This window comes from Lissotriton vulgaris, chromosome 6 (assembly GCF_964263255.1).
Source record: "Lissotriton vulgaris chromosome 6, aLisVul1.2, whole genome shotgun sequence".
Taxonomy (NCBI): Eukaryota; Metazoa; Chordata; class Amphibia; order Caudata; family Salamandridae; genus Lissotriton; species Lissotriton vulgaris.
The window spans coordinates 1,282,668,850-1,282,740,938 of NC_141694.1; positions in this window are offsets into that span (position 1 = coordinate 1,282,668,850).

Sequence of the window (72,089 nt, forward strand, 5' to 3'; positions counted from 1 at the left end):
AGAAGGGGAGAAGAAAAACCCCCAACAAGAGCCCAACCCGGCCGGACCGGAGCCAACAGCCGAACAAGGACAAGGCGCCCCCAGGACAGAGGAAGGGCCCAACAGCTCCCCGACAAGGAAACCAGGGGAGGGCACACGAACCAGCCGAAAGCCAGAAGCCCGGAGCAGAGCCCAAGCAAGGGAACCCAGAGGGAGCAAGAAGCAACCCGCAGCGGAAAACCGCAGGAACCCGACAGGCACGCACCAGGACCGAACCCACAGGAACGCCAGGAACCAAAGGGCAGCAGGCCCCAGAAAGCAAGCCCCGGCCCCGCAGGAAGACCCCCCACCAGGGACGGCCAGGAGGACCAGAAGTCAAAGCCACAAGGCAACACAGCCGCAGAGGACAAGCGGCAAACGACCAACACCAAGGGACAAGCCCCAGCAGGCCAGACAGAAACGGCAAAGCAAAGCAGCAAGAACCCTGGAACCAGAAAGCAGAGGGAACCGCAGCAGCAGGAGAAGGCCAGAAACAAGAGCCCGACAAGGGCCAACCCGAAACCCCAAAACAGCACGCAGGCCAGGGGAACAGGAAGAAAAAAACACAAGCCACGCCGCAAGGGCAAGCCAACCAAAGAGGCACGCCAACGGCAAACAGGCGAAAGCAGAGGCAACCCAGGAAGACAGAGGGCCAGGGCGCAAGCAGGAAGGAAGAACCTCCCAACCCCCAAGTACCAAGGGCACAAGCGCACCACACCAGGGGCAGAACAACAGCAGAGCAGGGGAGGCCAAGCAACAGGCGGACGCCCCCCCCCCCGGCAAGAAAGAAGGGCCGGAGAACCCCCGAGAGAGCCAAAAGGAGGAGGCCCACCCAAACCCAGGGCCACTCCAAAGCCGAAACTCCAGAGGAGGAGAAAGGAGAGCAAGGAGGCAGGAATAACGCACCCCCAGCCCACAGCCTCGACCAGCTGAACCCAACCAGCCGAGGAGGCACGGGGAAGGCAAACCAAGGCGGAAACTGAGGAAAACAGCATCCACCCAACAGGACCGGCAGAGAGACGCCCAAAGGACGACTCCCACCAGCAACAGCCATGGACAACAGGCCAAGAGACGGAACCAAGCCCATCAAGGCCCACCCGCCCATACCCAGCCCAACCGCTACACCGCAAAGAAGGTCAGGGAACAGGAAGGAAACAGGGGCGTACCACACACGGAACTCACCAGGAAGGCAGGAAGAGGGCCCCAAAACACCCCCCCTTCCCCCAACAGGGAGCCCTGGCGCCCACCAGAACACAGCGCAGGGCAGAGAAGTCCCCCCCCCCCTGAAGAGGCCACAGCAAGAACCACACCGGCCGCAGGGAGGGAGCCCAGGCCAGGCCCAGGAGGAACCTGCAAAGGAAAGACAGCAGGAAACACAGGACACAGGAAAAAAGGCAGGAAACAGGAACCGCTACGCGGCACTCACCAGGAGGACAGGAAGAGGGCCACAACAGCACCCCCCCCTATAGCCCCAACAGACTGTCCAGGCGCCCACCAGAACCCAGCGCCGGGCAGAGAAGTCCGTCCTGCCGAGGCCACAGCAAGATCCACAGTGGCCACAGGCAGGGAGCCAAGGACCAGGCCAGGAGGAAACCTGCAAAAGAAAGACAGCGGGAAAATGCGGGCAACAAAAAACCCACAAAGAGGGACCGCTATGCGGTACTCACCAGGAGGGCAGGAGGAGCGCCCCAACAGCTCATCGCCCCCCAAGAAACTGCCCAGGCGCCCTCCAGGACAACAGCGCCAGGCAGAGCAGACGACACCACCGCGACACCAGCGGAAAACACCTGGGGAAGAAAGGTGGAAACCAACACAACATGTGCAGTTGAAATGCGCCAACACAACATGTGCAGTCGTAAAGCGCACGGTCAGCCCCATGGGAGACTTGGCACTGAAAAACATCACCGACCTCAGACGGAAGAAAGGCCGAGTGGACCCGCCGGGACACGAACCTGTGACCATGAGGTCGAACACAGTCCACTGCAGCAGGTGCATCAGTCCGCTGAGCCACCCGACCCAGCATCAGCCAGGCAAACACACCCATCGGAAGCAGGGGCACGGTGGCCGACAGAGCAGGAAAGCCCAGGCTGAACCAGGAAAGAAGCCTAGGCGCCCGTGAAAGTGGCCGGCATCGAGAAAATCACTGTCTGAAAATTTCCCACCTTCGGATATTTCAACAGCATCGGCAGGATTCGAACCCTGGTCCGTGAGGGCTGTCCACACCAAAGGCACAAGACACACCATCGAGCCAAAGCTCCTTGGTCAGCACAGCACACACCAACAAACCATTCTGTCAGAGACAGAAAAAAGAACAGGCTGCATGCTGGGTTGGTACTGCTTATGTACTCCCAGTGGGAGGGAGCAGGTAGGGTATCCCAGCATGCTCCTTTTCTTTTTTCTGTCGTGGAGATGGTTATCTCCCTATTTTAAGGAATGGGACGGGGTCAGGAGGGACCTGGGGGTAATGACCCTGTTTGACTATTTTAAAATGTTCTGAAGGTCCTTGGGGCACAAATTCTATTTACTCATGGATATCAAAGTTTCAAATAGTCAAATACTACCTATAAAAAACAATGATGGAAAGTGGGTTTAATAGTAGGGATTTCATTGGGATATTGGGCAGTCAAGAGTCAATGCACTAAAACGGTCTAATAGTTCAATTCAAATGATATCAAAAGGGATAGCTGCAGTATGGATCACATAATCCGGAAGCTAGGTTAAATACTTGTGTTGCATGTGTTACATTCAGATAGGATAGTTATTGCAGTCAGCATTATTGCCTAGTTGTTTCCATCCTAGTGTACAGACAAGTCAACAAAAGTGCTGGGTATTTAAAAACATCAGGAGTGCAGCTGGAAGAGTAAGATAATACATGACCAGAATAATAATAAGTTAAAACACTAAGGGCCCGATGTAGGTAATCTCGATTTACCTACTCTTAAATACTGAATCATACCGATTCGGTATTTAAGAGTAGATAAATGGGATGTATGTAATTGCTATTTTTAAATTACCGAATCTGTATTTACAGATTCGGTAATTGCCATTCATTCCTATGGGCCTGGAGGCCCTTAGGAATGAATGTCAATTACCGAATCGGTAAATACTGATTCGGTAAAAGGGGGAAACATTGAAGCGTGGCAGAGTGTCACTTTGACACCGTGTTGCACCCCTCAATCGTGTATGGGTGCATATGTTGCAGACATACATGCCCTAAGGGCATGTATGTCTGCAACATGGCAGCGTTTGCAAAGCAAAAAAAATGCTTTTTCAGATGTTTTCATTATTTACCATCAACTGACCTAGAGAGTCCCACTCCCAGAAAACAAACCAAGACACAGTGAATGCATGTTTTGTGGAATACAAAAGAGAAATGGATCCTGTGGTAAGTACATTTGACAAGGTTATAGAAAGGAATATGCAGTACCCCTTGTGACTCTTCATATCTCCTATGAATAAAAATGGAAATTTAATTAATTCTTAATCATTTTATCTGTGCTCACATCACTATTATATACTGCATGGTTTAATTTTGATGCACTTACGTTAGAAATAATTTTTGGTAATGTAAATGTGTCTTTCTCTTCCATCTGCTGCTCTCCTGGCCTCTTTGCAAGGGCAGACTGAGAACACAAACCAACACTGGAAATTAAGTTGGACTGGCTTGGGGGAAGGGGACGGTTGTGGGGAACACTGCTGCTGCTTTTGTTACAGAGGACTGATATCTGGCCCCCAGTAACAAATATGGGCCCCACCCTTCTAGCCCACCGGGAAACTGGCCGGTGCTCACTATGGCCAGTCCGGCTCTGCAACTTTGTATGTGATTGGAGGGTGGTCTTCCTCTTCATCAGCACTGTCCTGCTCCAGGTGCATCAGAAGCCACTTACAAGTTGCTATATTTTGTAGCAGACCTGACACTACCACAATCGTGTGTGCCACTGGCAGTGAATACTGAAGGTCTACCCCACTTTTATGAAGGCAACAAAATCTCACCTTAAGCATGCCAAAAGTACTCTCTGAAACTGCCCTTTTCCGTTATTGAGCAATATCATAACAGCATTCATTTTATTTACTTGCATTGAGGTACGGGTGAAAATCCAGAAAAAATACAGTTAAAACCACTCCTATGTAGTATGGAATTATTGCATATACATTTGAATTTTAGCAAAAGGCGATCATCCCCAAAGTTTCCTTTTGTAAGCTGGTTGTGAAAGGCACAGTGCCAAAAGATTTAGTTGGTCATGGGTGGAACCTGGAAATTGAACCGCAAGGTCAGTAATTAAGGAGACTGCATGGCAAACTATTTGAATGTATCATGAGTGCTGGCTCTTCAGATTCCTATACAAAATCTCAGCAGCACTAGGAGGGAAAACTAAGAGGTCCCCCATCAACACATCCCTAACCTGTGGGAATTGTGCAAGACAAAACTAAGTATGTTTGCTGCAAATCTTGTTGTGAGCTAGGAAAAAATATATCTCTGAGTGTTTAGCGGTAAGGCATCTATACATTTGTAAAAAAAACATGGACGAGCACTTTGGGAAACTTCTCCCACAGTGGCACCAATCCCTGATAGTGGGAAGTCTTGTGAACAACAAAATTCCACCCCTTTTATAGCTTGCACCTGATTATCACCTAAGCATGGGCGAATTTTGCGGATCTCGCGTTCGCGAATTTTGCGGATTTGCGGATTCGCAATCCGCAAAATCCGCGAATTCCCGCGAATTTGCGGATTTTTTTTTTTTTTTGTGTTCGCCCGTGTTTCTGCCAGTTCGCGAGGGTTTTTACAATTTCGCAATTTGCGAACTTACCTGTCGGGTCGCAAGTTTTGCGAACTTGTTGTTTCTACATGTCCAGCCTGTTTGGGACACTCTTCTTCATCACTGCCACTCTCTGTCACCACTGCCACTCTCTGACTACTCATGCCACCCTCTGGCCCACCCATGCCACCCTCTGTTTCATCACCACACCCTCTGGTTGTCCAGTGTACATTATTTTCGGCAAAGCAAAGCACACCTTCCCTGCCTCAAGTGACCTGAATTAATTTGGGGCTGATTAATGTGTCACAGAATATTTTTTTAGCTGGCACCTGCTTCCTTAGTGCGCCCTGATTAGTGATCTTTTGCACTTGCTAAGTGCTTTCATTGTTGCAAAATTAGTTACAACACCTGCCCTGCCCCAACTGACAATAATGAATTAGGGGCTAATTAATGTGTCACTGAAAGAATTTAAAGTTCCAGCCTGGCACCTGCTTGTCTGCTCCTTTAGCTGTAAATCAGGACCTTTGTGGCATACAGTTAAGGTCAGAGCAGGGTCACACAATAGTTGCAAGCAGGCAACCGAATTCTGGAGGGCCCCCTCAGGAAGCAATACAAAGAATCGTTACAAATCATGAGGTTGACCTTTTGCACCTGCTCATTGCTTTTGCTTTTGCTGAAATCGTTTTGCGGTTTTTTTCGCGCTATTCGCGGGGCGCGGCGTCGTGCGAAACCGACCGCGGAAGCCGCCAATTCGTGCGAATGAGCATTTTATTTTTTTGCGGCTTGTTGTTTCGCGAGTTTTTTTGCAGTATTCGCGAGCCGCTTGCAGCGCAACACGCGAATTTACCCCAAGGTCGAGTACGGGCGCGGCCATTTTGTTTGCGTGACGTATTTCCGTTTCCGCCCACTATGTATAATCTCGCGCAGTAAGCGCATTGCGAGTAGAGGTTCGCACGAGATCGCGCGGGAAATCTAGAGGTTCGCACGAGATCGCGAGGAAAATCTCGCGCGAACTGACTTTCGCGCTCGGAAACGGGCGCCGGCCATCTTGTTTTTCATTCATTTCCTGTGTCTGGGCATGGTGTTTAATCCTCTTGATATCTTTCCCATCCTTTGCTTGTTTTCAGTTTTTTTTTTACGATTTTGCTTCTTATCTATCCCTCTCTTTTCCTAGCTGTATATTTTTGTCTTTTCTGCTATTTTTCTTTACTTTTAAACTACTTTTGTAAACTCTTTTCTTTTCTTCTTCCCTATCCTATTCTTTCTTAATTTTCTACTTCTTCCTACCTTACCTGCCCAGACCATGGTCAAGCCAGGCGCCGTGAAGCTGCCCAGGCACTTGAGGGCCGCAGCGGCGGCGGGGAGTAGTGCTGGACCCAGTGGCAGGACAGCAGGCGTGAGATCGAGGGGGGAGCAGGTGACGCGCCGGGAGATATTCAGCCCGGAGGAAGTGGGCGCGCTGGTCTACTTCGTCCAGCGCCGCCTGCCCAGGACCATCGCGGGAGGCGGCAGGATCGCGGCCGGCGGCTATAACATGCGGGAGCGCCGGAAGCGGTGGGAGAAGGTGTGCTGGGCCATATCCCACCTCTACGGGGTCCAGCGCACCTACAGCCAGGTCACCCATCGCTGGACGGACCTCCTGGACCGCGAGCGCGACCTGCTGGACCAGCTCGGCTTGGAGATCCCCGGGCTTGGTGAGTAGTAGTAGCCATTGGCATTTAATCACTCACTACTATGATGTTTTCTCCTGCTCTGTGTTGTTGTATTGCAAATATTTGTTTTTTACATGGAGCAAGCCAATAATGCCGCTGATGACGATTACATTGTAGTTAAATTATATTTCAAAATCTTCTGTGCATTTCAGGTGCACTGCTCTCCTTCTCAGTGGGGTTGCTACTATGCTTATTTGTTTTCTATTTCGTGGTCTCATTGGCCTGAGTAACTATTATGTATGAGTGTACTTAACAGAACTGCGTAATGCTAGACACTAGGGGGCAGATTACATTTACAAGCCCCTTGCGCCACGTTTACGTTGCCTTGCGTGACGCAACAGCGGCGTAAACGTGCCGCATCCCTGCAAGTCATTTACAGCATGACGCATCTAGGGAGATGCGTCACGTTATAAAGCCATGGGCCTGCACCACAATGGGTGCGTTCCTAGTACGCAGGGTGGGCGGTCCAGCGGCTGTGCGCCTCGCAAAATTGCCTGCGTGAAATCTACAAGATTTAACGCAGGCACTTCTGCGACGCTGCTACGTCAATTCAATTCCTTATGTCTGCTCGAAGCAGGCGAAAGGACTGACACAGCATGTAAAGTATTGGGTGGCCCTGAGCATTACTGGAGTTGCATTGCGTTGGCGACGTGACTCCAGCGATGCGCCGCTCTTACGTGACGAGATGCGTCACGCAAGTGCCTACCCTTGCGCCAGGGCGCGCCGCATTGTAAATGAGGCACATCTGCCGTGTCGCAAGGGTAGTTTTGCGTGACGCATTTGATCTGGCGCATCTCTGGAGATGCGCCAGAACGCGTAAGTAAGTATGCCCCTAAGGGGCAGAATTGCAATTACCGTCGCATCCCTGCAAAGTAGCAGGGATGCGCCATTAATTGTGCGGCCCGCTACCACCACCAAACATGGTGCGCCGTATTTGCAATGCGGCTCCCCATGGGCCCAAAACGTCACCGAAGCTTTACTGCTGGAGTTGCGTCGCAACGATGGCGCAGCTCCATCAATGCTCTGGGGTACCCTATCTCCCCAATGCTGGGTCAAGCCGTACGTCTGCTTCAAGCAGGTGCAGGGTTTGTGTGACGCATCATTGTCCTAAAGGTGACTGATTGATATTTTGTAGATTTCCCTCAGCCACTATTAGGATGTGTTCCAGCGCAGGAATGCCCTCCCTTGCGCCGGAACGCCCCCTGATGGCGCAGGGCTTTATAACGGGATGCATCTCCCAAATGCGTCACGTTGTTATAATATTATACGCCGCACCATGGCGCCCTTTTTTGTTTAGCTGCTGCGTCACAAAAGTCACGCAAGAACGGCGCAAAAGAGCCGCAAGGGCTTAAATCTGCCCCTTCCTTTGTAACCCTGACAATAAGAAAAATAGTGGCGGTGGATTGATAGTTTGACTATTTAAATGACTGGTAATGTAGCAGGCAACTGTTAGTGTTGTCACTGATCTGACTGAAATCACAATGGAGTTTGTCTGTCACTTTGCGTCTTGCCTGCGGACTGCTGCCTGCCAGTCCTAGGTGAACGTTTCAGTACTTTGTTTAGTGAGTTACGTGACTTTCGAAGTCACAGGTCCGCAAATAAATAAAAAGTAACCATAATCAATATAATTTCGCGGAAATATTTTGTTATTGTTCTTTTGAAATGTTTGATTTGGTTGACATTGACAAGCAACAATCATCCATGTTTTCTGTTCTTTCTTTCATGTTGTACGTCAGCTCCCCCCAGGGGCGAGAGGAGGACACAGGAGCAGCAGGCGGCGGATGCTGTTCATCAACAGGGCCAGGATCGGGCAGGCGAGGGCTCCTCTGCTGGCCCCAGTAAGTTTTCATTTTAGACTAGTACCTATTTTTCCTAGCGTTCCTCATTTGAATTTTTTCAAAATTGTCTTTGCTCTTCTTGTAGACTGTATCTAAATTCTTATCCTGCCTCTACTATGACTCCCTGTGGTATTACTAGATTATTCTTATTAGTCTGTCTGTGTAGCTAACTAAGATTGCACGGTTGGCGAAACTCCCATGATTCTAGTCAGCAATAGCTCTATCAACTTAGTGCAGTCCTCTGGGATTGTCCATAATGTCTTTTGAAGTGTTCTATCTGGACTCATGCTTGCAAAAATTGCAAAACCTTTCGTTCAGTCACTCTAGTCTGGAGGACCAAAAAACACAGATTGTATTTAAATTTAAAAGCTTTATTAAAAGTAAACACATTTATTAAAATGAAGTCATAATAAAACTAAACGTTTAACTGATAATGGAAAAGTGGTTAGTGCTGACGATTAATTGAAGACATTTCTTGTGGTCGAGCCGAGCTCTCACCTGGTTTCAACTTGATCTTGTTGTTAGAAGTCCATCTTCTGTCTGTGTGGAGAAAAATGGTGCGTGTTAAAAAATCAGCCTTCATCAGTTGTGCCAAAAAGTGCAGCAAGACAACCTTCCCTGGAAAAAGGGACATTTTTTTTAACTTTAACGTAGACAGTCACAAATTACATTGTTTTCACATGTCTTCATTCCTAGACCAAATACTAGTGACTAGTGAGTGCTTTATTCTAAGATTCTTAAATGTACTTTGTAGGTGGAACATCTGGTGGCGGGGCCAGTGTGGTGGTGGTGCTCGACACGGAGGCGGAGGGCAATTCATCATCAGGGGAGGAGGAGGCGGCGGCGGCGGCTGTGAGAGTTGAGACGGTGGTGGCGGCCAGAGGTAAGCTCTTATATATTCCTTACTTATTGAGATTGAAGACTAGCTGGGAAGGCAAGAATATGAGATGCATGGCTGGGTGAATGATGAAGCAATGATGGGTGGAAGGACAACAGCCTGGGTGGGTGACACAGAAACTGTATGTGTCCATATACCTGGATCATGCTACTATCTGACTCTTAGATAGCATATGTGTATCTAGAGCAGGGGTACTCATAGTACGGCCCGCGGGCCGGTGGTGGCCCGGCAAGCCTTCCTTGGCGGTGCGCAGACCTTGCAGACAATCACTGCTCCCCCGGCCCCCACAGAGCAGAGGCTTTTTTGTATTTCACCTGTTAGCGCCCCTGCATCTCCACTCTGACAATCACTGCTCCCCCGGCCCCCACAGAGCAGAGTGGAGATGCAAGGCCACAAAGAGGTGAAATAGAACAAAGCCTCTGCTCTGTGGGGCCGGGCAAGCAGTGATTGTCAGGGTGGAGAAGCAGGGGCGCTAAAACAAACAAAGCCTCAATAATATGTTAATGGTCTTTTAAAGACCTGTTAAGTACTTTGGTGTTGTTGTCTGTGTGTGCGCGTTGAGGAAGCGGTCTCAACCCGGGCTGAAGGCTGACACAGATAGACACACACACAGTGAGATGACAGAGGGAGAGGGAGGGCAGGAGGGAGAGAGAGATGGAGGGAGGGCAGGAGGGACAGCAGGAGGGAGAGAGATGTATGTAAATGCTGGGTCTGGTGGCTCAGTGGATGAGGGCATCTGCTGCAGGGACCTGTGTGCAACCTCATGGTCACAAGTTATCGTTTTGCTTTAGCCCCGCCCCCTCTGACTCCGCCCCCACCAGTGCGGCCCTCGGCCACAAACTACACTGTAAATGTAGCCCCTGAGAGAAAGTTTGTGAGTACCCATGATCTAGAGAGAGTAGATGGTCAGTGGATGAACTAAGTGTAACTTTGAAGAGCATGTAACACTGCACCCGCACGTCCGTTCCAGTGTAGGAAAGGCAAGGAAAAGAACTTTTAATTTTGTCCAAATACTACCATAAGTAGTAGCAGTAGTTTGTATTGCAAGCACTGCATAGATCCGGTTATTATGGTGGCCACTCCCTACCTCTCTTAATAAGTTTAGTAGTACTCAGTCATTCATGTGTGGATGTATCACTGCCTGTCACTCAATAAAAAGCAAAGCACCTAAAGTCATCCCATATATAAGCAAAAACATCCCATGTGAAGTGATAGATAATCAGATTATTTATCTTCTTCAATTTTCCATTTCTAGTACTCATTTCCACTGTAGGGTGAAAGTTAAATTAATTAAGCAGTAGCCCTTGAGTTGTAACAGAGTATTCTCAGTGCCACCCGTAATAGAAAAGTAAGAGATTCACCACCTGCATGTACTGGACGGGTACAGTAACGCAACGGCAACGCAAGTCTAGGTCACTCCTCATGGCGTGCGTCTCTTTTTCTCGGGTGCAAGTTTACCGCGCTGGCATTATGCCGGCTTGCAGAAAATAACGTACCAATTTTCCAAAACAAGAGACAAGAAGAAGAATAAGACTGGTGTACTTTCATAGTCGACTCCAATGGAAGTCCACAGTGCTCATAGAATTTGTTCCTTAAACTCCCACTAATGTTAGAGCAAGGATGAAGAAGTGTGAGGTTAGATAGATACTGGCCTCAATAGTTATGTAATGCGCTTGCAAGTTGCTAGTTGTACTGCAGCACACATTTCTGCTGAATGATTGAGTTAATCTTAAAGAGCATTGGTTACAGACTATGTCTTTCTTTCTTCATATAGGTTCTCCTTCCAAACGAACAAGGAGGAAGGAGCTGGCTAGAGCGGCCCGGCAACGGAGAATCGAGGCCACTGTTGCGGAATATCGGCGGCTGGTGGCCCTGGAGGACGAGGAAAGTGTGCGGTCGACAACAACGACAACGTCGTCCTCCGTGGCCTCACCGGCTGCCACCGTGACCCAGCACAGTGGTCCACCGAGACTGAGCCGGGCTGCCAAAGGCAAACGCCACCGCCGAGCAGCAAGGCCAACAGCTGCTTCTCACAGGCCTTGCACCTGCAAGGCAGTGAAGGCACGCCTGCGCCGCACTACCCTGATGGTGTCCCGCCTTCAGCAGGAGCTCGCCTTGCTCCGCGAGGAGCATGATGCCCTGGCCCAAAAAGTTAACAGCATCCACCCATAGTGTCCCTTGCCCCTTTTTTAGAGACTTTTGGGGGGTGGGAATTGGGAGTTGGGTTTTTGGGGACTTTTGAAGGACAATCGTTGGGGTTAGGGAGGGTCTTGCGGGAGATTATTTTGTTAGGGATATAAATATACTTTTTCAAACTTTATCTGAGCATACCTGTTTTTTACTGCTTGCCTGGTGGGTGGGGGTTTAACGTTGACTGTTTTCCTGAAAGTTTAGTTCCATTTTCTTCCTTTAAGTGTAAATGCCCAAATGTTTTCAACACTAAGTGCCTCTCACAGACTAAGTGAAGTGAATCCAAGAGTCCTAGGACTTTAGTAGTACTACCTTCAGGCTCTCGTCTCTCGTACTAATACTCCATTATACCCCCAAACCACCAAATGCTTATGTTACCTGTAATTTGTGTTTGAAAGTAGGGCTAGGCCCAGGGCTGGCTCCACGGGAAACACCGAATAACGTTGGCAATCTTGGTCGGATAAAATTTCCTCATAGCGGTGGTAGTAGTGGTGTGACACAGTGGCAGTTGCATGCCTATGAAAAAAAAGAAAATGAAATCTGGTTTGTCCTCCTGAGCAATTCAACGGTACAACTGAGAATATAGCAGGTGACAGAAGTACAGTAGAGCAGTGCCACATTGTAGCCTAACAAATGGTAAAGTATAACTACTAATTCGGTTGAAGTTCTTTCACATTAGCAATGGTTCTTTGTCAAGCAGAGTAAGAATATATCATCGACAACTGTGGAAAGAAAGAATGCGACAGTACAGGGCCTGTGTGGAATTATTGATAACTATATTCAACATAAGGTCTCTGTAGCCAGATACCCGAGAGCCTTGCTGGTCACTATAAATCCATTCACAACAACACTCAATGGGGTTGGTCTGGAAGGTGTCACGTTTACTCCCCGTGATCCAGTCGATGCAAATATGGTTCCACCTCCAAATGTCACCAACACCCAGAAGTGTAAACACAGGGTGTTCGAGGCATTAGGCGAGGGAGAAAAATAACAAACTAAAATAAAAAATGTGGGATGGGTAAAGGTAGGGTCAGCAGGGAAAGGATACCTGTAAGAGAAGACAAGACAGGCATCAGTGAAGTGATGTCCTAACATACAAGGGTACTCTCATATAGTCTCACTAAATAGTCTGCAAGTCTCCCGCCTACTCATGGGAAATGTAGTTTCATAGTACGGTAGGCGCTTAGGGGCTGCGTAACCTGACAGAAGGTATAGTAGATAGAAAAGGAGAAATTGCTTTTTTTCTAGGTGTCCCCTCACTCACCAGGGTTGCCCCTTGGTGACATGCTTCATCATTGGGGCCATCCCAGTCCTCTACGGCCTGGGGCGTGCTGCGACTTGCGAATTACGTAGGAGCACTTACAAATGACTATGTGTGGTGCAGATAGTGGAGTGGACTAAGTGATGTGTTAAGGGATCAATGTAGAAGCCGAGAGAGAGCAAAGAAATGCAGTCACAGTCAGAGAAAAAGGCAAGGGATACTGTATCTATGTGGTTGTAGTGGTCCTGTTGGAAGTGGTAAGTAAGTTGCCCGCAGAAAAAAAATCCTCCTATTAGCGGCACTCCTCCATTGCAGCCGACGCTTCGTCCACCGATGTTGGTCACCAGAAGACACCCTGTCCACTGCCTGCCTGATGCTGAATTGTGGCTCGCTACTGTGAAGCCTGACTCCATCCTTTTTTCCCCATTGCAGAGACTGAAACCCGGCCTGTAATTATTCAACGAAAAACAGGAAGTGATATAATATTACAACACCACTGATAAATAAATATAAGGTATGTAGGCTGTGGAGTGCAAAAAGTCACAATTTGTTTTTCCTAGTAGACAGACAGTACAATGTTTTTGAAAGTGCGTACTCTGAGTCACCTTTTGAAGGATAAGTAAGTATGGGCAAATTAATGTCGCGGATCTTGCCCCTCAAGCTAGGTGTACTGTAAACTGTGTTTTAGAACAAAAATAGATCTTCCTAGCAGTGCTCCCACCCAAAAAACGAGGCCTAGCAGAAAACTGGAGACAAAACTTACTTTGAAAGTAAAAGTAGGCCGAAGTACCCTAATTACCCATTACCCCCCGTGGATTGTATTCAAACCACTTGCAAGCAACCAAGCAAAAGTAGCCATAGCCAGCATCGCTCCAAGACTCGAAATCCCCCCCACTCAAACACATGCAATAGAAATACTGCTAACCCTAACGAACCCTAAGTTAAGAATAGTGGCAAAGGCTTTCTTTAACTGTGCCAAATCCCCCCTTTCCCACCATGGATTTTCTTCAAATGACTTGCAACCAAAATTACACATTCTCACGAGTGCTCTAAGACCCCAGAACTCAGTTTGAAAAATCTAGAACACCCCGATACACATGCAATCCTGCTGCTAGGGCTAACCCTAACGAACCCTAAGTTACAAAAAGTGCCAAAACTAAAGGCTTTTCCGCGCGGATTTTGTCCCAACCACTTCTACCCGGTATTAGACCTTCCCAGGAATGCCCCAAGACCCGGCAACCCACCCGCCAAGAAGCATAACACCCCCAAACAGGCCAAAAGCAAAATCTCATACTTGCAATATTTCTGGGCCTTCTGTCCAAACGCGCTGCGTAGCTAGGCCATAAGTCGGGGTTGGCACGACGGATTTCCTGAAAAGCAAATGCAATCAAGATTAGAGTGTCCCAGCAGTGCTCCCAGACCACGAAACTCACCCGCAAACACCAGGAAGCCCCCCAAACAGGCCCCCGAAAACGCTACATAGAGCAAAATGTCAGAAATAGCCCAAAAAAAAAATCGGCCTGGATTTTGTCCCAACCACTTCTACCCGGTATTAGACCTTCCCAGGAATGCCCCAAGACCCGGCAACCCACCCGCCAAGAAGCATAACACCCCCAAACAGGCCAAAAGCAAAATCTCATACTTGCAATATTTCTGGGCCTTCGGTCCAAACGCGCTGCGTAGCTAGGCCATAAGTCGGGGTTGGCACGACGGATTTCCTGAAAAGCAAATGCAATCAAGATTAGAGTGTCCCAGCAGTGCTCCCAGACCACGAAACTCACCCGCAAACAGACGGAACCCCCCCTAAGAGCACCTCAAAGGCAAGCAAGTCATCAAAAACACAAAAAAAATTCCGCCTGGGATTTGGTCCAAAACACTTTTATCCGGTATTAGAGCTTCCCAGCAATGGCCCCAGAGCCGTCAACCCAGGAGAAAACGAGTAGAAGACCCCCAAACAGCCAAAGAGCAAAAGTACAAAAATGGGGACTTAGTCACTTTTTCACAAATTTCCCAAATCACTCCGCGCGCGCTCTGCAGCTAGGCCCTAAGTCCCCTCAGCCACCATGGATTTGCTTCAAACCTCTTGCAAAGTAAAGTATATATAGCCAGCAGTGCTCCCACACCACGAAACTCACCCGCAAACACCAGGAAGCCCCCCAAACAGGCCCCCGAAAACGCTACATAGAGCAAAATGTCAGAAATAGCCCAAAAAAAAATCGGCCTGGATTTTGTCCCAACCACTTCTACCCGGTATTAGACCTTCCCAGGAATGCCCCAAGACCCGGCAACCCACCCGCCAAGAAGCATAACACCCCCAAACAGGCCAAAAGCAAAATCTCATACTTGCAATATTTCTGGGCCTTCGGTCCAAACGCGCTGCGTAGCTAGGCCATAAGTCGGGGTTGGCACGACGGATTTCCTGAAAAGCAAATGCAATCAAGATTAGAGTGTCCCAGCAGTGCTCCCAGACCACGAAACTCACCCGCAAGCACCAGCAAGCCCCCCAAACAGGCCCCCGAAAACGCTACATAGAGCAAAATGTCAGAAATAGCCCAAAAAAAAAATCGGCCTGGATTTTGTCCCAACCACTTCTACCCGGTATTAGACCTTCCCAGGAATGCCCCAAGACCCGGCAACCCACCCGCCAAGAAGCATAACACCCCCAAACAGGCCAAAAGCAAAATCTCATACTTGCAATATTTCTGGGCCTTCGGTCCAAACGCGCTGCGTAGCTAGGCCATAAGTCGGGGTTGGCACGACGGATTTCCTGAAAAGCAAATGCAATCAAGATTAGAGTGTCCCAGCAGTGCTCCCAGACCACGAAACTCACCCGCAAACACCAGGAAGCCCCCCAAACAGGCCCCCGAAAACGCTACATAGAGCAAAATGTCTGAAATAGCCCAAAAAAAATCGGCCTGGATTTTGTCCCAACCACTTCTACCCGGTATTAGACCTTCCCAGGAATGCCCCAAGACCCGGCAACCCACCCGCCAAGAAGCATAACACCCCCAAACAGGCCAAAAGCAAAATCTCATACTTGCAATATTTCTGGGCCTTCGGTCCAAACGCGCTGCGTAGCTAGGCCATAAGTCGGGGTTGGCACGACGGATTTCCTGAAAAGCAAATGCAATCAAGATTAGAGTGTCCCAGCAATGCTCTCAGACCATGAAACTCACCCACAAACAGACGGAACCCCCCCTAAGAGCACCTCAAAGGCAAGCAAGTCATCAAAAACACAAAAAAATTTCCGCCTCGGATTTGGCACAAACCACTTTTAGTGCTTCCCAGCAATGGCCCCAGACCCGTCAACTCACCTGCAAAGAGGTAGAACAACACCCCCACAAGTGCTGAGTCTTTCTTCATTGGGCGTAAACCAGCCCTCTGCTTTGATGGAAATAGGAGTCTGGAGGAGGAGGATAGAGGAGCATGTTCTTCTGAACTTGTGAACCTGAGGAATGCAGACTGCGGCACCTTCAAATAAATTAGCAAACAAGTGAAGACAGTTCTGCTGATGGGCTTGTCTTTGTGATAATCTGATTAAAGTTTGAATTATATTAACTGTGCACAACAAAGAAAGACAGACACACAGGAATAAAAGTGAATAAGGATGAAAAAGAAAGTTATTGATTCGTTGTCTCATTTTCAGGGCTCGAAGTCGGAATCACGGTCCAGGAATAAGAATAAGGCTTCGTCATCATACTCTGCGAATTCAGCCCGGGTGAGGTCAGTGCCACCTGACAGAGTAGAAATTCCCTCATCTATGGTGCTGGCCACCTCCTCTTCATCCGGCACGCTCTCTCGTACTCTTATATCTGGTGGTATGAGGTGCTGATTCATCTTGATCATTGTTAACCTCTCCACATTTTTGGGCGAGAGGCGGCTCCGTTTGGGAGTTACAATCCCACCAGCCGCACTGAAAACCCGTTCAGAAGACACACTTGCGAGTGGGCAAGACAAGTAGTTTAAAGCCAGGTTGGTGAGCTGTGGCCACAATTCTTTTTTCCCATGCCAATACGCCAATGGGTCAGAATTAACATAGACCTCTGTGGAGTCATTCAGATAGTCCTTCACCATCGACTCAAGGTCCTCCTCCAAGGTTCCTCCACTTTGCGTAGCTCTTGCTGTGCCTCTGGCCTTTTGAGAACCAAACCCACGCAGAGCTAGCCAATCCTCTTCAGCCTCCAATGTTTCTGCTGTCTTTCGTGCAGATGATGCGGTTGCCGGTGTCTTTAACGGCTGAGAGGTCACTTGTGCCACAGCCACAGGTGCAGAAGTGGATTGTTTTGACTGGGGATGGCCTGCTGATGTACTGCCATTTCCTTCAATTTCCAGCCGTTCTGTTTCAAACTTCTTGGCTGACAAGGCTAGCCAACGTTTGTACTTTGTAACATCTTCATCAGCAAAAGGAAAGAATGCTCTGCCTGCCAGCGCCTTTTTGTAGCGTGGATCCAGAATAGTAGCACAAATGTAATGCTGTTCTGAGTGGATCTTTTGAAGACGTTCATCACCTTGTAGGAGCTCTAATAATTGCTCAGCCAGAAGCAAAGAAGAGTCTTTCTTTTTGTCCTCTTTTCGAAACACAGAACACACCTCCTTCAGTTGGTCCTCCAGCATGTACAACAATGGGATAGCTTTTCCCAAATTAGAGTCCTCCTTGCTGACTGCACGCGTGAAGACCTCAAAAGGACGAAGCATGCGTGTTAGGCTTTCAACTATGTTCCATTGCGGCCCACCCATCCTCAGCTCCTCTATACCCTCTTTCAAGAAATATTGATCGAGTTGCGTATACTGCTCATACAGACGCTCAAGCATGTAGAAGGTTGAGTTCCAACGTGTTACCACCTCCTGGATGAGTGCTTTCACTGGCATTTGACATTGATATAGCATGCTCCTCAGCTGCTTGCGGGCCTTAAAAGAATGCCTGAAATGCTTGCAAATTTTTCGGCAGTTCTCCAATACACTGGACGCTGCACTGAGTTTATTACCCAAGAATTTTTGGACAACCAGGTTTATACAGTGCGCCAAACACGGCACTCTGAAATAGTAACCGTCCCTCATGGCCTTAACTATATTGGAGCCATTGTCCGTGGAAACATAACCAACCTTGCGTTTTAGTGGGGACAGACAGTTAAGGACCTTTGTGTTAAAGACATCCAAAATGTTTTCTGCTGTGTGACGTTTCTCCAAACCAAACATGGCTAGTGTTGCATGTTTCCGAGCACCTTTAAAAACAATGTTAGTGTCAACACCTGAGTTTAGCTTTGCTTTAGCCCCTGAAAAAGAGACCCAGTGTGCAGTGATGCACATGTAATCAGCGCCTGCGCCACTGGTCCACATGTCTGTTGTCAGATGTATAGTGTGAACAGCACTCTTCTGCAAAGCTGCCCCAATCGCCTTCAGAACATCTTCATGTAGTGCTGGAACCGCAACTCGGGCAAAATAGAACCGGCTAGGAACCTTCCATTTAGGGCAGAGCGCTGTCACTAATTCTAGAAAACCAACCCCTTCGACAAAAGAAAAAGGGAGAAGGTCCAGAGCTAGCATTTTAGCCAGCTTAGTGTTATACAGACGGGTCATTGGGTGGTTGCGTTCATATTGCGCTTCTGTAAACAACATCTTTTTAATGTTGCCCTGGACCAATGATTTACGGGATGATGATCTCTTCGACCCAGTTACGCTCGCTGATGAACTTTTCCGCATTGATGTCTCACTCTCTCCCACACTCTTAGTGTGGCTCCCATGGGGTGTGCTGCTGACATGGGAACTGGGTGTAAGTGAAGTGTTTGGATCGTCTTCTTCTACCTCCTCGTCATCAGCAGATGACAAATCAACGTTTTCATTACGTGCAATTCCGGCTTTCTTGACCGCCTCTAGGTGCGGAAACCATTGGACAGGGTGCCTTCTCTCAAGATGACCTCTCTGGCCTCCGGTACCATAGTTAGAACCAAGCTTACCACGACTATATCGAAGCTTACAAAGGCTACAAATGGCTACGTTTTCCTTTTTTGGGCAAACACTAAAGAAGTCCCAAACTGGAGACTTGAAATGTCTTCGGGGGCCGCCGCCGGAGGAGGCGTCGATACTGGTGGTGGTGGTCCTGCTGCTAATGACAGATGAAGTGGAGGATGTGGATTGCCGAACTTCAGTACGTTTTGCACTTTCACCACCACGAATTGAGGTCGAGGACGAGGTGGGTACCTTCTTGCGAGGAAGAAATATGGAAGCGGTAGGTTTTGGTGTACTACTTAACTCCAAATCTAATGATTCCATTTCCATTGCCTCCTCGCCGACATCATCATCACGCTCAGCAGCTTCTCGGGATAGGGTCAAAATGTCTCTTTGCTGCATGCCCGGTGGGGCTGCAGTGACCTTTGTGATGACTGGCTCGTCGTCATCGTGAGAGGCTTCATCACCAGCAGTATCTGTCACTTCTTGTTGAGCCTCATCACACTCCATAGGTTTGAGTTTTTGGACGACCTTCCTTTTACGCTTAGGTACCGGTGGCAGATCATGGTGTGCCTCTGCCTCACTGTCAGACCGCAGTTGTCGTGGTTCCCAAGACAGATCACTTGCACCAGAACGAGGTGGGCTTGAAGAAGATGTAGACACCCCCCTTGATCTTTTCCTTGCTAGGGATGTGGAAGACAATGAATGATCATCAGGAGGAGTGGCTTCCAATGATACCTCAGCTTCATTGTCGATTTCCAAATGTGCCCCTACTTCGGGAGGAACAACTATTGTGGGCACTTGTGAACGTCCATGCACCTTTGCTTGCGCATCTCCTTTTGCTGCCTCTCCTTCCACATGTACTTGGGCGTGTACTTGCACATGGTGTTGTTGTTGCGGCTGTGGTTGTTCAACACTTGTCAGATGAGTTACAACAACCTGTGTTGATTCAGGGACATTGCTGCTACTTTCTTGCGATGAGCCAACATCACTGGTCGATGGTGATTGGAGAAGTACACTGACTGCCTCTGAAGCACTCAAGGGCTTTGACTTAAGTTGGCGTGGTGGTGGAGGCACTGAACCCAATGGAGCAGGGGTGCTGCTCTCAGGTTGGTCCCCAGCAGATCCTGCTGCTGCAGGCGTACTTTTTTTTTTGCTCCCAAAAAAAGTGGCGGGTGACACACCAGCCTCCTTGGTAACTTGCTTCTTCTGCTCCTTACTAGCAACTTTCTTGCTAGAGGAGCTACGGAGAACTTTCTTTGGGGCCATCTTCTTCAGAGCAGGTCAGACAGCAGGCCGCAGTTGCACGAATTGTAGAGTTGTCTGAGGCCAGACGTGACGTCGCGTGACGTTATGCTGCACACACACACCGCTGCAGGACTTCTTCCTGGCACTGGTGGTTCTCTTGAGTCTTGTGCACCTAAAAAAAATGGAAGACAGAGGAACATCAGTTCAGTTATAGAGCACAAAAAAATCGAAAAACACTGCAAAATCAGCACAATCCCAATCCATCCATGCCCTCCATAATGTTTAAATTCAAGACAACCCACAGAAAGACTAGGCCCATGCAAGACTCACTACCCCTGGGCATAAATAAAGGTTGAAAAGTAGGCAAAATGGTTGGAGGCCTAACAACAAAGCCTGCATTCAAAATGGCCACTTGCCTGCCAAGCACATGGCCAGTGCCTGTAGCTGCACTCAAAATGGCCACCAGCCACATGGCATGTCCCTCCCCATGAACACCCCCAAAAATCGAAAAACACTGCAAAATCAGCACAATCCCATTCCATCCATGATGTTTAAATTCAAGACAGCCCACAGAAAGACTAGGCCCCATGCACCACTCACTACCCCTGGTCAAGGCCCCAACAACAGGTCAAAAATCGAAAAACACAAAATTGTACAAAAAAAAAAAATCGAAAAACACAGAAAAATCAGCACAATCCCAATTCATCTATGGCCTCCATGATGTTTAAATTCAAGACAACCCACAGAAATACTAGGCCCATGCAAGACTCACTACCCCTGGCATAAATAAAGGTTGAAAAGTAGGCAAAATGGTTGGAGGCCTAACAACAAAGCCTGCATTCAAAATGGCCACTTGCCTGCCAGCACATGGCCAGTGCCTGTAGCTGCACTCAAAATGGCCACCAGCCACATGGCATGTCCCTCCCCATGAACACCCCCAAAAATCGAAAAACACTGCAAAATCAGCACAATCCCATTCCATCCATGATGTTTAAATTCAAGACAGCCCACAGAAAGACTAGGCCCCATGCACCACTCACTACCCCTGGTCAAGGCCCCAACAACAGGTCAAAAATCGAAAAACACAAAATTGTACAAAAAAAAAAAATCGAAAAACACAGAAAAATCAGCACAATCCCAATTCATCTATGGCCTCCATGATGTTTAAATTCAAGACAACCCACAGAAATACTAGGCCCATGCAAGACTCACTACCCCTGGCATAAATAAAGGTTGAAAAGTAGGCAAAATGGTTGGAGGCCTAACAACAAAGCCTGCATTCAAAATGGCCACTTGCCTGCCAGCACATGGCCAGTGCCTGTAGCTGCACTCAAAATGGCCACCAGCCACATGGCATGTCCCTCCCCATGAACACCCCCAAAAATCGAAAAACACTGCAAAATCAGCACAATCCCATTCCATCCATGATGTTTAAATTCAAGACAGCCCACAGAAAGACTAGGCCCCATGCACCACTCACTACCCCTGGTCAAGGCCCCAACAACAGGTCAAAAATCGAAAAACACAAAATTTTACAAAAAAAAAAATCGAAAAACACAGAAAAATCAGCACAATCCCAATTCATCTATGGCCTCCATGATGTTTAAATTCAAGACAACCCACAGAAATACTAGGCCCATGCAAGACTCACTACCCCTGGCATAAATAAAGGTTGAAAAGTAGGCAAAATGGTTGGAGGCCTAACAACAAAGCCTGCATTCAAAATGGCCACTTGCCTGCCAGCACATGGCCAGTGCCTGTAGCTGCACTCAAAATGGCCACCAGCCACATGGCATGTCCCTCCCCATGAACACCCCCAAAAATCGAAAAACACTGCAAAATCAGCACAATCCCATTCCATCCATGGCCTCCATGATGTTTAAATTCAAGACAGCCCACAGAAAGACTAGGCCCATGCTAGACTCAAATACCCCTGGTCAAGGCCCCAACAACAGGTCAAAAATCGAAAAACACAAAATTTTACAAAAAAAAAAAATCGAAAAACACAGAAAAATCAGCACAATCCCAATTCATCTATGGCCTCCATGATGTTTAAGTTCAAGACAACCCACAGAAAGAATCAGTCCACCCACCACTGAGTACCCCTGGGAAAAGGCCCCAAAACAGCCCAAAAATCGAAAATCCCAAAATTTTAGTTGCAGCAACTGTAATGCCCCAAACAAACTTACTTGTAAAATTTCTAATCCAACAGTGATCCAAAGAAAGTCAAAAAGGCCTCAAATCCAAAGATCCAGCAGCATCCACAAAAGGTAATCCTTCCAGTGAAAAGTGACCAGGAGATGGACAAAGCACTGGGAGGAGCCTGCTGAACAGGAACAGGAAGTTGAAGACTATGGGGCACTTCCTTCCTCCCACCCCCCTGCCCCCCTCCCCAAAATGGACTCCTCGCTAAAAAAGTGCAGGCAAATGTCAAACTAAGGAGTTATTCACATAAAAATCATCATTTCTAGAAGGTTTATGCTGCTTGCTGGTGGATTTCTTGTGCAGAATTGCAAATTTATATTTTCGCGCGCCGCATCTCAAATCTCGCAATTGCGAAGTACCGCGAGACGTGATCTCGCCGTACTCGCGTTGACAAACTCTCGCTGGCAAGCCGCGATGACGTAATCGCGCTCGCCAATTCCCGCGGGATCACACAGCAAGATCCAAAATGGCGCAGCACTCGCAAACTATCGAAAAAAACAACTCGGCAAACGATGATAAACGCCGCGCGCCGCAAAAATTGTATCACCAACGCCGCGCGCCGCCAAAAAAATCCGCTGCGTGCGAATTTGCGGATTTTGCGGGAAATCCGCAAATCTCGCGGATTGCGGATTTCCCGAAAATCCGCAAAATCCGCGAGCGGAACGGATTTTCCGCCCATGCTTATTATCACCTGCTTGGACTTGATGCTAATTTACAAGCACAAAATCCTGTTTTTGCGACTGTTCACAGTTTGCAAATCAATAGTATAATCCAACATAAGAAATGTAAATTGGTAATCTGTAGTCGGTAATCGCAAATTCAATTCACAAAAGTAGCGAGTTGATAAGTTTAGGTTCGCACTGCTATTTTTTCAAATGGAGCTGAAAACCTTGTTGATACATTCAAAGTTTATCCTTTCATGGTCGATTACCGAATCAAAAACACTTATGCCCACATGCATCAAACTCCCGTTTTGCGATTCCAAATTTGCGATTTTTACCGAATCGCAAATATGGAATCGCAAAACGGGATGCATTATTGAAAGTGGATAATATTTGCGATTCGGTAAAAATCGCAATTTTTACCGAATCGCAAATATTATGCGAATTCAAATGTGCGATTTTGCAATTCCCATTGATTCCTATGGGCCAAAAGGCCCATAGGAATCAATGGTAATTGCGAATTCGCAAATTGGAATTCGCAAAATGTTGATGCATTCCATGGGTGCAGGGATGTTTCACACACACATGTCCTAAGGACATGTGTGTCTGTAACATGAAAGTGTTTAAAATGCTAATTTGAGCATTTTAAACATTTTTCGCAAATTACCACGAGGTTCACCCTCGTGGTAATTTGCACTTGCAATCTTCAAGATCGCAATTTAAAAAAAAAATGATGCATTGCATTTAAGGAATCGCAAAATTGCGATTCCTTAAATGCAATCGCATTTTCCAAACTCGCAAAATTAGCGAATTTAAACAAAAAGCAATGATGCATCCCAAAAAGCATTTTTAGAATCGCAAACGGCCGATTTTAAGGAATCGCACCGTTTGCGACTCCAAAAATGCTTGATGCATGTGGGCATTAGTGCATCTCGCTATTACTCTCATATTGTGGTTGCCTTAATGGTAAACCTGAAGTAGGACAAACTTTAAGTGTGGAAAGCACACTGATGCTGCAAACAAAAGTAAAACCTTATTCCATGTAAAGTATAATAGAATAAAGAATTCAAAATCAAAATGAACAAATTAGCATGGAAAATAATGAAAAGGCCACAGGAAAACACACCTGAAAACAAATAACTGTGATTGGCAGTTCCATGAAACCCTGCTGAGGGAATAGATAAGAAGTTGGACCCCAAGCAAGATACCGAGATTTTAATTCTCAATAGAGTCATGCAATATTAACAAAGAGTAAATGTTCCAGATTAGGAACATTTGCACTTATGGGAAGCGAATATGGAGTTATGAAGTTATTATACTTTAGTGTTAAAAAAGAAAGTCCTTATGAGACACATTGGCAAAGTTCAAAACTGTAAAATGTTGTTGTGCCACACCCATAGTATGAGCCATAAAACAGCAACAGAAAAAAGATAACAGTTTTGTTAAATTCTTTCATTGTCAGTAAATCTCAGTAACCAGTTTTCTGGTAAAAGATTATAGATTGACCTCCCAGCACAACATCTGGGAGTTTAAAACCTCTGTGGGTATCAATCTGATGGCCAAACAATGGGGCCAATTATGATTGCGGTTTTTCGGCATCCTCCGAGCCGGCGGAAGCCACCGCCGGCCTGGGGGATGCGGAAAAACCGCTGCGGAGCCTCCAAAGACCCACCACCATATTAGGATGGCTGGTGGGTCTTGAATTCTGTCCGCCGCTTTTCCACCGCGGTCGCAGTACGACCGCGGCGGAAAAGCCCTAATATGGTGGAGGTGTCTAACAGACACCGCCAGCCATATTAGGATGGTGGGAAAAACATGCTTTTCAACACCAGCTTTTCCGCCGTGGAAAAGCATACCGACTGGGTGAAGGGGGGTGGGGGGTGCACATGGGGGGTACCTATGGTACCCCCCTGCATTTGCGGGCACAAAGCAGCAGGCACTGCGTGGTGCCTGCCGCTTTGTGCATGCAAACGCGATGCATGCATTTTTAGCCTTGCGGCGGGTGCAGCTTCAAGCTGTACCCGCCGCAATGTTAAAGATAAAGGATGTGACCGCCACTCTGGCGGTCACATCCTAATCTGCACGGACGGAACGCCGCGGACGTTCCCTCCTCCTCAGGGGTCGTGGACAGACTCAAGTCCGTCCGCGATCATAATCGGCCCCTATGAGTGGCCTCGGTGATCACAATAAGGTCAGGAACAATAATTCTTGATTGGAAATATGCAATATGTGCATGGAAAAACTCTGAAACTCTGTGGAATGCTGTTGGATACAATTGGGGAACTGCGTATAATATACCTGATTTCCCCACCATTTTCCTATTTAAGTGAGAGCACCTTAGTCTAAATTGTGACACGAGGTATTTTTTACTCTAACCTTTATTATGAATGGTTTTGAGTAGAGTATCAGGCCAATTTTCTGCAAATCTCATAATGGGGACCATAATGTCTAGTCTGTTTAATGCTGCTATTTTGAATATGGGTCCTATTTACAGTTTGGCAGATGGAATGCTCCATGAAAAGAATATCAATATCCCATCCACCATATTAGAAAGGCCAAAAGATATAATGCACTTGTTATATGGCAGATAGGGCATCTTTCACGTTGGCTATGTAGTATCCCATCAACCAAACGCAAAATAAGGATTTGTGTTTGCTATTTACACCAAAAATTATTTTTCAGAATGTGTCATGTTCACATGTGTCTATATACATTTTGTTAAGTAGTCTGGCATTGAAAAAAATAGTGGTGTACACCTACTGGTGATATCAAAATGCAAAAAGGGTAGCACTAACCATTATATAAGGAAATAAATAGTTGTGCACACCATCTGGAAGGCTGAATGTATTTATTAAGCAAAATAAGCAAAGAGTGATATCATTATAGTACATAGTCAAACCATCTTCTTTCACACAAACCACTTACATCCTTGCTGGGTGGCTCTTTCATATGAAATTGAGAGCATGTTTGCAAACATGAAGAATAAAACAAATCAAAACATAAAACGTATTAGATACAGTTCAATACAAGTTTTTTAAAATTATTTTTACATTTATTATTTACACAAACTACAAACGTTTATACAACAATGTATTAAAATATAAAGATTTATATAAAAACAAAGTAATATTCAAAACTATTGAACTACATATTAAACATTATAAATTAACCCACATTTGTGTTTACCATGGAAGGACATAACAAATAAAAAAAATCAAACTAAAACTAAACTAACAATATAAAAGCCATACAAATTTTATCAACTTAATATTGCAAAAACGGCAAAAGCTGTAAGACAAGGAAACCCTACTGGATTCTCGAAAAAGAAATGTATACATTTCGACAACTATGTTGCAAAGTAAGTAAAACTTATATTTACACTAAATCTTACTTATAATTAAAATGGCAAATTAGCCGCTATTTAACAAAATGCTCTCCAACTTCTACCTCTTTACACATACTTACTAAAAGAAAAAACTCCAACTTCAAAAAGTGCTAACTTGCTGAAAACAAAACAAAATCAGAAACCAGAAAAAAACACATAAAAATGTAAGTATATGTAAATTAATATAAAATAAAAACTCACCCCAAAACCAATTAAAATAAAACTTAGCATTCTCAACCTCTACAAACCACCAACAAATAAACATTCAAAGGCAAAATGGTGTTGTGGCACTAATTGTGCTACAGAAATCTCCCCAGGAGACCACTGACTGAGGACCGGAGTCATAAACCTCAGTTGCGAAGACTGCGAGGACTGCAGAGACCTAATCAGCAGAAACATGTTTTAAAACATTCCTTGCCTTACCTTTCTCCTTTTCACGGATTTACCTTTGTTGCTGGCACCATTACTGCTGACCTAGCCCAGCCATGCTGTCCTGCCACCATAATGATTGAGTGCTGTTTGGGATTTAAAAGGGGGGCAGACCTTGGGCACACCGACAGGCCCTGGTGCAGGCGTAGTGCTTATTTCTTCACGAATGCTTCAGAGTGAGTCATTCCCAAGGCACTCAAAGGGGGCTGGAGAAGTCATCTGCCAACCTGGCTCTTGAGGCTCAGTTTCAGTGTCAGTGGCTGGCTCCTGCTAGCAGATTCGTTTTCAGAGACTCCTGGAATAGATTGTGGCTCCAAGTGTACTCACTTCCTGGAAAAGGTAACGCCTTGCATTAAAGTAGGCATAGCTACCGATTTTCACCCGCCCCCCCCATGTTTTGGACATCAACTGACAAGAAACCACATTAAATGGTTGGGCTATCAAATGAAAGATACCTCTTTTATGTTGTAAACTTTCTGTGCGTTCGTGCCACCACCAGGAAAAACATAGTTTTAAAGGATGCATTGATTGTCTGCTATTAGGTCGCTTCCTGGAGATACAGCATCAGACACTACCAAGCTTGCGGCAAATATTACCAGACTTGGCTTAATCGCTGGTTCTCTCATCGGTCCCCGTTATGCAAGGTCAGTTCCAGGGTGGCAGCAGGATTTTACCGCCTCTCGCACTTTGGGGGGGCCCAAATCAGTTTTTCAGTTTTTAACGTCTTTATTTCGAATATTCTTCATAAAAGACAAAATATTTACATACATATGAATAATAACAATATTACATAATCAATGACATTATGTGAAAATTAAGCGTAAAGAACAATAGAACAAAAAGAATTAAGAATTGATTAAAACCTCAATTAAATATGTGCATAAAGACGACAAGAGAAGATTATTATTGAACAAATGCATATAAAAAGACACAATATCAATACTGGTCGGAGACACAATCTAGTAAAGTAACGTACTATATGGGTTTTTCATGACGGTATGTTACAAACTGTCTTAGACCTTAATAACCAAGCCCATCCAAGGAATTTGGCCAATCCAATGGAAAGACATTCAGAGGTGTTAGTTCTTAGAATGAGCAAGGCTTCACTGCTCGACCGGGTCTTTAATCTATAGCATATAGGCTTTAGCCACTTGTGGCGTGGTTCACGGTAAGCATTACAAACAAACAAGAAATGACCTATTGTTTCTTTATGGTCAGTACAACATGGACAAAGTGAAGTCGCCGGCTTCTGCCAACCACTGGTGAAGGCCCGTAATGGCAATGTACCTAGACGGAACTGAAAGTAAAGTTTCCTATCTAAGGTTTTGACAATTACATCCCAAAAGCACTCGGTATGAGGGACTATTTTATGTAGCAGAAACAGACCGGTCAGGTTCGGTTTCTCTGAAAGAGCAACGTGTTCATCTTTAACCATAGACCAGAAGAGAGATTTAAAATCTTTCTTAGAGGGAAAGATGTGAGAGCCCGGCTCAAACCACAACTGGGGGAGGCCCATTCCGGTAAGAGTGTTTCTAATTGACTTAAACCATGGAATTTCACCTGCCCCCTGTTGTGATCTAACATCCTGAAGCTCTTGGGCAAACATGGCAAGTTCCAGTGTGGAACATATGCGTCTCCATAACGCCACCATCCTGTACTGGGCTTGATGTTTAATTGAATGGAACCCCATATCCATCAATAATGGTAGAGCGGGTGTTGATGGAGGAAGACTGACTAGGTTTCGGAAAAATTTGTTCTGTATCCTATCAAGGACAGCCAGGTCCACACAACCCCATATATCAGCCCCGTATAATATGGCAGAGCTGATTTTTGCACTATATATTTTAAGAGCGGGCAATACCCTTTTGGTCAGAGAACTCCGCTGCTCCTTCACCAGACAACCGGACAGACGCGTAAATTTCAAGCTAAGCGCCGCTATTTGCTCTTTCCAGCGTAATCTATAGTCCATTGTCACACCAAGATAGGTCATAACTTCAACCTGTTCCAGACTAGACCCGTTCATCGTAACATTGCCCCTCTGTGTTTTTTTCTTTGTGAAGACCATAAATTTGGTTTTGTTGATGTTAATTTCTAAATCGTTCTCATTGCAGAAATCCACAAATTTGTCTATAGCTACCTGCAGACCCTTCTGTGTTTTAGCCAATATGAGCGTGTCATCAGCAAAAATTAAAAGGGGGAATTTAGTCCCACCCAGTGATGGGGCATCGGTAGGGGTTTCTGAGAGAAACTTAACCACTTGATTAATAAAAAGTATGAAAAGGGTAGGGGCCAGGACGCAGCCCTGTCTCACTCCACGAGTCACGGGGAAGGGTTCTGTGACCTGGCCCTGGCGGCCCCACCTAACTCTAGCAAAATTTCCCTCGTGCATCCTGATGGTAAATTCTAGGAGCGCAGAAGGAACTCCCATCTTTCTTAATGCAGCCCACATCTTTCCTCTGGGGACCAAATCAAACGCTGATTTGAGGTCCACAAATGCAGCGTATATCGTGCCACCTCTCAAAAACACAGTTTTCCAGTAGATCATAACAAATCTTAAGATCTGATCTACAGTACTAATGTGAGCCCTAAAGCCAGCTTGTAATGGAGAGAGAATGTCAGCTTCGGTCATCCAGGTGTCGATTTTTCCTAAAAGCATTCTAGCCACTACCTTTTGTAGGGCATCAATAAGACTGATGGGTCGGTAGTTTCCTGCATCAGTTTTGTCCCCTTTTTTATACACGGGCAGGATATCTGCCCCTTTCCATGAATTTGGGATCCTGGTCCCTCTAGCTATCGCATTTGCTAGGGTAGTTATGTACGGAACCCAATGCACCTGGTCATACTTAAAAAGGTCCGCTGGGACACAGTCCATACCAGGGGCCTTACCGTTCTGGACTTGTTTAAGAGCAACTACAGTTTCTGTTTCTGTGAAGACAATGTGGTCAAGTATGGGCACCGCAGTCTGTACACTGACATCTTCCCAAGTGTGGGAGATCCGTTCCGTGTTACTAAACTGCGTCGCGTAGTGCTTGACCCATTGTTCTGCAGGCACATGGTTAACAGGGACTTTCGAGTCCCCAGTCCCACCCCACCTCACAATCTCCCAGAATTTTTGTTGGTTAGATGAGGTGCTTGCTTGGTATAAATCTAACCAGCGCTGTTCGTCCCAGTTGGTTTTTGCCTCTTTAAGTACTTTCTTGTAATTAACCCTAGCTAGCCTAATATCATTGGCTGACTTGGATTTAATAGCAGCTATTAGGGTGCTATGGGCAAGACAACAAGATTTATCATACCATTTGGTCCTAGTTGGTACTGGACCATTATTCCTTCCTTTTGTGGGTTCATTAAAAAAAGTTTTAATCTTATTAAACAGAGACTCATGGATCGACCCTATTTCTTCCAGGGAAGTGCCTTCATTAACTATGGGTACCATCGAATTGGTGGCTGCTGAGACCTCCACCGCAACCCTTTCTAATACGGTAGGGTTGTCTATAAGCCTAGTCCAGCGTACCCTTCTACAGTCATTCGTGAGAACAGCCTCGGCTGTAACGGTAGTGGATGCAGAATCCAATCTGAGACCCTCATTCAGTAGTAATTTAATTGCCAGGGGATTATGGTCACTTTCAGGTCTTTGGACTACTTCCATATCCTCTAGGATTTTCCAAAACTCTATCTTTATTAAGAAGTAGTCAATACGGCTCGAATGCTGGGAATTGTCAAAAGTGACCTTTCCCATCGAATCTGATTTAGTTCTACCGTTAGCTGCGCGCAGATCCCATTCAAGGCAGAGGCCTAACCACTGCATTGCGGCGTCTGTAACTTTTTTAATTGGAGGGATGGATAATGGTGGAATATTCCAAATTTGATCGATTTCCCCATATCCTTCTTTGTCAAGACTAGGAAAAGGTTCAAAAGAACAATTAAAATCACCTGCCACCATTATACATTTGTCGCTAGTAATATTGTTTAATAGGGAATCTAAATCGCTAGCTGCTCTCGCAGGCTTCCCACCAGGTTGCCCTCTTGCATATATGTTAATCAGAAAAAAGTCCTCGTTATTTTTACCAGACAATTTCAAGGCAAGAATATCACTACTTATATTAGGAATGTCTATAATTTTAAAGGCTAGGGATTGTCTGATCCAAATAACCAGACCACCTGAAGGACGACCTTTAGGTCCTTTACAGGCTGGTTTATAGTAGTTAAGATAGCCAACCCGAAAGATGGCATCAGTTGACCAGCTTTCCTGTAAAATGATAACATCAAAAGAGTCCACATAAGAGCCCCAGTCATCCTCAGACATTTTCCCTTTTAATCCCGCTATATTCCAAGACAAGACTGTGAGGGTATTACTTGTTTCTTTCGGCAAGTTGTTAAATGGATTCACAGTCTCCTCAGGGACCAGGGTCTATATGTGGGATTTGGAAGTTTTACCCTTTCTACCTCCCCTTGGGAATTACCACTCAGCCCTGTTACAATCTCAGCTCTGGGAGATGGAGTAGGGTTAGGGGAACTCAGTACAACTTCACTCGGCCCGGGAATCGGTAGTAGATTGTCAAGTCAATACACACCTTCCAAGCCGGATAGCGGAGCAAACCGGTTTGTGAGGTGCGGAAGAAACAAAGGGTAGACTGGGGTATCAAAGTGAAATCTCCCTCTTGGCCTGTCTCTTCTAGAATGTTGAAATGGGGTGTGGGGTCTACTTGTATATAAAGCAGGATAGAAATAATTCAACAATAATGTTTGCACATCCCCAACTCTTCCGAATCTAGGTTCCCTGCTGATAAATTCAGCCACCCATGGCTCTCTGAAACTTATCACCACACAGTCCCCCTCAAGATCTTTCTTACCATAACCTATCCAATCCACCCTTCTTACATTAAGAATTTCAGGATTCATGTTGGGTGGGAGCGGGCGATTTTTATTAAGCCAGAATGTTACTTTATTGTAGAGGTCCTTGTGTGTTTCTCTTTTACCATCTACTAAAGGAGCCACGCCAGTTAAGATGATGGTGTAAGGCTGTGACTCTGGGGGGAGATTAACACATTGTTTCCTCGGGATAGGTTTGATATAGGGCCGGATGTTTTGGTCGTGACTACTAAGAGTTTTCTTGGCCTGGGGTTGCTTTGCGGCCTTCTGTCTAGGTGCGCCCTCAGAGCTAACTGTTTTCTTGGGGGCCGATACAGTTGTTGGCTGCGGGGCTTTTAACGTAGTGGGTCCCGCTTTTGAACTTGAGGCCCCTGCTTTGTTATTCACCAGAGTAGACTTCGATGATGACAGGGCAGTGGGGGGCAAGCCTTTGGGGGCTAAACTGGCAAGAGTTCTGTTTGTAGATGCTATATTATCTTTAACCAACCTATCCAAGGAATCCATTTTTGTATTCAATAGTCTTGTCCTTTCGAATAGTGGTAAGAGCAGGGATTTCATTAGTAACTCTATCTTAGCCAGAAGTATGCCTTCTGCAATACTAACTGTGGTGTTATGGTCTTCAAGTTGAACCACCACATTAGTATTAGGCAACTGTATAGGTGAATCAATAGTACTTCCCGCCCCCTCAATATGTTCATCTAAGTCGGGAGAGTCTAACCTTTTACGTTTCCCAGGGTTCTGTGAGGGTAGAAGTTGTGAAAGGGGAGGGGAATTCACTTGCTCCTTACTGATATTAAGATTAGGTGAGTCCGAGAGACCTGATTTCTCTCCAGGCTGGTCTAAAAAAATAGTAGTCCCTCCATTTAGCATATTATCATGTGCAGTGGTATATGAGCTATCTTGACCCGTCCCCGCTAACTCCACAGTTTGGGTCTCAGGAACAGTTACAAGCACTAAATCTGTATTAACATCATTGCTATCAGTGTCTAAAAGGGAAAGCGGAATGGGGGAGACTGCCTCATTAATTTTCCCAAGAGAGGATCGCTTGCCTGTAATTATATCTAGTGAAAGACGTTTTTCAACTAGAGCGATTTCTTTCTCCAGTATGGCAGTAGAGCGTTTAAAAAACTGGTCAATTGTACCCGTAAAAGTGCCATTAGAGGTGGAGACCTGGACTTGCCTCTCTTTGCCAGATCTTAGGGTCATCTTTAGATATACAAGTAACCAAATTAACACCAACCTCAGACCTCAAATTATGTACAATAATGGGCAAAGTTAGGTCAAAGCGGTTATACTAACAATGAGGACACAAGCCTGGTTATGGTCAGATGCAATGTTTACAAAATAAACATTTAAAACGTCTGTTAGGTGATACCATGAGATGTTATAAATATTGAGTGGTAAATGTTAGGAAGGTGGCCCGGCCCGGCCTCACTCGGCCTCTGACGGCCACAGACGGTCCCGCCCTTGTCCCGGGCTTCTCCCGGCGAGCTCCCGCGCGCTCCCGCGCAGCGGTATTCACACGTTAATATATGGCTCTTACGGTGATCACCCGGTCGTTGGGGGCGGGGCGGGGAGGGAGAGCAGCCCAGGTGGAACGGGCGGGGTTACTGGGACTCCTGGGAAATGTAGTCCCAGCCCTCTTGCTCGCAGCCCTCAGCCCCTGTCTTACCCCAGCAGCAGCTAACAGCCCACGAAGGAGAGCGCCCCTCTGCGAAGCGGGACCCGCGCAGCGGGTTCCGCGAGGCGTTGGTGGAGATGGAGGGAATCCACGGGCAATCCAAACAGCAAGGCAGGTTTGTCAAGGTGTCCCAAATCAGTGCACTTCATTGCCGGCCACTCGGTACTACTACATCATAGATGCCACCAAAAACATTGGCCAAGGCGGGGGCTATATTGAATACTGTCACGCTATCATCAAAAACTGGTTCGATACAACCAGGTTTCAAAAACAAAAATCTGCATGGAAATGGGGATGCTTGCATGGGCATTGGCAGCAGAAGGCATTCTGCCTCAGGTAACACTGGGGTCCTATTTTGCAAAGATGGGCCAGTACTTCCATCTGAATTTACTTGGGACAATAACCAGTCATCAAGGTTGGACCATACTTCTGAGGGTCTTGTGCAATCAGGGGTGGCTTGATTCTTCACCTGCTACCTCTTTAATGTCTCAGCAGACCCTGGATAAGTTCAATGCTCCCATGTTGCTGGGTGCCTCTTCCAATGGGGATAGTTGGGATGCCTGTATTCATGGGGATTCTGTTACCTGCATAGATGCCACTGATGTGATGGCTGTGACTGCTTCAGGAGGCAGAGTTGGTTCAGCTCCTTTCAAACCTGATTGTTCAAAAATTGATAGCTCCAACATGGAGTACCAATATCTGAAATCAAATTGATGGAGCCACCCAAGACATTTTTTCTCTTTGTCTGACTCAGAGACTAAGTCAGAGTCTGAACCTGACAACCTTGAGGATGCAGGACTGACTGCATCCATGACCCTGTCTCAAACTCATCGTCCAGGATGTTGGCTAATTTTGAATAGAAAGGTCAATGAGGCAATCGATTCCAGCACCTTCGGCTTTGAATATTGAGGCTCTCTTGACCAAAGTCTTTGCGCACGGCTCATTGTGCTTATTGTGATAACACAAAAGGGCGAATTGTTGTGAGACCCCAATGGCACTGAGCTTATTCCAACACATTTGTTTCCTCCAGCCACAGACCTCAAGGACTTTCTTGGCAGGCTCCAAAACTGCTTGCATACTTGTTATGCATGGGCCATCCTGATATATGTGGTCAACCCCCTACTCCATCACAAGGGCTGCTTACCCAAGATCACCAGTGAAGGCGACTGGAGTTGACTTTTTTGTTCAATATGATTTCTTTCACAAGACTGTGGTTTGGCATTGGCAGTTGAGAAAGCATATACTGGCTTGAAGCTTCTGTTTAATTATTGTAGTCCACAATCCTACATATCTGATAGGAGCTTCCAAATATGAATGCATTTGCCCCTCCTAACATTGATTAGCTCTTGACCAAGTGGCAGGATGGAAATTAGTGATTGGTTGAATTTGATATTTCTTGCTCTCCTTGATTCCTTTTTTCTATAGGTTGCTGCAGAGTGGTGGACTAAGTCTCATTTGTATGCTTTTGCCAGCTGCCTTTTTTTCTTCTCTTCCTATTTCTCTTTGTTTTTCTTTATTCATTTTAGCTCTGGGCAAAAGTTTGGGTCTCTTAGGCAGGTATCTCACCTTTTGTAATTTTCCCCTCATCCATCCTCAGTCTGGGGACTTTAGGGGGGTTTCTGTACCTATGGCAACTGCAGTGCTAAATGGTCTTCTTTTGGCTGGGCCTTGCACAGATGGGACAGGGTTGGGGAAGGCTGGGGGTCAGGTTGGGTAGCGGGGCTAATGGGGTGGGGAGAGTCTGGGGTCACTTTTGTCTTTATTCAGATTTTTCTGGTAGCAGGGTTTGGTGGGGTTGCTGGGCAAAAAGATCAAAATGAGGGCTTATGTTTGTGGATGGAAACATTGAAAACAAGAATGATTTTGTGGTGCTGTTATCTTTAAGGGTCTGCTGGATGTCCGATAAGGAATGCCAAGGGTTAGTCAGGGGGGTAGTCTTGGTCAGCGTCTTCATATTATAGAGGAGCTACACAATCTTCATCCACATTTACTGGGCCTACAGGAAACTCATCTCTTGAATACACAGGCCTACATTGAAGATGATTTGGGGTATCATGTGGTGGCCTCAGCTTGTTTTACTTCCTCCCAGAGAGGGATCTCTTTACTGGCTCAGGATCAGAGCTGGACACTCATCAACCGCAGTGTAGATGTGGGTGGACGTTGGCTCATAGCCACAGTCAAGAGGGGACCATCACATGTTACTTCATGTTTACTCTATAGGGCCAACACTGACGACCCTGTGGTCTTTAATAGTCTGCTTTATCAGTTACATCAATGACCATAACCACAAAAAAATTGTGGGTATTTTACGTCGTCCTCAATCCACTGATAGACCCCTCCTATACTGAGCAGGGACTAAACTCCTCTTCGAGAGCCACCTGTAGCTCACGGACACTGACTAGGGCTGCTTTGTTGCAATTAATGGAATCCTATGCTCTGGTGCATGTTTGGATCATTCTTGGATGAGAGATCACAGGTGTACATATTATTCCCCTTGTCATAAATCTTTTTTTCCCAGATAGATATGTTTCTTGTTGTCCCAGCTTAGTATACCCTTGAACCCCAGGTTTATATTGGATCACAATTCTTTTCTTTTCATTCAGGTTAAGGGCTCAATATTAGATTACAAATTACATCCCTGAATGTTTGATTGAAAAATTCTCTTAAAGGATGTCTTTATTCATTCTATGGTTAAAGAAGCTAGCCATTGCATCGAATGCAACTTGGGTTCAAGATATGCTTTCAAAGCCTTTTGTTGGGCCATACTATATAATTTTTTCCTTTCATTGGAAGGAAGTTGCTCAGATCGAGGCAAACACTCAGCTTACACTTATTCGTCTTGATTCCCTTATAGTTGCTACCACAATCGCTCAAGATTGGAGGTCCTTCGCTCCCTTGATGAATAAGTTCATAATTGCCCGAGCCTCCCTTAGGGATTGCATGCATTACAACATCATCAAAAAGGCTTGGGTGAAATAATTGCTCTTTTATGAAAACAGCAAAGAAATTGGCAGAGTGTTATCTCTTCGGGTCCATGATGGAACTAATGCATGTGTTATTTTTGGGATTAAGAATTCTCAAGGGCTATCATCACTACCCTGCCCTTATTTGCGAGGAGTTTCACAGCGTTCAAGCTCTATGAATATTAAGTGGTCCTTTCCATGGAGCAGCTTGATCAGTTTCTTCGGTTCCACCATCACTGGAAACTGTCTACTTCACAACAGCATTTGATAGAAGGCCAACTATTGGCTTCTGAAGTGGAGGCCGCTATTGGCCAGCTAGCACAAGGAAAGTCCTCCATCCCAAACCAAATTCCTTTGGAATTCTGTTTTAGTTTGTCGCATCTTGTAGTGCTGGTTCTCCATCATTCATTCAACTCTTTTGAGTTATTTGGGCACGTTCTTGGGTCATGGACTGAGATTAACATGGCTATCTTTCCTAAGAAAGGGAAAGATCCCTTTCTTTGTGGTTCATATCAGCCAAATTCCAGGATTTATACTCAGATTTTAGTAAATCGGCTTGCAACAGTTATCTCTGATCTTGTTGATGAGAATCAGTATGGTATTGTTCCGGGGGGGGGGGGGGGGATACCTCTTCCCACATTAAAACTGATATCACAGCTCTAGAGGCAGGCTGTGCTCAGGGAAATCCAGTCAGAGTAATAATGTTAGATGCCAGACAGGCCTTCAACAGGATCTTATGGTTGTGTCTGGGCTTGGACTGCTCTTTATTACTCAGGTTCAACATCTGCACCAGAATCTTAAGGCTAGGGTTTTATGTTCAGGGTCTTTTACTGATGTAATTCAGATAACTTGTGGCACCCATCAGGGATGTTCACTTTTACCTTTGCTTTCTTGCTTGACATAGATCCTTACATTCAAGACCTTCAGAGTTCGAGGGCCACAATTAAAGGGTGGACTTTCATTACCAGATTTATGCATTTAGTTCTTAGCAGCATTTATGTCTCAACTTGTAAAAGTATTGTGGTGCGGCTCATAAGCTCTACATGGTTTGTTCCCGGACTTTCTCCGTTTGGGAGCCGATATCACCCCACTCACCTGTATCAACGAAACTGTTTACTTCAAGCTGACTCATTTCAAGATACTGAAGATATTCAACTCTACGTGGGCCTTTCTCAAAATGTAGATATAAGAGATTACATTATTTACGGCATATTCTTTCATAGGTTATAATCCTAATTATCCCCGTCAACTGCACAAGCATTTTATCAAGTGCTGGCAGGTATCCAGCTTACTTTCATAGGTTATAATCCTAATTATCCCCGTCAACTGCACAAGCATTTAATCAAGTGCTGGCAGGTATCCAGCTTACTTACTTTGGGCTCTTTCTTTGAGGGTCTCTGTCTTACCTCCTACAAGATACTATCAAAGTAATTTTCTCTTCCTCACATGGGTTTATTTAGCTACCTATAATTCCAACATTTTATCATGGGATTTAATGCTGAAGATGTCAACTGCTCCGCTAATACCTTTTTTTTTTTTTTTGCAAAAACCTTTATTGCACCATCAAATTACACAGCGGAACGCCTACAACCCATTGGGCCGGCCGCTATAGTAGTCTGTAGATCACATGGCAACGTTGTAGATTCAGTAGTCCATTTTCCAGTAGCATAAACAGTAGTACAGCTGCCGAAAGGAAAAGGTGCAGCACATGCATATGTCTTTTAAGGCTCTGGAATGGATCATCTCCTTCCTCGACGGAAGAACTCAGAGAGTCCGCCTACCACCGTACAAGTCAGAGGCCACCGAAGTCATCTGCGGCGTCCCTCAAGGATCCTCGCTGAGCCCCACCCTCTTCAACGTCTACATGAGCCCCCTCGCGGCCATCGCACGCCAACACAACCTCAACATAATCTCCTACGCCGACGACACCCAGCTGATCCTCTCCCTGACCAACGACCCCGCCGCCGCCAGAGCCAATCTGCACGAAGGGATGAAAGAGGTAGCCGAGTGGATGACGACTAGCCGCCTGAAACTGAACTCAGACAAGACGGAGGTCCTCATCCTAGGCTCCTCGCCCTCCGCCTGGGACGACTCCTGGTGGCCTCCCGCCCTGGGCACCGCACCCAAACCGACAGACCACGCATGCAACCTGGGCTTCATCCTGGACTCCTCCCTCTCCATGACCAGGCAAGTCAACACCGTCTCCTCGGCGTGCTTCAACATCCTACGCATGCTATGGAAGATCTTCTGGTGGATCCCCACCGAGACCAGGAAGACCGTCACCCAGGCCCTCGTCACCAGTCGACTGGACTACGGCAACGCCCTCTACGCCGGCACCACCGCCAAGCTCCAGAAGAGACTCCAGCGGATCCAGAACGCCTCGGCCAGACTCATCCTCAACATCCCACGAACCAGCCACATCTCCGGACATCTCAGAGACCTGCATTGGCTCCCCGTCAACAAAAGAATCACCTTCCGCCTCCTCACCCACGCACACAAAGCCCTACACGACCAAGGCCCGAGCTACCTCAACAACCAAATCAACTTCTACGCTCCCAAACGCCACCTCCGATCAGCCAACCACGCCCTCGCCGCCGTCCCCCGCATTCGAAGAGCAACAACAGGAGGAAGGTCCTTCTCCTACCTGGCCGCCAAGACCTGGAACTCCCTCCCGACCGACCTGCGCCTGACCCAAGACCACCTCTCCTTCAGGAAGAAGCTGAAGACCTGGCTGTTCGAGCAGTAACGGCACCCCCCCCCCCCTCCCCCCAGCGCCTTGAGACCCTACGGGTAAGTAGTGCGCTCTATAAATGTCTTTGATTGATTGATTGATTTAAAAGATTATTGGTTTTTGGTGTATTTTTCTGTTTTTTTCTCCCCCTCCCCCCTGAATAAGAATAAAACGAATTAACTGTTAGGAATATCAAAGCGGTCATGTAAATAACAGTATAGTGCTTACGTAGCCATCTTACCAAAATATCCTTTACCGGAGTCCCTCCCCTTCCCGTCAGTTGTCCCCGGTTACCATATTTGTGTCATTGTGGACATCTCTCTCAAGTAGTGACTCCCAAAGTCCACCTGTGATTATCTTGCATCCCAATGTGGCTGAAAGCCTTCACCCCGCCTCCGGCTCTCTCCTTCCCCAAGATGTGCGGTGTACTAGCCCTCTGCCTCTTCCTCATCTGAATCATTTTGATCGTCTTCTGGCAAAGGATCACATATCTCCCCCCTATATACATTCCATTTGGTCCAGATTTTGTTCCACTTCCCCGGGCAGGCACGATTGGAGTATACCGCCCGTTCCGTTATCATTACTTTATCCATATTCCGACACCATACTGACTTGGTTGGTACCTCCGCCACTCCCCATTTTTGCGCGATATCCCGTTTCGCTATAATCAACCCCACTTAGACCCAGAGTTGTCAATGTCTAGAAATGTCTGTAGGCTCCCACACATTTAAAAGGCACCTTTTCGGTTCTGGCAACAATGATGTTTCTAGTGTTTGTGAAATCGTTCGCAGTATTTGTCTCCAATATTCCTGAATCCGGGGGCAGTCCCATATGGTGTGAAAAAATGTACCTTCCTCCCCGCACCCACGCAGGCAGTAAGGGTGTTGTGTCCGGTGAATACGATGTAGCATTGTCCTTGTGTAGTACACCCTGTGTAATATTTTTAATTGAACTAATCGCAGCCGTGCTGAGATGCCCATTTCCTTAGGTGAAGCTAGTGCTTCATTCCATTCCTGCTCGTCCATTCCACTGGTGCCCCCCTCCCATTTCGCCTTCAAGGATAGTGTTGGGTCCGGTAGGTTATTAAGTAATTTGTGATATGTAAGGGATGTAGCGCGTTTGACCATGAAATCAGTAAGGAGGCGGTCTTCCAGAGGGGAGGACTCGGGCAGGTCAGTGTCTGCGGGCAAGGCCGTTAATAGTGCGTGGTGAATCTGGACATATCTGTAGAGCTCCCTGTCACTGAGTTCGTATAATTCCTTGAGTCTCTGGAAGGGTAGCACCCCACCCCTCTCCCAAAGATCGCCCACTGTGGAAATTCCTATTGTGTCCCGGTGTGAGAATCCCTTGCTGTTCCTCATGTTGCCGAGGACTCGAGAGTCCCACAGCGGGGTTAGCTTGGTAATTCTTCCTTTCCAACCCAAGGCCACCGTCGCTGTGTGCCAGATTGCTACCGTAAGGCTGGGGGGTCCCACTAATATGCAAGTTTTTCGTTGGTCATATAATGGGGCTAGTAAACTGTCAGTGCCAAGTTGTGCCCTATCTGCCTGGAATGCTGGCTCGGTTTGTGGAGTATGGATCCATTGGTTGATGGGTTTGAGGTGTGCCGCCCAGTAGTACAATTTTAGATTGGGTAAAGCAATACCACCATCATACCACCCCCTATGTAGTTTGGACTGTGCGATACGAGCGGGGAGGTTCCCCCATAGGAGGTTGGATACTAATGCTGCCACCTTTTGGAAGAACCTGGGGATCACCGAGTAGGGTGTATTTTCAAGGACGTAGAGGAAGCGGGGCAGGGCAATCATCTTGTAAAGTGCAGCTCGCCCCAAAAGTGTCAGCGGGAGTCCTGACCAAAATTGAACGTCATGTTTGAGTCTGTCTAAGTGGGGTTTCAGATTTTTGTCCATGAATTCTGCCGGGTCTCTGGTGATCTGAATGCCTAGGTATTTAAATGATGTACCGGCTATCAGTAAAGGGCAGTCCGAGTCAAGGACCAGGGCCTGACCCTTCAGGACGTACAATTCTGATTTGCCCCAGTTTAGTGTGTATCCGGATATCTTTCCATGAGTATCACAAAGGTGTAATAGAGCGGGGATTCCTGTATCTGGATTGGTGAGATACACTAGCATGTCGTCCGCATATAGGGACAGTCGATCCTCCCAACCCTCCTTCCAGCGTATACCCTGAAGTTGGGGTGAAGTTCTAATTAGAGTTGCAAGGGGTTCCAGTGAGATCACGAACAACAATGGTGATAGGGGGCAGCCCTGTCTTGTGCCCCTGCCCAAGGAAAACTCTCGTGAGATATGTCCATTGGCCACTACCCGCGCCCTCGGGTCGGTGTACAGCAATCGCACCCACGCAATAAAGCGGGGCCCGAATCCCAAGCGTGATAACGTCTCAAATAAGTAGGCCCATTCCACAAGGTCAAAGGCCATCTTAGCATCGAGTGCCAGGATCACTGCTTGAGTTTCCACTGAATCTGCCCGTGCCAGCACTCCATGCAATCTGCGCAAATTTAGAGCTGTGTTGCGGTGGGGCATAAATCCGGACTGGTCCGGATGTATAAGAGATGGTAAGTGGGGCAAAATTCTCGTTGCGAGGAGTTTGGCCAAGATTTTGGCTTCTGCATTAAGCAGCGATATGAAGAGCAGTCTTCAGGTGGTTTGCCTGGCTTAGAGACTGCCACTAGTGTCGCCGCTCTCTGATCCGGTGGGAGCGTACCCTTTCCCAAACATTCCTTGAACATCTCGAGCAGATGTGTACTGAGGGTCTCCAGCATCGCCTGATACCACTCCACAGGTATTCCGTTTGGCCCCATTGCCTTACCCGGGTTTAAAGCACGGATCGCCAGTTGAATTTCGTCAGCGGTTATGTCTGCTTCTAATTCTTCTGATATTTCCGGGGTTAATGTATTGACCCCAATTGGGGCCAACACGTCTTTGGCCATCTCGGGCGTTACTGTGTATTCAGGGGTGTACACCCGTTCGAAGTGGTCTGCGAGTAGTTCTACAATGTGTCCCGGGTTAGTGTGTATCTCCCCTCGTTCATCTTTCAACCTTTGAATCCCCCTCGAGTTCCCTTCTCTTTTATGGAGCCACGCCAGCATTTTCCCGGCCTTATCGCCCACTTCATAGATCCTATTCTGAGTGTCGGATAGGCTTACCCTGACTTGTGCGCGCAGGTGATCGTTGTACATCTGCTGTTGTAATGTGAGTGCGTGCAGGGTGGATGGAGTGGGATGTTGTTCATGAGCTGTAGTCAGTGCCTGCAGAGTCAATTCCAGGTCAACCAGTTCCTGAGACCGTTGTCTTTTGAAGCCCGTGATGGAATTTATGGCTTGACCCCTTAGGACCGTTTTATACGCCTCCCATAGCACCTCGGCGGAATGTACCGAGTGTATATTCTCGGTGTAGTATTGTGTTGTTGTTTTTTTAAGAGCTTTAGGAACTTGGGGGATCTTGAGGTATGCAGCATGTATGGGGTAGATGCGTTTACGTGTACGTGCCTGTGAGGAGAGTGTGAGAGTTAGTGGGGAGTGATCCGAGATCCCTCAGGGGTGAATCTCCATCGCGTCTATATAATGGAGTCCGTCTCCCAGGGTCAGGAAGTGATCGATTCTAGGCAGACTACCATGTACTGCAGAATGGAAAGTATATTGCTGTACAACGGGGTGGAGGTGTCTCCAAATATCAACCAGTCCCATGGCTGTCAAAAATTGCTGAAGGCGGGGGACCCCTCCCGTGGAGGCTGGTGTCGGGAACCTGTCAAGCTGTGTATTCAGAACTGCGTTAAAGTCTCCCCCGAGAATAACTTCCCCCTCCGGGAAAGATAGGATAAAGTCGCCCAGTTTGGGGAGGTGTACTGAGTGAAGTGCCGGTGGGATGTATACTGAAACTAGGTTGATGAGTCTCCCTTCCCATTGCCCTTGCAGCGCTGCAAAGCAGCCTTGATCATCTGTTTTGGTTTGTAGGGGGAGAAACCGTGTGTTTTTGTGCATTAGAATTCCGGTACCCCTGGAGCCGGACGTGAAATCCGAGTGGACCATCATCTTCTACCCTCTTCTATTCAGGGCTTTGGTAGTCCCCCCTGTTAAGTGGGCTTCTTGCAATAGCACTACGGTGGGTTTTTGTCTCTTAAGTGCGGTGAGTACTAGCCCTCTTTTCACCTTATCCCCCAGCCCTCTCACGTTCCAAGACATTAAACGTAGGGAGGGGCATTGTGTCTTGGGGTCTACATTCCCCCCGTCAGTCGCTGGGACATCAGCCATTTGGCCCTATGGGTCCCACGGGGTGCCAGTGGGGAGGTGTGGCATACATGGCGGGTGTGTAGTTGTGTAGGAGGATGGTGAGTGTTCTCACTTCATTCTCCTCTTCTGGGATTAACTCAGGTGAACATTTCGTCTTTTTCTGCGACCTAACATACAAATTCCTAACAGTAGAAAAACAACCCTTCCCCCTTCCCCCCCTCCCTGCCTCTAGCCTAACGGACTTTTAACTGCCCGCCCCCCCAACTGAGCAGAGTGCTTAACCCATCCCACAACCAGAGTACTTGCGTGTAGGGGGGAGAGTGTCTCCCCGAGCAGGCGGCATCCCTGCGTGTTTCTGGGGTAGCCATGCCAGAGTCCATGTGCAGCAGTCAAAATGTGAAGTCAATGATCAGTGATTGTCATTAAAACAGATCCCGGGTTAGGAATTATTCCTCTCCTCCTGCTCCAGCAAAGCCGCGGGAGGGAGACCTCTCCGCTCCTTCCCCACGACCAGACGTTTGTGAGCCATTTTTGCTGTGTCCTGCGCTTTCGTGATCCGGTCTATGAGTTTTACGCTGTCGACCAACAGTGTGCCACCCCTCCAGCCAGTCCCGGGCAGTATCTGGGGAGTCAAAAAACCACACTTTTTTGTCCGCTACGACTCTCAGCCGAGCCGGGAAGATCATCGAGTAGGGTAGTTCCTTCTCCCGCAGCGTTTTTTTAACTTCCAGGAACGTCCTTCTCTTCCTGGAGACTTTGGCTGTGTAGTCCGGGAAGAAGGCAATCCTTGAGTTCTGAATTTGAATGGCCGGCGCTACTCTGGCGGCCTGTAGTATGGCATCTCGGTCCCTGAAGTTAAACAGTCTAGCCAAGATTGGTCGGGGCGAGCCCCCCGTCTTTGGTTTTCCTCCCGGAATTTGGTGGGCCCTCTCCACGGAGAAGAAATTCGAGAGTCCTTTGAGCTGGAGTCGGTTTTTAATCAAGTCCTCCACATAGAGATCCATCACCCCCGTGTCTTCCGATTCCGGCACACCTAAAATTCGGACATTGTTGCGCCGGGAACGGCCTTCCTGGTCATCCAGTTTGTCTCTGAGCAGTTTGTTGTCTGTTTGTAATCGCTCCATTGCTGTTTGTAGTTCGGAAACATCCTCGAATAGGGATTTAGTGACCACTTCGACCTGCTTGACTCTCATTTATTTTCTGGAGGTCCGCCCGTATCAGCGTGACTTCAGTGGCCGTAGCACCCACCGTCCCCTGCACCTGGGCCGCCAGGACATCTTCAAGCGTGGCCTTTTTTGCCCCCTCGGTCTCTGTCGTTTTCCCGGCGTTCTTGCGTTGTTCTTGGGGTGGCGTCTGCCTTTCGTACGCGAATTTGTCCAGATTAACCTGGGTAGTACTGTGCTTGGGGCCTCTGTTTGACATAGTGCAGTTTGTGTTAGCGTTGCCAGAGGCTACAGTGGGCCAGTGGACAGGTCGGGTAGAGTCATTCACTTGTGGTAGTTGCTGCTCCGTGTGAAGGGCCGCGAGGTGGTATGTGCGTAGTTAGCAAAATGGCGGCGTTGCGTCTGTGTTCCGCGGCTTTCTCTGCGCCCCTGGCCAGGTCCCGTGGGTTTGTAGAGTATCAACTGACGTCACGGGGTTCCACCCGTGTCCTCGGGCCGCCGGAGAGTAGTTCGCAGGTTTTTCTGAGCAATGCGCCCGATGGGCCGGGACTTCCTGCCCCACACCGCCGCCACCAGGTCACTTCCGGCCGGCTATAGTCTTGCCGCGACTCCGCTGCTTCCAGGCAGACATTAGGCCTTTCCCCTCTCCGGTCTCCGTCTGGTGTTTCGATGCGAATTCGGGCGTCGCTGACCCCAAAGTTGCTGCGTTGGTAGCCGCATGGACTCCGGGTCCAGTCCTCCCCTCAAAGCTCGTGAAGGCACGGATAATTAGAACGGATTGTTGCGGGAAGCCGCCTTGCCTCGGGAGCCTCTCTAAACTGCGGCCGCCATGGTTGGCTGCTAGCCACGCCCCCCGCTAATACCTTTTTAGAATATTTGCGGCACGCCCACCTTAGAAGGGTATTAGTTGGGCTATCAAATGATCCTGGCAGCAGAGATATAAAAAACAGCAAGCTAATCTTCAGACATTAGCTGACAAGTGGAGCTGACATGTCAGGTGCAAGTTATTTCTGATTCTATGAGACATACACATTTTTTATCAAATACATTCCTCAGTGTCTCCCGGGTTAAAACTCATTAGCTCAAATTGATTAATGATTTCTATAATACTCCCTATAGTTTTTTTAATATGAAATTGAGGCAGGACTCTAAGGGCCCGATTACGAGTTTGATGGTGTGGGAGTGGGCAGCAACGCCACCACCCTGCTCCCACACCACCAAACAGGGCCACCAGCCAACCTCCAGATTATTAGTTTCCTGGTCTGGTAGGTGGTACTTTGGCATTTCCACAGGAGTTTCTTTCAAAAAGGCACCCCAATGGGAATGTCAAAGGCCAGTCCCGCATGGCATGGACTGTGAAGTCCAGGCCATGCAGGAAAAGGGGTGCATGCAGACAGGGGGCACACCATGTGCCCCTTACATGCATCCCAATAGCCTGAGGAAAAAGGTGTCTTGGCTTCTTCACCACCACCCTTCCCATGCTGGACTCACTAGCATGGATAGGGTTGCAGTGAGAAAACTCACACCACTGACCCACCACCAGGGATCAGTTTCGGCGATCCCATTAAGGCCTGACCGTTGTACTCCTAATAGGGTGGTCGGACCACTGGTGGAGTGGTCCCGGACCACAACTGAACTTCCACCACAGGTTTGGCGGACCAATGGACTGACTAATTCGTAATAAGGCCCTAGGTGTTTTTGGTGTACTGGTAATTGGGCAGACTCAGTTCATATCTTCGTCACTTGTCCTTCTATTTTTCATTACTGGCAGACAGTATTTGGCAAGCTGAATAGGTTATGCCCAAATATCCAAATGCCAAATCATACTAGGTCATTCCCCTCATGTACTGGCCCACTTAAGCAGTATCATTTACTGTGCTGCGCTCTAGCTCGACAGATTCTGGCCCAACATAAGTTGCCTGACTCCCAAAGCTATGCTTTGGTGGCATGCATTTATAAATATAGGCCGCTTGGATTGCCTGATTATTGATAATCGTGATAAGCGTGCTCTTTTCGAAAAGATATGTGCACTGTTTAGGGGCTGTTTGGTGCAATTGCAGGCTGGTCACGAACAACCCAGATCTATAGTTTAAACTATCCTCATCTTTTTGTCCTTAATTGTATTCCTTTTTCTTTCATGCATAAAGGCTAGATCATTTTTATGCTGGTTCGATTGTAATTTCTTACAACTTCCATAGCCCCTAACTGATGAAATTGTGCAGTAAAGTGTTTTATTGTGTCTCACTTATGACCTCAATAAATTTTTTTTTACAAAAATGAAAAAATAAACATTTAAAAAGAAACAGGTGCTTTATTTCTTCCAACAGAAAAGAAAGCGCCTGCTCCACATTTCAACACCCCCAATGTAAAAGCCACAAAAAGTTTGAAGGACATACATGTAAGCATAAATAATAAAAGTAGATTAATAATTTTATATGTAAATAACAAACGTATAAACATTTTAAAATTGTAATTAGATATACTATTTTGCTATTTTCAGAAACATTGACTGAAAGAGCAAGATACATAACATTCTAGAAAGAAAAGCAATTACAAATTCAGGCTACATTTACAATAAATTCAGTACATTGATGGAAATTGTGAAGTGGAAATGCACCACATATTACTCTAATGCATGCTCTTGGAGGGCACTACAAAATGTGATGTTGTACTTGATGTAAGGTAACATACTCAACCCCCAAATGTGACCGAACTAGAAGTAAGGGAGGTACTGCTGTATATAAGAAAGGCAAGCACTAGCATCCAGGAGCCCACAAACAAAATCCTAAAACATGTACTCCGTAACGTCCTCGAATATATCACAGGCCAACCACCACCTGTAGCCAAGTTAAAACATTTAATTGCATGAACTAAAAAAGCCACCCACGATACTCCTCATGCCCCTAGAAGATATCAAGATATAGCAATAACTGACAACTTACAAATTACACATAATGAGCAGCCCTTCTTGTTCTATGACAACCTAAACAATGATAGACGAATCCTAATATTTTGTACAGCAGATAACCTACTAAAACAAAGCCACTCTCAAACCTGGATGATGGATGAGACATTCAAAAAGAAAGACACTCTCAAACCTGGATGATGGATGAGACCTTCAAAATGTGTCCTAAATCATTCCCTCAGATATTTTCAAAATACAATTTGAAAATCAAAGCATAAGCATCCCTATAATATATGCCATAGTACCAAATAAACAAAGTAGGACTTACAACAAAATCTTATACCACATTGCACATAAAACAGGTACCACCTACCAGCAACAAATTATAGACTTTGAGCAAGACTTGATTCAAACCATTTAAAAAATGTACCCTCACACAACCATACAAGGCTGTTACTACCATTTCATTGAAAGCATATGAAGACACTTTCAACAATCTGCACTAAGTATAGAATATGCTAGAAGCAGTCAATTTACCTTTAAAATAAAAAAATTTTTTAGCACCAGTCTGCATCCCTGTCACTGAGGTAGCTAGCCCCTACCATGTACTAATACTTTTCTACCACTAAAATGAACACAAACTAAGCTCTCTTATGGATTATTTTGATACTGAGGTCAGAGGTCTACATCTCTCAGACACAGACGCCAACCTAAATTCCAAATACCATGGTGGAATGTCTATGACATCGCATAGGCATAGGAAGCAAAAGAAAACCCCAATGCAATATGCCTTCCAAGCCACACTACTCATAACCCAACCTACACTCTATAAATTAATAGAAGCATTACAAAAAAGCAAAGCTACCAACAACCACAAATGGATCAATCCATAACCCAAATTGCACCTAAACTTACCAAAAATAACAGAAGAATGTACACAAACTACAATTTGAAGTCAAGCTCTTCATAAACAAAGGAGTAGATTAATAGACAAAAGCATATTATAAAATAAATACTAACCTACAATACTGCAAAAAAACTAACATAATATTAACCAACATGATAAATCATTTTTTTATAAATAGTGAACATAATATTTTATTACATCAGTCACAACATTACAGAAAACTCCAACTCCAACCATAAACAAAACCGATATGCTAAAATAATATATACATCATTTATATTTAAAATCTAAATCTCACTAGTCAAAAACTGCAAAGAACAGATTAAATCCATTAAATAAAATAATTATACATATTTCCAAATAACAATCACATAATACTTACACAAAAAATTGAATATAACATTTTCCCACCCAAAAGAAAAAAAATTACTTTAACTTACTTTTCTGTAGCTGCAGATCATCCACTGTATCCACATGGTCAAAAAGTAGGAACCAATAAAATAGAAATGCTCCTGGAAAACCCCAAAAAGGAAATCAAATATAGGAATATTGGTTTATTATAAACCAAAAGAGATCTCTTTAAAAAACTGTAAATGTAAGTGCCCATAGGACACATTCACAGAGTAAAACCTGCAAAGTAAAACAGAAAACCCACCCGTAAAAAATGACATTACCCAAAGTACATGTACATTGTACTTAAGCACCATAAAAGCAAGAAACATAACAAAATCCAACATGCCATTGATTACTAAAGTGAGACATTACTAAAACAGTGTTGAAAATGCAAGCACTACAATTTATACAACTAAATGTACAAAACACCCTCAAGAAGCACTATAACGCCACTCCACAACTCCCCCTACATCATCCCTACCCATAAAACCTCAAAATAAAACCTTTGAAATGGACTTACCTGTTCCAATGAACAGCAGCTCTTTATTGCAACCTGCATCCTGGAACATAGATAAAAAATGACACAGATAGACTGCAAGGCAAGGAAGGTAGCAGTGAATAAGAATGGCTGCTAAATGAAACAAAAAAAGACTATATCTCCATAGAAATGAATGTGAAAACAAGTAAAAAAGGCTGAATAAATGTATTAAAAATGTAAATAATTATTAAACATGTCTAAATATGTTGCAATAAATGTACAAAATTATAAAGTATACATTAAATGATAGTATAAAATTATAAAATTATTTAGCAAAAACTGAAAATAAATTATGTTATATATCTTGGCCCAGCATGCCGCTCCCCTGCTGCTGCTGCTGCAAACCACTTGTTACCACTGCCATATTCCTATAACTACATTGCAACGTCTGGCACTGCACTGCATATTCTTCTTGTTTGCTTTTGTATTTCTATTGTTTACTGTTCTTTTTCATGGTGCCCTCTGCTTTTTCCCACTGCTTGCCCTCCTGCATCCCACAGTCTGCTGGCCCTTCGCGCCTCTCATGACTACTTATAGACAGAGCAGCAGGGCTCCAGTGCCCTCTCCTGCAGGCCCTTCTCACCTCCCAGGACTAATTATGGAGACAGCAGAGGGTCTCCAGTAAGCAGCTACTTGTCCTCTTGGGTCAGCAGGCCACTATCTCACTGCTGCAGACCACTCCTTGCCACTAGGACACTGCCATAGTCCTATAACTGTATTGTACCCTCTGTTACTGCACTGCACTGTATACTGTTGTTTTTTTCTGTTGTATTTCTATTGTTTGCTTTTATTTTTCACAGCTCCTACTCCCTCCATATTTCCTTCTCCTTGCCCTCCTATGACCCGCCTCCTGCAAGCCCCTCCCACCTCCCAGGACTACTTATGGAGCTCACAGTGTGGGTGCGTAGCAGATGTGCCACTGGCAGGTCAAAGGAAAGCCCATCTACATCCTTCCGTGCCGGGACTGTGTCCAATGCTAAGAACCCTGGTCCTTTCACCCCATGCAGGTATATGACTGCAGACCTCCGAGCCCTGGATCCCAGACATATTGTCAACAACTACTGCAGCACATCTCCGTGTGCCACCAGAGAACCATTCTCCTACCAACACTGCTGTTTCACCTGCAACACCGAAGCAGCCAACAATGCCAGAGACACTGCCAACAATTCTGTGCCCAACAAGCCAAACTAAACTGTCACAGCAAATCTCCGGTGCATCCTACTCAAAGCACGATGACTTGGTAAACCAACCATGGACATCTGGGACACAATCTTCCTCATAGAAACCTGGCTGAACCCCACCTCTGTACCGTACACAACCAACACCACCCTTGAAGGCTACAAGACAGCACAATGGGACTGAACCAACAAACACAGAGGTGCAATTGCCAACTTCTACAAGGACACTATCTTCTGCATGACCACCTCAGATGACTTGACCCCCCCAATAATGGAGCTTCTCAACTTCTGACTCCACACAGATGGAAAAAGCACCATCAGGGGCACCCTCACTTGAAGACCACCAAGACCACGCCCCAGCTTCTGCAACGCCATCCCTGACCTCATTGCCCCAGTCACCATCAACTCCGAGCACTAGATCTTCTTAGGAGATTCAAACTTCCACCTCGAAGACTCCAGTGGCACCAACACAACCGACCTCCTGGAAAGCATGAGTACAATCGGCCTCACGCAACTTGTCACCGACCGCACCTACATCACAGGACACACACTTGACCCCATTTTTACATCCAGCGACATAGTCAAGTGCAACCACGTCTCACCAACACTGGCACCATGCCCCCCAGCTCCTTGCACAGAAACCGAAAAAGATATCAGAAGGCCAGTGGATCAATGCTCTGAACTCTCACTCCCCAGACACAACATCCAAACCAGGCCATGCTGTGAAGAACTTCTCCTAGTGGATCACAGAAGCAGACAACACAATCACCCCCGCCTAGCCAACCAAATCCAAATGACTTGCAAGGAGAGCTGAAAACCAACAGACGCAACTGTTGACAACTAGAAAGGAAGTGGTGCTCAAGCAAAGAGACAGGAGACCATACTACCCACTATTGTTAAGGAGTTCTCCAACCCAGCAGCCACAGAAAAAAACATCACCCCTCCCAAGAAATGTGCGAAACCCTGGTGAACTTCTTTTACAACACAATCTCAGTTATGTAAGAAAACTTTGAACCACTACCCATCTTCACCGATGGCATTAGACTACTCATACCCATGGACACAAGCCCTGAACACCTGATCACCCATTGGGATCCTCTCACAACTCAAGCTACAATCTCCATCATGAAGTCTGTACACTCAGGAGTACCCACAGATTCCTGTCCACACTACATTTTCAACCTCGGGAGCAAGACAATTGGCAAAGAGATCAAGAAAGTCTTTTAAACCTCCACCGCCTTCCCTGAGGACTGGTAAAAAAAGCTGGAGAGGTGCCCCTCCTGAAGAAACTATCCACCGACCCAGCAGAAACAAAACACCACAGACCCATCTCCATGCTCCCTTTTCTCATGAAGGTTCTCAAGAAGGTAATCAACCAGCAACTCACTAAACACCTGGAACACAACAACCTTGTGGACCCCCTCTCAAACTAGATTCTGAGCCAACAATAGCACCAAGACAGCCCGTATTGCAGCCACTGATGCCTTCAGAGCTCTCCTGGACCACAGCGAAATGTCAGCCCCATCCTCCTGAACCTGTCAGCCACCTTCAACACCGTCTCCCATCACATCATGATCAACAGACTCCACCACATCAGAATCCAGGGAGATGCCCTCAAATGATTTGCCTCATATGTTATCTGAAGAACCCAGAGAATATGTTTCCCATCATTCACTTCAGGCTCAAAAAGACAGTCTACAGCATCCTCCAAGGATTATCCCTCAGCTCCATCTTCTTCAACGCATACATTACCACCTGGTCCGACATCTGCTTACACAGACTCAACATCATTTCCTACACTGACAACACTCAGTTCATCCTCTCACTGTCAGAAGACCCCTCCACCACCAGAGCCAACTTTCACAGAAGTATGATGAACAATGCAGACTGGATGAGGGACAAGTGTCTTAAGCTCAACTCAGACAAGACGTAAGTCCTTATCTTTGGGAACAATACCTTGCCATGGAACTATCCATGGTGGCCTGCTGAACACAGGATTAAGACGAAGCCTTACTCCGTGTAAAGTCTAACCTTGTGCACTCCAACAACGCGTAAAGCGCGTAGTATGTTTGTACAAAAAGTGGTAGAAACCAAGTTAGCAGATGGTAATCCTCTATTTTTAATTTCAAGAGAGTTCTTATATCGTCATCATATTTCCACATATGATTTGAAATCCATGATTTTCAATTATATATATACAACAGTTTTTTCAGAATCCAAATATTTGAAGATTTTCAAAAGTAAGCATTATCCCCTATGCATTTCTTGCATAGCACTTCGTCATTGGGAATCTGTAAAATTTACAGATTCCCCCTGACGAAGTGCTATGCACGAAATGCATGGGGGATAATGCTTACTTTTGAAAATCAAATATTTGGATTCTGAAAAAACTGTTGTATATATATCATTGAAAATCGTGGATTTCAAATCATATGTGTAAATATGATGACAATATAAGAAATCTCTTGAAATTAAAAATAGAAGATCATCATCTACAAACTTGTATTCTACCACTTTTTGTACAAACATACTACGCGCTTACGCGTTGTTGGAGTGCACAAGGTTAGACCTTACACGGAGTAAGGCTTCTTCTTCATTATTTTGTTCTGCACCTCAAGGACTAGGAGGTGATCACCTTGAGCACCCAAAGTATTTTTTTTTTTTTTTTTTTTGTCCTCATCTTGCGCTTACTGTATGCTTATGGAGTGTCAGGTGTCTGCCTCTTTGTTCTTTTCCGACACTGCCCCTTGTTCTCTCTGGGCTGGGGAGTTTTGACTTTTAGATGGTATGAGGAGTTTCCTTTACTCGTTGCATATCATAGCTTCTGGCTTGAATCGAGGGAGGGAGCTAGCCAACTTGGCTACTCGGCAAGTACCATACTTGTCCACCAGAAGATGTATCGCTTTAATCATTGGACTTAAGTTTGGATCTTATCTGGTGTTAACAAAAGTTTCAAAACTATCCCAAAACTTAAATCTTTTGCTCACATTTCTTAGCTTATCAAGTTTGTTGATTTTTATTGCCGAGTTCAGCCATTCTGTATGAGTGGGGCTAGAGACTTCTATCCATTTTATACAGATTTCTCTCCTTGCGAGTACTATTAATACAAAGAGAAGATTTTCCTGCTCCTTAGAAAGCCCCCCTTCATAACTTGGGTCTAATATCCCAAAAAGAATAAGTGTAATACTCACAGTTAGTTGTTTGGCCAGGATAATACTCAGGATCTTACCGACTTGGTCCCAATACTCCTTCAGTTGAGGGCAATTTTTGAACATGTGAATATCGTCAGCTTTTTCCTCGCCGCATTTTGGGCATTTCTTTATTCCAGCGTTTTTGAATTTGGAGAGTTTTTTTGGCGTCCAATAAGCCCTATGAATAGTGTATAAATGATTCCTCTTCAGAGCGGCAGATTTCAAGTTAGACCAGCATTTGTCTACTGATTTTTCCCAAATTAAATCCAGTTCTGCGGTTACAATATCTTTCCCCCATATTTGAGTTTCCATGTTGTTATTTGTATTGTTGGCCATTATCAAAGCCCAATACCACTTTGCTACTTCCTTAGGTAGTCGCGCTGTATTGATCATGTCGTCTTCCAGTTTTTCGTTACCATTAATACTAGGCAGAGTTCTAGACCAGCTTTGCATTTGGTAATATTTAAATTTAGATAAAGTATTATTTGATATTTCTTGTAGTTCTATCCATGTTTTTAAGTTTGCACCATTTAGGATTTGTCCCCAATATACGATATCAGCTTTTTTTAATGCCAATGCAAGAGTGTCTTTTAAGCATTCTGGGGTTCCAGGAGAGTCCCAAATAGGAGCCCACTTACTGTAATATGATATGTTCAGGATACTTCTAATTTGTGTCCACAACTTTGCTGCATCCCTTAATATCTTTAGCTTTATTTTTTTGAAGTATTTGGGGTGTCCAAACTTAAACAGCGCATTATCTTCTGATTTTGAGATTGCCTTAAAGTAAGCGGGGTAATATTCGTGGTTTTTTAATAATATTTTGATATTTTTGAATTGGAAAGCTCTGCAGTATTCCACCAAGTCGGGGCTAGCCAACCCACCATCTTTCTTGCTCCTCCTGATCTTTTTCCATGCTATTCTCGATCCTTTAGCTGCCCATATGAAGCTTGTTAAGTCTCTCTGTGCTCGAGCTAAGTCTGGTTTTCCAAATTCCATTGGTATCGCGTTAAATAGGAATGTAAACTTTGGCAGGATAGTCATCTTGATTATATTTGATCTCCCAATCAGACTCAACGGTAGAGAGGTCCATGTTTCCAGAAGTTTTCTTACTTCTCCGGCAACTTTGGTTAGGTTTCTATTTGCGGTCTTCATTATATCATGATTGATTAGGATTCCTAAGTACCTTATTTCGTTTTTTATATAGTTGCTTTGAAAAGTCGTATTCCATGTCATGACCTCTGTCTTCGTATCATTCACCAAGTAGCCTGAAATTATCCCGAAATTCTTCAAAGACTTCTCTATTTTAGTTTTGGCTTCTGGATAATTGTCAGTAAAGATCATTAAATCATCTGCATATAATGCGATTTTTTTCTCCCATGTGTCGTATTTGAATGGGGTGATTTTGTTATTGTTTCTTAATTCGTTTGCCAATGGTTCAATATATAAATTGAATAATAAGGGAGAAAGCGGGCATCCCTGTCTCGTTCCTCTAGTTATCTTTATATTTTCTGTTAACCTGCCATTGATTAGGACCTTTGATCTTGGATGCTTATAGATTTGATTTACCATACCTATAAAGTGAGGTCCAAAATTATTATTGACCATTACTTTCTCAAGAAAGGCCCAATTGACTCTATCAAAAGCCTTTGCGGCATCAACAGTGAGTACGGTAAGTGGGATTTTCTCAGTTGTGGCGATATCTATTGCGATTAGAAGTTCTTGTGTTACTTCGTGTAGGTGTCTTCCTTTAACGAAGCCTTTTTGATCTTGATGTAACAGTTTTGCGATTATTTTCCCTAATCTAGCTGCCATTATTTTGGTAAATATTTTATAGTCCGCATTTAATAATGATATTGGACGGTATGACTCGCATTTATGAGGGTTTTTTCCGGGTTTCAAAATTACTGTAATTATGGCATCATTCCAGGAGTCTGGTATTGTATTGTGTTGTATTAAGATTAGATTAATTAATTTAGTTATATGGGGGAGTACAGCGGTTTTCAGTTTTATGTATAATTCATTTGGTAGGGCATCCGGCCCTGCTGCTTTACCCTTTTTTAACCCTTTGATAACTTCTGCCACTTCTTCTTGAACCTCTCTTTCTAGCTCTTCTTTTTCGTTTTCTGCAAGTTTAAGAAGTGCTGCATCTTTAAGATAAGAGTTAATCATTTGATCCGAAGGAGTTTTATCTTCCGTGTATACGAGCACCCAAAGTATTGAAACTTGATCATTATTTTAATAACCTAGAACACCAGAGAGTCCAGCTGTACCCACCAATTAGCTGCTAAACTCAGGCCCATTCCCAGCTCCAACAAACCATGCCCGCACCTTTGGCATCATCCTGGACAGCAAGTTATCCATGAAGAAACAGGTAAATGCCTACTCATCAGCCTTCTTCCACTCCCTAGTCAGTCTCTGCACGATCTTCAGGTGGCACCCAGTCAACACCCGAAGGATTGTCATGCAGGCCCTTGTCAACAGTAGGTTGGACTACGGGAACACAAGCTACGTAGGAATCACCGCAAGCCTCCTAAAGAGAATAGAGTCAACACAAAATGAATCTGCGAGACTCATCTTCGATCTCCCCACATGGACCAACATTACACCCCACCTCAAGAAGCTTCTTTGGCCCCCAATCCAGACAAGATGCCAGTTTAAGATGTTGACACACACATATAAAGCATTGCACAATGAAGGACCAGCAAACATCAACAAACGTATGACCTTCAACCAACTGACCAGACACCTACAATTTGCCTTTCTTTTCCTCACTGACACCCCACGAATCGGTCGGGCAACAGCAGAGGATGCTCTTTTTCACACCTGGTAGTCAAAGCTTGGAACAACTTTCACCTGCACCTCAGGACCACCTCATCGCTCCATCAATTTAGGAAAGGACTCAAGACATGGCTGTTTGCATGAGCAGATCTACATGAGACAGTCAGCAACTCCAGTGCCTTGAGACCCTAATGGGTGATTTGCCGCGCTTTACAAATCCTTGATTGATTGATGGAAATAAGTTAAACATTTGTATATGAAACAATTTAATAAATGTTTATAAAATATGTTAAACAATAGAAAAAATCTGGAAAATGTTCAAAATGCAAGGCTATTTAAATATAATTTGCATTGTTTATGTAATAATAAGGTATCAAAATTGTTTATTCTTTCATTTATAAATACATAGATGCTTTAACTAGAGATATATGGTAACAAATGTTACATATAAATTAAATAAACTTTGAAAAACCATATAAAAATTAAAAAATGTGTTACATGTCTTTATTCTATGAAAAAATTTAAATGTTATTTATTTCTAATGTACAACTAACTACTTTTTAAATTACATTTCTAAACACCAAACATACTAATTTAATGACAAAAACTACTCCTACTTCAAACACAACAAAAGAGAGCCAAGAGAGATTTACAGACCAACAGGGGTTAGCTCCAAAATGTTTCCACTATATCATGCAAAAGAACACCTGGGTCTTTAGCAAGAGATAGACAGATGAAACAAAAGTAACCTGACTGTAATGGGAAATTATTTTTTAAGGACAGTTTCCCTCACCCACCAAAGGTGCCATGCTTCATCATCACTAATCTCGTCACACCGGGACAGCTGTCCATGGTTCGGACTACAAATCCCACAATATGAGGGAGGAGCTTTCACTGATGTTTGCCGGAGATAGTAGATACCTTAGGAAGTGCTGGGTGGTGGTGAGGTAAGCAGAGGGTGCAATGAGTGTTATAGTGATTTAAAACTGGTAATAGGATATGTGTACACCTTATTTATGCACCACTAAGGGTCAGGATTAAAATAGGAACACTGCAAGAGTGGATTAGTCCTGCTTGAATGTTTCACCAATACAGGTCCACATGTTTCTGCCATATTACCCTTAGAAGTAGTCTTTTAGCATTCGTCAGGAACTAATAAGACAATTAATCTTGTACTCAAAGAAAGTGTTAAAAATTAAATGATACTAAAATGCACAATGATTCATTGGCAAATTTAGAGAGGATACACTGTCAGTCAACCTATAAGGGATAATATATATAGCTACGTTACAAAGAAGTGGCAGCTACAAATTTGTGCCACCAAACACCCAATTGAATGTGTTGAAGCAAAAAGGCAATTATTGGTAACAGACACTTCACTTAAATTAAAGTAAGATTAATATACCTGCTGCAACATCTACATATTCTGTCAAAGATAGGTGTACATGAAACAAAACCAAGAAGGCTTACCCTCAGTCATCGGGTAGGGTGCTTCAACTCGGGGATCCTGGTGTAGGACTCAAGGTGCTTCTATCTTATAAAGAAGATATAGGCAATAGGTTAGCTAGAGGATGAAGCTGTGTGGTATTGAGGAAAGGAAAGGAAAAACCTGTCTAACAGGCAACAACATGGTCAGCATGTCAGAACAGGTGCATGTGCGACACGTTCTGTGTGATATGTATTTATATATATATATTTATATATAATCCTCCCTGAATGTAGATGGATCAATGTCTATCAGAGGCAGGGGGACCAAGTGAGGGGGTATCAGGTATAACAGGGGACTGTTGGCGATTAACAATGCTCTTAGAGTCGGGCCTGAGCCCTCCACATATTCAGAATGCTCAATGGAGCAATATCTCAGGAAGAGAGACTTAACAAATAACCTGTAGCAAGGTCTGAGGGGTCAACAAAAGTGATGTGTTCTGCATAAAAACAGGCCAAATGTGATGGGAGCAAAATGACAAGATGCATTAAAAACAGGCAAGTTGCTATGATGAGCAAAGGCCATGAGTAAGGGGTTAATATTTGATAGATGGTAATTTTTTTTTAAGTTTGAAAAGCTTTATTGAGTTAAATAAAACAATGTTAAACATCAGTACAACAGCACAAATAAAGAGCAGCAGGAATCAAAATAATTATGGAGAATATTGTACCATCATAACAAGAAAAGCCCCAAAAGGGGAGAACACTATACAAATGAAAAAATGCTTTTATAACTTTTCATATTGTGGGGGGAAGAAGGAGAGAAAGGAAAAAGGGGGAGGGAAGGGGAACAGCAGTAAAAAATAAATGGTAAGCAGAGTAAAGAGGTATAAGATAATAAAAGTACATAATAATAGTAATAACAGTAATACTAATAATAACAATGACAGGTGATCATGAGGCACTTTTAGATAAAAGGTCTGTTAAGGGGGGCCAAAGTAAATCAGGTTTGATCAACATTGGAATAGAAGAAGCACATGCACGATCTAATCTGTGATGATGGCAGAGTAAATTCCACCAGGCATTATAAACCACATTTTTGGTATCTTTCCAGTTAGTTGTTATGATTTGAAAGCAATAGCAATGCAAAGGTCAATGAATTTATGAGTATGAAGCGGGACATCCCAAACTGGGCCAAACCACCCAGAAATACAGAAGAAAGAAGAAAGGGAACATTAGTGGATAAAATCTTACTAAGTGTAGACCAAATGTGGGACCACATAAGTTGGACCTTAGGACAAAGAAAGAACATGTGAACAAAATCACCGGACCAGAAGTGCATGAACAAGACCAACACTTCTTAGCGGCTAACAATTTAAATTTGAACAAGTCACAGGGAGTATAAAATAGTCTATTATAAAAAAAGTAAAGGGTTTGTGTGGTACTAGCGGAACGAGAGGTGGAATGAAGTTTGGACCAAATAGAGTCCCAGGTAAGTGAGGGAAAAGTTTGATTGAGGTCTGATTCCCAGATAAGTTCGAGGTTAGTTTTAGGCCTATCAGTAGGTGAGGGAGAAAGTAGTCTATAAATAGCAGAGGCCTTAAGGGGAACCTGAAAGTTCGGTGGAGAGGCAAGGAGGGGAGGTGAAGAGGATGAAGGGATGTTTTGCAGGATAATAGTGGTTAGTTTAGGTAGAAGTTCGTGAAAATGTGCACAGTATTTGTTAGAGATACCAAAGGAGTCACGGAGTGCTGGAAAGGTTAAGAAGGAATTGTTAGAAATGAGTTGTCTATAAGTGAGAATTCCTTTGTCGATCCAATCCTTCCAAAAGAGAGCACGATTGTGTAGTTTAAGAGATTTATTATACCAAAGTGGGGTATTCAAATGAAGAGTAAATGGTACAGAGAATGAGCGAACAAGGGCAAGTGTTAAAGCTTTGGAGTGCTTAAAAATAGGTGAAAGCAGCTTAGTAGGTGGTTGAGTGAGATTGGAGGCAAGAAGAAAGGAGAAGGGGTGAAGTTGAGCCAATTCCAGAGAGCTTCAAGCCGTAGTAGGAGGAGACGAGATTTCGAGAAGGAAAGGCCAAATTTGCTTGAGAGAAAAAGCAGAGTGAAAGCGTGAGATGTTGGGGAAATTACCACCACCAAGATGTTTAGGTTGTTGAAGACGGAGGAGAGAGACTCTAGTCTTACGCTTATTCCACAGGAATTTGGAAAAAAGACTATTGATAGACTTAAAAAAGAAATGGGGGAGAGAGATAGGAAGCATGGAAAGACAGAAGTTCACAATAGGAAGGAGCATCATTTTAATAGTGGAAAGACGACCCCACCAGGAAAGAAAAATAGGGGACCAACGTTCTATAAGAGAAGAGAGCTTTTTCAGTATATCGGAGTGATTAATTCTGATAGTTTCTCTAATGGTGTTAGCATATAAGACACCAAGACATTAAATAGAACCAGAATTCCATTGGGAACCAGAGCCCTGAAACATGTGAGGAAGACAACATTTATTGAGGGGAAGGACTTCTGTTTTATTAATATTTAATTTATAACCAGAAACTGAGGAATAATCATGTAGTAAAGAAAAGAAAGCAGGAAGAGCAACAGCAGGGTTGGAAATGTAAAGCAGAATATCGTCGGCAGTAAACTTAATCTCCACATCTTTATAAAGAAAGCCAGAATAGGAAGGGGCTTGTCGAATTTTCTCAAGGAAAGGTTCGAGTGCCAAAATAAAGAGGGGGGAAAGTGGACAACCTTGTCTGGTTCCTCTATGAATGGGAAAATAATCCGAATGCATACCATTAATCCATATAGAAGTAGAAGGAGCAGAATAAAGCAATTTAAGAAAAGTGGGACTAAAACCGTGCCAGCGCAGGGCACCAAACATGAAATCCCAGTTGACACGGTCAAATGCCTTCTCGGCGTCTAGAGTAATGGCCGCCAAAGGACTATCCATTTTAGCAGAGAGATGAATGATATTGAGAAGGGTCCTAGAATTGTCTGTAATGGATCTCCCCTTAACAAAGCCGTTGATGAATGTTGACCAAATCAGGGATAATGGAATTAATCCGTAGAGCCAGAAGTTTCGCATATAATTTACAATCAGTATTAATTAGGGAGATGGGTCGATAATTTTTACACAGGGAAGGGTCCTTATCTTTTTTGGGGAGAAGAACAAGCATAGCATGCGTGAAAGAACCTTTGGATTCACCAGAGGAGAGAAAATGGTTAAATAACTGGAGAAAATGAGGAATCAGTACAGATTTAAATTGGAGAAAGAAACAAACAGTAAAGCCGTCGCGGCCAGGTGTCTTATCTTTGGGGAGAAGAGAGAGGGCAGCAAGAATTTCTTTTTCTGAAATCGGGGCATCAATAGAAGAGAAATCCACCAAAGAAGTGGGATGTTTAGGGACAGAATTAAAGAAAGAATCTAATTGCTCTGCAGAAGGGGAAGACTAAGGGGTATAAAGAGAAGAATAAAATTGAACAAAGCAATCCAGAATTTTGGCATCAGAAGATTGGGGCGAGCCTTGTGAATCTTTAATCGAGACTATTTTCGATTTTTGTTTCTTAATTTTGAGGTAATTTGCCAGAGCCCTAACAGCTTTATTGCGACCACCATATATCTTCGCATTAAATTGAAGAAGCTGATTGGAGGCCGATTCCCAAGAATGTTTATTAAATTGCATTTTAGCGGTAATGAGAGAGGACAGAGAATCAGGAGAGTTGGAAGTGTAATAAAGATGCTCAAGTTCTTTGATGCATTTTAGATAGGAAGAAGCCTGGGATAGCGCTTTCTTTTTTTTACGTGACACAAAATCAATAATACAACCCCGAGCAGTGGCCTTGAAAGCATCCCAGAGAAAATGAAAGTCAGAGGAGGAGTGTGAGTTAGTAGTGAAAAAGTCATCCATGAATTGAGTGAAATGTTCAATGAAAGTGGGATCAAGTAAAAGGGAGATGTTAAAGCGCCATCTGCGGGCCTGAGGCGTGGGAGAGGGGTAGTCCATATCTAAAATAACCGGGGCATGATCTGAGATGAGGATAGAGCCTATTTCTGAGTTGGTCATAAATTGAAAAGCATGGTGGGAGAGAAAAATATAGTCAATACGGGAGAGGGAATTATGCACAGGAGAAAAAAAGGAAAATTCCAGAGAGTCGGGGTGGGACAACCTCCATGAATCTATAAGGCCTCTGGAAGAGATGGATCTATGGAAGGACTTTTGCATTTTATTGGGAATGTAACGAGCTTGTGATTTGCGGTCCAAAAAAGGGTCCATCAATTGATTACAATCCCCCCAACAATCAAATCTTCATTAGCATTAGAAGAGAGAAGGGAGGAGAAATCATTCCAAAAGGAAGAATCAATGCCATTCGGACCATAGACATTACAAAGAGAGAGATGAACATTATTAACAGTACAATCAAGGAGCAGCCACCTGCCATTAGTATCAATAGATTCATTTAGAATTTAGAAATAACACCATTTTTGTGATTAATAGCAGGAGAGCAAAAGACATCCCCAACGTCTACGTAACATCGATAACTCCTGTGTAGAAAGATGTGTTTCTTGTAAAAAGGCAATTTGACATTTTAAACGAGCAAGATGAAACACATTGTTTCTTGATAGGGTTACGAAGACCCTTAACATTCCAGGAAATGAGTCGAAAACTTTTCATATGAGGAGGTTAAAGGAAAAGTAAAAAGAGAGAGTAATACAGGTAAAAAGAGAGAATATATAGAAAGATTGGCAAGGAGAGATGGGAACAAGCCAGATATAGTAAAAAGAGGAACGATGGAAGTGGTAAAGAAACCCAAGTAGAGAGAGCAAAAGGAAAAGGAGCAAGGCCATCATAGGAAGGTGAAATGAGAAGAAGTGAAGAGATAAAAATGGAGGAGAAAGAGAAGAAATGACTAATACCGCAGTGCCAATAGGAAGGTGGTAAGAAGAGCAAGAGTAAGGTAGGTAAAGTGGAAAAAAACGAAAAAGGCAAAAAAGGAAAGGGAATGAGAAGAAAGTGAAGCAAGAGGGAGGAAAGAGGGAGCCTAAAGCAACCCAAAAGAAGACAGCGAAAAGGAGGACGGCAAAAAGAACCAAGGTGGTTCCAGCCATACAGAACATGTAACAGAGAAAAACAATGAGGTGAGAGCGGGAGCAGCAATAAAAGACGACCAAATAAAAGGGAATAAGTCGAAAACACAGTCCAAGGAACAAAAGAGAAAAAACCAGAGGAGAGAGGAAAAAATGCAGGGAGAACCTGGGACCGAGCACGACATAAGAACAAATGAAGGAGACTTACCAAACAGATATGCAGGAAAAAACAGCATACTGGGATGACGGAGATGAACGATAAAACAATACAATGCAGAGGAGGACTATCGAAACATCAGGAAACGCACCTAAGAAATAATGGAAACAAAAAAGTGAGGTGATGTGAGGAGAAACAACAAGTCATAACAGACAATAAAAGAAACACAGAGAGGAAACAAATAAATAAAAAAAATTAAGAGCTGCTTTGTTCCATGGAGTCTTCTCTATGGGAGTGGATGAATCTGCGGAGACCAGCCGGGTCTTCGAAACTGTAGGACCGTTCCTTGTATGTAACCTTGAAAAGCAAGGATGAATCCAACCGTATCTAGCGTTCATGGTTCGAAACATAAGCCGCAGATCCAGGAATTCTTTACGACGCGCCGCAGTCTGTTTGGAGACATCCTGGGAGAAAAAAAAGTTTATGGCCAGACCATAAAAATTGCTTGTGTTGTTTTGGGACCAAGACGGTGTGCTCGTTGAATGTTGACATCCACATGTTTCAGCAGGCCAAGTATCGGTAAAACATGTGTCTTCAGGAATACGATGATGTCCGACCCTTCAGAATTTTCCGGAACACCTTAAATACGAAGGTTGTTGCGTCTATTACAATTTTCCAAATCCTCAGACGTCTTCTTGAGGACTTGAATCTCCTTGGTGAGGGTGTCTACTTTGGCAACAACATCTTGTGCGTCACTGATTTTCTGCTCAACTTCAGTAACTCGTTTATCAAGGTTGGACCACTTATCATCCAGTCTTTGCAATGTAGCAGTGGTGTCCACAATAAAAGGGCAGATTAATTTGAGTTATTCCATTAGATCCTCAAGGGTAACAGGAAGAGGAGATTTGGAGGGAGACGGTGGGTCCTTCTTGAGGCGTTTGCCCACAGGAACAGAGTCTTTGCGTGAAGCGGAAGCAACATTAGAGGCCTTAGAAACATGTCCGTGTTCCATGATGTAAAAGCCTGAGACAGGATCAGCCTGAGGCAAAAAAGGAGCGTCGGAACGTGGTGAAAGGTTGCAAATTCCCTGAAGAAACACACTGAAACTGTGAAAAATGGAGACCACAGTCAAGAAAAGTCGAACTGGATGTCAACAGAGCACAAAAATGAAGAAATGATGCATGCGGAGGAGGCAGAAAAGCAACAGCGCACAGTCAAATCGAAGGTTGAGGAAAGAAAAAACTGAAGCAGAGGTCCAGCGATCAAATGAGAAGCAAAAAGGGCTCAAAACGCCATATTAAATGTCAAATAACCGTGGAAGCGCTAAAAAATTGAAGAAGCACAGCCAGGAGACACGAAGCATCAGGCAGGTACAAAAATAGAGTAATTGGAGAAAAATTATCGAAAAACGATGAAGAGAAAAAAACAAAATGGCGGCCGTTTTCGAGGAGAAAGCATTTATGCAAATTCTAGCCTCAAAAAACGAATAAGGTGTACAGAAACATACCCATGTGTGGAGGGGCAGTTCCGAGGCACAAAACAGCCGTTTTCGGCAGGAAACACTGCCCAGAAGCGGTCCCTTCGTGAAGAAAGCGCTGCCGAAATCGCGGAGCTCAGGGGGGAGCGGGCATCTTGTTTGCCGCGTCGCGCGCCCTCCAATAGATGGTAATCTTAAACTGCGTTTTCAAAACAACAAGTGTAATTGGGAGCAGGCAAAGCAACTTGGGAGTAACCTATATGCTGTTGTGAAAAGAAGCGGGCCAAATAACCATGGGGATACTTACTAAAAGCGAGCCCGTCGGGATCAGCATCCTACACCAGGTATAAGGACACCAGCAGCGGACACAGGGATCATCTTAAATGCTGGTTGGCTTGCGCTGCAGGGCGTGTACTCCGGAAGATCGAGTTAGCATCATAGTTTGTGGCAGCGTGTATATGTGAGGCATACAAACAGCATTAATGAAATGCCCTACATAGTCAAAAAAGGTGCATCAAGGCAATTGTAGTTGGCGGATTTCGGCCACTGAGTGTCTCGGTTCTAGATCCGCTTGGCGGATGGCCAAATCCTCAGGAGCGAAGAGGGACCTCCACTCTCCCTCAGGGTACCACCAGATCCGTCTATAACCGAATTACGAGTAAATACGAGTAATTACCCGTAGGGGAAAGAAGAGTCAGCTCAGGACCACCAGGGTGAAGGAAAAGCAAAATATTCTACAGAACTGCAGGGATACCGGGTATAAGCGCTGAAGCCCTAATAGGAGACAAACAGGAAGCATTAACAGATGAACACTGGCTGTAAGTATTTCTATTGTTATGCCTACTACCCCCATGAACTATAATCCTTCCCCGGTTGTGTACTCTCTCAGACTCACCATCGCCAGCAATAAGGATAAGCTGTAATGTAGAGAAGGAATCCAAACTGGAAGATGCCAGATGATCAGCATAGAGACTTCCCACAACTACAAAGAATACTGAGGTTCAGGAATTCACGTATTTCGAGCTTCTAAGACTTCCTTTTAAAAAGGAATGTCCACACGAGGGAAAGTAAATCCTTCCACCGGCGCAATATCAGGCCAGGAGTTTAAGAGCTGCTCCAAAGGTAATGAAGGCACAATAACCGTTTCTCAAAGCGCCGGGGTAAAAGAAATAACTGCTGCGAGTGAAGCGGCAAAGCCAAAAAGAATTAACCGCCATGAGTAAAGTGGCAACGCCAACCCGGCGTTAACAAAAATTGTAGTGTGCGCTCAGCACCATAAGCACGAAACGAGTCGGGATAAAAAGAATTCATGAATAATACTCGCCACAAAAACAAAAGAAGGTAGCAAAGAAAGTGCCCAATGCACGCTAGTAACGTACACAAAAACAATTTACCGAGGTCTGAACAAAAAAGCAGGAGTCCGCCCGAAGTAGCCAGAACACCAGGGATGAGTTCCAGCGAGCAGAACGAGGATACATGCAGTGTTCCTTCTGAACGAAGAACAGAGGCGTAGTCCACCAGGAAGTAGGTTGCTAAGCACCTGTGCTTGGGAGCAAGCTTCCTTTAATGCCTAGGAAGTCATGTGAAGGGGTCAGCGAGTGCACACAACCAATTCCCTCATCTAATGCATTCTGGGTATCGTAGTGTATATATAAATTAACAAGCAAGAGCACCATGCTAACTCATTACACTGAGCGTGAGGAGAAATAGAAAAATAAAAGCTTGTAAGAAGAGAAGTTATTTAAATCAGAGTGTCAAAATATGTCTCTGCATAATGTGAAAGGGCACTGCATGTAACAACGCCTGGCAGAGGAAGAGTATAGGAGAGTTACGTGCACAATTATATTATAGAGCTTATATATAAAAATGAATAGAATTCCAATCTGAGGGACAATTCACAAATGTGTCAAAGTATCAAACATTATATGATATAAATGTAAGTAAAGTATCAGGATTCACGGATGTGATGAAAATGGAATTTCATCGACTAGCCCATTAATGTGGCTACATAAACTAAAAATCTATCTTGTTCTATAATATAGAGGTTTTGCGAAATATTAGGGACAGATGTTGCTAGTGTCAGTTTGTCAAGCACTGTCTAGTGTAATTCATTGCATGGGTGACCATTTTCGATGAAGTGATTAATCAATGTTGTTGCTTGATTCCGGCATCTTATTGTGCTTTTGTTATGTTATGTTCTTCTTATTTGCTATAGTGCACGCATCACCCGGGGGCATCTCAGGACATTTGCAGACCCTAAACTGGAAATACTGACCATCAATAATTGGTATAAGTAGGCTTTTAGTAATATTCTAAATTTGCAGTAGGTGGGAGTTTCTCGTAAATATACGGGTAGTTTGTTCCAATACCCTGGGGCGAGATAGGAGAAGGACTTCCCCCGTACGCGTTTGGTGGATTCGGGGTAGGTAGAGAAGGGCTTGAGTGCTTGATCTGAGAGTACGTCCGGGAACATAGGTCTTTAGTTTGTTTTGGAGATAGAGTGGGCAATTGCCTCTTAAGGCATTATACGTGAGGCAGCAGATTTTAAAACGGGAGCTCTTTTTCACAGAGAGCCAATGTAGTTCTTTCAGCAAAGGTGTTGAGTGGGTCCCTGCCGGTCGATTCAGTACAAGTCTGGCCACAGTGTTTTGGACCACCTGGAGCTTGTTTAGCAGAGTGTCATTGACTTCAGCCAGGAGGGTATTTCCGTAGTCCAGTCTGCTTATCACCAAAGCCTGAACCAGGATTCTGCGGACATGTGTCGGGAGGAGGGGAAGATTCTGCGTAACAGGCGCATGTTGTAATAGCATGAGTTTGTAGTTGCTGCAATCTGATCTTTCATTGTGAGGGCTTGATCAAGTTTAATCTCTAGTTGCTAGGGCACGGGAGTGGCACTCAATTGATGAGGCCACCAGTTGTCTGACCAGATGGCTGAGGCTTTTCCAAGCAACATAATCTCAGTTTTTCTGGGTTCAGATAGAGACAATTCTCTGTCATCCAGCTAGAGATTGCCAACATTCCTGCTGAAAAGCGTAGTTTCTCCGACTCCAGGTCTTTGCCCATAGTGAACATAAGCTGTGTGTCATCAGTGTATGATATGATCTCAAAACTAAATTCTCCGCTATCTTTGCTGGTGGGTCCATGTAAATATTGAATACGGTGGGACTCAGGCACGAGCCCTGCGGTATACCCTTGTCCAGGCGTGTTTTGCCTAAAGAGTTTGACCCCAGTATGATCGTCTGTTGTCTATCTGACAGAAAGTGCTGCAGACATTTTAGTTCTGTCTCCTGGACTCCAATAGCCTGTAGTCTGTTTATGAGCCTTGGGTGGGAGATAGTATCAAAGGCTGCTGATAGACGTAATAATATCAGGGCCACTGGTCTTCCTGCATCCATCTCCAGTCTCAGTGAATCAGCCACAGCAGGAGTGCGGCCTCTGTACTGAACCCAGGTCGGAATACAGATTGTGAGAGATCAAGGATGTGATTGAGTTTGAGGTAAGGTTCCAAATACTTATTTATTAGGCCTTCCAGTTGCTTAACTTTTTTGCTCAGTACTGCGTGTTTTGATTTTCCTTGTCATCATGTCAAAATAGCGCAGCCCACAAGGGGTGGTAGTAAGTTATATGAGTTTCTTGCTATTACTGTTTGTGTTTTATCTCAATTCCCTAGCAGTATTGGCCCCGAATTCAGCGTGAGTGGTGTTCCATCATGGCACACACTCTGCAGGAAATACAAGGGAAATGACCTGGTGAAGGACCTCAATGAGCCTCCTGTCTGTTGGTACTTGCTATAGGGGGTCTGATGTGAACCAGATTGTCCTTAATGTTATGACTTTGTTTTGAGAGCAAACAGGAGGCTTGGAATGCTAAAGCCTGCTAAATGTACAGCATGCAATACTATTTAAATATGTTTTAAATGTTTTATTTAATAATAAAAATTTATAAAAAAGTTTCATTTATCAATATATACATTTTTAAACTAGAAATATATATGTTTCCAAAATGTAAATATATACATTAACCCCTTCACCGCAGCACAAATTTTGCTGCGGCGTGGCGGGTGAGCCCAGCGTTTCCGTGCTCATGACGGAACTACGCTGTAATGAGTCACAGGCGGCGTGTGCTCATGACGGCATGGTTCCGTCACGGCCCCGCCCGCTCATTAATTTGCCAGCACAGACAGGGAATTAATGCTGCGTGGGCGGAGCGGCAGCCCCATGATGGAAGCACGCTGTCATGAGCGCACGCCGCCCGTGGCTCCTGACGACGTGGTTTCTTCATGGGCATGCAAGGGGTTAAATAAACTTTGAATAAACAAAAAAAAAATTGTTATGTCTTTACTCTATGAAAATATGTAAATAATTGTGGTATTTATTACAAATATACAACTAATGTTTTTATTATATTTCTAAACACAAATCGTATTTCACACTAAAATGGTTACATTAATAATCACACCTATTTTAAAGAAACAGTTGGACACTAAAGGGGTGACGTTTACTATTGCCACTGCATTCTATATCAATTTGGGGAAGTTGTTGAGGTCTTGGGACCGCCGTACCATTCCTGACAATCCGAGGATGTGGTCCGTCGGCTAGACTGCCAACTTTGGTGCTGAAAACCAGGGTTCGAGCCTCAGGGTCGCGTCCACATCCTGTTATTCTGGGCAAATCTTTTAATCTCCCCGTGCCTGAATGTGTAATGTAAATACGGTGCTCATGTAAAGCGCTCCAATACCTTTGAGTCGAGTTTGCGTTATATAAATATGCAACAAATGCAAAAAAAAGAAACACTACCTCCTCAGTGGTCCGACCGTCTCCTTATGAGCAGTGTGCTTGGACTGCCAGAATGTCATGTCACCCCTTGTCACCTCTAAAGTTTTGCTAAATTACTATGTGCATCCAGGTGTGAGGATTAGACAACACTCAGTTCAAAGGTTTATTCCCATCTTAAAACCCACTACTATCAAGTGCATCCTGCACACCATTGAGTATTGTATATGGAAAGTATGTGGACTATGGGACTGTTTTGGCACTCAGGTATCGTGTGGAGACTTATGTTCATGGCCGGACTGACTACCGGGCATTTTGGAATGCTGCCGAGCTGGGGGCTGATGTCACTGCTGTGGGGGCTGATTTCGTTGATGAAGACCTGCGTGTGCTTCGAAATATTTAAAGCCAAACAAATTTCGTTAAGTACACGCAGGTCCCCATCAACAAAATCGGGCCCCAGCTCAGCAGCATTCCAAAATGCCCGGTAGTCAGTCTGGCCCTGCTTATGTTATGTTTTCAAGGATAGGATTATGTTTTTAGAATAGCATTATGCTTTGGTCAGGTGTATTTGTAGGTATGGTTTCAGTTGTGAACTCGTGTGCATTAAACAAAAGGCGGAAACATTACGTTTGTGCAGCGAGGGCAGCACTCTTTCAAAAGGAAGCTGCAGGAACATTGACAATGTCGAGAAAAGCCGCAAACGAAAGACGCACGTAATTGAACACCTGCAAGACGTCAGCGGCCGTTTTGGGTGTGGCAAGGCTATAGATTACCACACCCATTTGCAGAAAAGCGTTTTGCCTCCAACTTCGGAACCAAACGGATTCTACGGCAGGACCGGAGGCTTCTGATTATGCTTTCTCATTTCTTTACTGCACAAACAGCAGCCAATGAAAGTAAAACTACAATGGTAAGAAACAACTTTCCCCATGAGGCTTCGAACCACGCCTCCAATATTTACAACCAATCACAGTAGTCACAAGCATATAAAGTATAGAGACACTAATCTGGCCTCCTCTTTCTTTGCTGCTCCGCAGCCCAGATAAGTGCTCTTTACCTTATATGCTCGCTCTACTGCATTGCAGGCCTCATGTGTTAAATATCGCCTCTGGCGTGATTATTTGCTTATATTTATTGATTCTGTGTATGTTTTGCATTGTTTTTCTCTCCTTGTGTGAGATGCTTATACCGCTATCGCGATTCCTGGGTCTACGCCACTGGCGACTTCTGTTTCGTTCCCGAATTCAAAGCGGGGCTTCTCTGGCCCACTCCGTGTCACCTTAATTAGTTCTTGGAGCGCGCGTTGCACCCGTGGGCCCCATTCTCTCCCTACCTTCGCTGCTTGAGCCGCGGCCGCCCGAGTCGCGGTTCGCGACTACGAGGGATTTAGCCCCCCCTCGGGGAAGGAGGTGCACTTCGGAGCCCTTTGGGGCCCAGCATGCATCAGTGTATGCGCGCAGCCCTTCATTAGTGCCTGTATGACGCTCTGCCCCCGGCTGAAGAGGGGAATCACGCAGTTTGGCCAGGAGCCGAGGGGCTGTTCTTTGACACTATAAAGCAGCGTTTTCCATCGCAATTTACATCGGAGCTCTTGAGCATTAACCCTTTGCTTCCCAGTGAGTGGTGAAGCGGGACTAATTTTGAAAACCCTTCTCTGAGATAGATAAGGGTTATTTCCCTCCATTGGTCCTAGAATTGGACTTTTGCGACCGAAATTTTGACTGGTATTTCCGGCTCCTGCGCCTGGCACTTCCCCTGATCGACGCCCTCGCCTGGGCTGGCAACTGCGCTTCCCTCTGGGGACTTAGAGTGGAATTTGACAATTCCTTGTGACTATGGCAGACACGGAATTCTGCGAAGAGGAGGGTGCTGTGTGTGGCTACAAGGGAAATGATGAGTATTATGAAGAGGAGTCCATGGAGGACATTATTGACCAAAAATTGGACGCTAAACTTGATAAAGCCCTCTCCTCGGCCCTGCTTCCACTAGCCAAGAAACTGGAGCTGTTGGTCCCTGGTAAGCCTCTTCCTCTCCCTGGCCAATGCCCCCCCCCCTCCTAAGAAGGCGGCTATTGACCCAGCCTGGCCCCACGCCCAGTCCTACGATAAGATATATAAATATAAAGAGTCTTCTGCTGGCGACAAGACCTTACCGTCCCATCTCCCCCTCGCCCCCCCACAGAATACCACTACGGACACTGGCACTGATACGGATTCCTCGGATGCTGCTCCTCGCAAGCGCACTAAGAAACATAAGCATGCTTCCCCTGTCCACCCTTCACCCTTCTCCTTTGACCCATCGGACATTGTTCACCCTAGATCCTCTGATTGGGTCCCTCCCCCTGCTGTGGCGGAATACCTGGAAACTCACCTCCGTAAAGGCTTTGACAAAGAGGTGAGAGCCCGCCTTAAGTCCGAGTGCCCCTGTCCCGATTTGGCCCACAAGGTGGCCGTTACCCCAGACATTGACACGTCCATGACTACTTTCCTCAAGAAATATAAGAAAGACCCCAAGAAAGGGATTGATCACGCGCTCAGAGCGTGCCAATATAGGTCCTTGACCTTTCGGGGCCGTTGGCCAAGATCTTGGAACTGGCCCTTCAAGCTCAAGAAACAGGGGATGCCATTCACCCTGAGGTCCTAGCAGGCTGGGCGCAACGTGCCATCTGCATGCTGGGGAACGCCATTTGCGCTTTAGCCTCTAAAAGACGGAAGTCAGTCTTGCTCCGGATTGACCCTTAGTTGGTAGAGTTGGCTTCTTCAGAGCCAGGTCCTTTGGCGGAAGGACAGTTGTTTGGAGACAACTTTGTGAAAGATATTGCAAAATTCGTTAATACCTTTGCGTCCCTGGATAAATCTCAAGCCTCCTTGAAGAGGGTGTTGCACCAGGTCTCTAATAGGGCCGGCCGTGGCAGAGGACGCTCGACCGGCCGCTATTCGAACACCAGTCCTCAAAGGGGATAAGCCCCTAGGCGGGGCAGAGGATACATGCAAGAACCGGACCAGGCCGGTTTCAACCCGTCGAGATCCCGCAGCTTCAGAGGCCGCTATAATCGAGGTGTCAACAGAGGTT